The sequence below is a fragment of the Azolla caroliniana genome, unplaced genomic scaffold (assembly GCF_043228905.1).
Source record: "Azolla caroliniana isolate FFs.n. ecotype wild unplaced genomic scaffold, voAzoCaro1.0.p SCAF_3, whole genome shotgun sequence".
NCBI lineage: Eukaryota > Viridiplantae > Streptophyta > Polypodiopsida > Salviniales > Salviniaceae > Azolla > Azolla caroliniana.
The window spans coordinates 6635077-6707165 of record NW_028230438.1 but is presented as its reverse complement, the minus strand read 5'-3'; the positions used below and the strand labels follow the sequence as shown (position 1 = coordinate 6707165).

General features: G+C 40.3%; 6 protein-coding genes across 6 annotated transcripts; 2 read left to right on the top strand and 4 right to left on the bottom strand.

The window, feature by feature from the left end:
• Positions 1-10029: 10029 nt before the first annotated feature.
• Positions 10030-15828, top strand: LOC147866079 (uncharacterized). Its single transcript, XM_087316447.1, has 8 exons — positions 10030-13739; positions 13835-13930; positions 14017-14169; positions 14272-14435; positions 14532-14679; positions 14789-14911; positions 14998-15085; positions 15189-15828. The coding sequence occupies exons 1-8, from the start codon at positions 10161-10163 to the stop codon at positions 15353-15355; spliced, it is 4518 nt and encodes a 1505-aa protein (XP_087172573.1). The 5' UTR covers positions 10030-10160; the 3' UTR covers positions 15356-15828.
• A 3896-nt stretch (positions 15829-19724) lies between these two features.
• LOC147866078 (LIM domain protein) lies at positions 19725-25021 on the bottom strand. The gene is made up of 3 exons (XM_087316446.1): positions 22162-25021; positions 21858-22049; positions 19725-21199 (listed from the first exon to the last, which is right to left on the bottom strand). The coding sequence occupies exons 1-3, from the start codon at positions 24735-24737 to the stop codon at positions 20533-20535; spliced, it is 3435 nt and encodes a 1144-aa protein (XP_087172572.1). The 5' UTR covers positions 24738-25021; the 3' UTR covers positions 19725-20532.
• A 2386-nt stretch (positions 25022-27407) lies between these two features.
• On the bottom strand, positions 27408-31622 carry LOC147866077 (pentatricopeptide repeat-containing protein At5g27110-like). The gene is made up of 2 exons (XM_087316707.1): positions 31612-31622; positions 27408-29991 (listed from the first exon to the last, which is right to left on the bottom strand). The coding sequence occupies exons 1-2, from the start codon at positions 31620-31622 to the stop codon at positions 27408-27410; spliced, it is 2595 nt and encodes an 864-aa protein (XP_087172833.1).
• Positions 31493-34622, bottom strand: LOC147866076 (uncharacterized). Its single transcript, XM_087316445.1, has 2 exons — positions 32933-34622; positions 31493-32703 (listed from the first exon to the last, which is right to left on the bottom strand). Exons 1-2 carry the CDS (start codon positions 34595-34597, stop codon positions 32062-32064), a joined length of 2307 nt encoding a protein of 768 aa, XP_087172571.1. The 5' UTR covers positions 34598-34622; the 3' UTR covers positions 31493-32061.
• Positions 34623-38357: 3735 nt separating this feature from the next.
• On the top strand, positions 38358-43175 carry LOC147866075 (pentatricopeptide repeat-containing protein At2g03380, mitochondrial-like). Its single transcript, XM_087316443.1, has 2 exons — positions 38358-38647; positions 38896-43175. Exon 2 carries the CDS (start codon positions 39682-39684, stop codon positions 43000-43002), a length of 3321 nt encoding a protein of 1106 aa, XP_087172569.1. The 5' UTR covers positions 38358-38647; positions 38896-39681; the 3' UTR covers positions 43003-43175.
• A 1068-nt stretch (positions 43176-44243) lies between these two features.
• On the bottom strand, positions 44244-57154 carry LOC147866074 (ABC1 family protein). Its single transcript, XM_087316448.1, has 19 exons — positions 57030-57154; positions 52203-52294; positions 51570-51797; positions 51377-51463; positions 51149-51238; positions 50938-51064; positions 49801-49901; positions 49541-49709; positions 49333-49454; positions 49113-49241; positions 48223-48333; positions 48077-48134; positions 47064-47139; positions 46706-46844; positions 46467-46624; positions 45827-45899; positions 45557-45751; positions 45377-45470; positions 44244-45277 (listed from the first exon to the last, which is right to left on the bottom strand). The coding sequence occupies exons 2-19, from the start codon at positions 52275-52277 to the stop codon at positions 44418-44420; spliced, it is 2892 nt and encodes a 963-aa protein (XP_087172574.1). The 5' UTR covers positions 52278-52294; positions 57030-57154; the 3' UTR covers positions 44244-44417.
• Positions 57155-72089: the final 14935 nt, after the last annotated feature.

Genomic DNA, 72089 nt, shown 5'->3' with positions numbered 1-72089 from the left:
TGAGATTTGGGAGCTTATGCTTTCGTACTCATTGAGATGTGCTTGAACCGAATCTGATTCTTTCATCCGCAAGTTGTAGAGGCGCCGGATCAGAAACATCTTTGTTGCAGCGACCTTCTTTTCGTAAGTGTCCGACAGTGTTTTCCACAGTTCGAATGCTGTCGTACACGATTGCACCGTAAAGTATACCGATTCTGATAGGTGCATCCGAATCGTGGCGCGGACGATTCTGTCCAGCTTCTGCCACTCAATTGGTTTGTATCCTTCTGGAGGTTCTTCATTTTCGATGGGATCGATTTGCCCCTTGACTATGAGATAGTCTTGCATTTGCTCCTTCCAGAAGTTGAAGTTCGATCCATCGAACTTTCGTAGACTCATTTCTGACGAGCCGGATGTTGATGCCATCAAATTTGGTTTCGGTTGACGAAGCTCGGTTCGGAGTTGACTACGAACCTTGTTGGAGTGCAGCCGGTTGGCTCACCCGATATCGTTCTAGTCGGATTTGAACCCGAGTCGGTTCGGCTTCGGATATATGTATTGTTGAACTTGCTCGAATTGACTCCGGTAACTTGAGGGACAGAACCGACTGGTCTTCCCGAATGTTGCCGAGTCGGAGTGAGCCCGGTTCGCTTCCGAATATATATGCCAAATACCGATTATTGAAACCGATTGTCTGGACCGATTCTGCTTCGGGTGACTGCAGCGACGAGAGAGACGGATCCAACTGATCCTCCCAAATGTCGATCAGCCGGATGAAGCACGAATTTGGGTTGTTGTCTTGAGACCGATCTGCGCCGAGTGGTTACAATGAGCGGCGAGCAGCGTTTGATGACCTCTTCGGATGCCGTTTAACCGAGTGGAGCACGATCGTGTCAATGTTGCACAAGGGGATTTCACCTCGAGCGGTTACGATCACAAGGAACAGAGTACAACCGGCTGGCTTACTCCAAGCGAAGATGATCTAACGCGATGAGATGCAAGCCTCGTTTTTCTTCTTCTTCTCTCTTCTTCGAATGACGCAAGAAACCGAATGTTGTGCAGGCTGAGACGACGGCCGACAGCGGGTTGAAGGACCGAATACTGTGCAGGCTCTGATACCAGATGTTGAAGACAAGGCCGTCAATGCGGAAGATCAAGAAGCATTCGATTCGAGTTTGAATACCTACGTATGACAGAATCGAAGATCGTGCACAGAGATAGAGAGAGAGAGAGAGAGGAGGCACAAAAGACTCTTTCTATTCAATAGAAACAATAATACAACCAACCTTACAAAAAGGTTACAAGGTCACTATATATAGTGACCGACTTAGGGCAACTACCATTTATGCTAATTACACAAATGGCCCAAACTTGATCTATACTTTGTCGAAATTCCGTGTCTTTGTCGAAATTCCGTGCTCGGCCACAACCGAGGAACAGGATCGATTCACAGAAAACGGGAAATACAACAATGCACGAAAAACAATAGAGAGAAGGGCACACTGGATGTTTTACGTGGAAAACCCTAAATGGGAAAAAAACCACGGGAGTGCAAGACTCCAACTATCACTATACGCGGGAATGTACAATGGCGAGCTGCAAGGCGACGACCTTGAGCTCGTTGTCCTCGCCACAGGCGGCGGTATTACACAGAGGCGTCGACCTCTTCCTTCCTCCTTCTCTCTCACTCTCTCTCGGCTGCTCTCACTTCGCTCCCTCTTAGTGGAAAACAGAAAATGAGCAACAACAACAACTGTTTGCCCTAAGTCATATTTATACACATATGACTTTCGGGCTATTTACAAATATAGCCTCAAGGGCTCTTGGCAGACATATTCATAAATATGTCTCCGCATCCGGATCTCTCTCCGGGTACATTCGTCATCCGGCTCCGTAACCGGGGTCTTCATCATCCGGCTCCGTAGCCGGGGTCTTCATCATCCGGCTTCGTAACCGCAACCGGGCTTGCCGTCATTCATCTCCGGACATCCCATCCGGAGGGACCGAAATCCCAACAGATTTCACCTCGAGCGGTTACGATCATAAGGAACAGAGTACAACCGGCTGGCTTACTCCAAGCGAAGATGATCTAACGCGATGAGATGCAAGCCTCGTTTTTCTTCTTCTTCTCTCTTCTTCGAATGACGCAAGAAACCGAATGTTGTGCAGGCTGAGACGACGGCCGACAGCGGGTTGAAGGACCGAATACTGTGCAGGCTCTGATACCAGATGTTGAAGACAAGGCCGTCAATGCGGAAGATCAAGAAGCATTCGATTCGAGTTTGAATACCTACGTATGACAGAATCGAAGATCGTGCACAGAGATAGAGAGAGAGAGAGAGAGGAGGCACAAAAGACTCTTTCTATTCAATAGAAACAATAATACAACCAACCTTACAAAAAGGTTACAAGGTCACTATATATAGTGACCGACTTAGGGCAACTACCATTTATGCTAATTACACAAATGGCCCAAACTTGATCTATACAAAGGGATAGTGTGAATACGTCCATTATACACTTGTATTCGACAAAAGCAGTCGAAGACTTCGCTCTTCCTCTCAATGAGGTAGATCCACGTGTGCCGCGTGTGGTCGTCGATGAAGGAGACGAAATATCGGCTCCCGCCAAGACTAACGTTTTGTGCCGGCCCCCATACATCGGAGTGTATAAGGTCGAGCTTGTTCCGGCTCCGGTTTCGCTCGTTGGGGAAGGGAAGTCGGTGTTGCTTCCCGAGCTGGCAGGCTTCACAAATTTGTGCCTTTCGGCCACTAAATTTGGGCAATCCGAACACTACCTGTTTCGATTGCAGATCTTGAAGCCATTGGTGGTTGATGTGGCCTATCCGCTTGTGCCACAAGTCGATGTTCGACTCGGTTTTTTGTCCCTTCGCGAACATTGCGGTGCCGCCGTCAGTGGAATCGAGGATGAACATCCTCCCGTCTCTGCGCCCTTGCGCAATCACACGGCCTTATTCCTCAATGAAGCACCCGAGGTGTGTAAACCGAACCTCCATCCCTTGGCCGACGATCTGTCCGACCGAGACCAAGTTTTTCGTGATTGTCGGGACGTGCAGCACGTTCATGAGTTTCCCTCTCTGCCCGACATGGCTAAGGGGAACTTCTCCGACATTCGCGATCGGATGCGGAGTGTCGTCTCCTGTTGCGACTACTCCAGGTTGTATCGGTTTTTCAAGGTACGAGAACCACTCCTTATGGCTCGTCATGTGGTTTGACGCGCCGGAGTCTACGTACCACACCTCGTCCGATCTCGGGGTGCTCTGTTTCATTGAGTTTGCTTCGTGTCTCGTCACGAAGGCAGACCCTTCTCCAACTCTCCCGGAGTCTTCGGCGTAGTGCGATCGCTGCCGATTTCCCTTGTCGGTATGTCTGGAGCCGTTTCCGGAACCGGTTCTCTCCGAATCGGCCCGCTTCTTCCAGCACTCACTTTCCCTGTGGCCTTTCTTGCCACAGTACCAGCACTCCGCGATGGCCTTCCCTTGCCGGTTCTCATCGCTTCGACTCCCCCTGTTTCCGGAGGATCCAGAGTTGTTGTCGACATCAGTTTGGTGCCTTCTTCCTTGATCTCGTCGGCCGCCTCCATTGCGCGCTGACTTGCCTCGTCCTCCACGTCCACGAGGCCTATCTCCCTCCGTGTACAACATTCTACTGTCAGTGTGCGTGCTTGTAGACGCACCCGCGTGGTTCTCCTCTACCAGGAGCATTGACTGTATTCTCCCGGGTACACACAGCCGTTCGGAACGCTCCGAACTTCGACGCCAAACCTCCGAGACAGATCTGAACCATCTCGCTCTCCTCGATGTTCACCTCTATGGAGGCAAGGGAGTCGCAAATATCCTTGATCTTCGAGGTATAGTCCGCCACCGACAAGTCGCGTTGTCGTAGGTTGCTCAACTCCTATCGGAGCTGAAGCTTCCTGGCTATGGTGCTCGCGGCGAAAATCTTCTTCAGATTTTCCCACGCACCCTTCGGCGTCTTTGCATCCCGAACATAGCTCAATAGTTGTTCGCCCACACACGACACGAAGCAGTATAATACCCTGCTCGCCGATTGCTCCCATGACGGGAAGTCTTTGTGTGTCGATTCGGGTGCCGCGTCATTAGCTCCTTCAACATAAATCCAGTAGTCGTGCCCGAGCAGGTACTGGTGCATCTTGTAGGACCAAGACGCGTAGTTGGTTCTGTCGAGCTTCTCTATTAGAAGCGAGCTCGCCATGCCTCTATCCATCGTTCTTCTTCGTCAAGCTGTGTCGGCTGCAGAGAGGTTCTCAACCCTCTCGCTCTGATACCATGTAGAAAGTAGCGTGCGGAAGCAAGTATAAAGATAGAACAGAAGGAAGAACACTCAGGTTTAATGGAGAGCTTGAGCTTACGCAGTATACGCGGGAGAGACAGAGAGAGAAAACACAAGAACTATATTCAACAACTCACTCAATCTCGATACAACGCTATATACATATGTGTGTTCTATGAACACTTTAATACAAGTCCTCGAAGGACTGACCGAAGTACTGACCGTACTTCAATGCTCTTTAAGAGCTCCTACACTAACTCCCAAATATATTCCTCACGGAATATCTTTCCTAACGGCCTCCCGGTTTACGCACTCGGCCTAACCGATCGGTCCCAACCAATCCGGTCCTCGGCTTCTTCAGCCGATCCGGCCGATGTTGAGCTTGTCTCTCAACAGAAAAAACACGGGATCCCACAGACTCCAAACTATCACTATGAAGAAAAGAGGGTACAATCAGAGACTCTGAGGCAACGACCTCGAGCTTTGTTTCTTCGCAACGTGGCGGTTACAACAGAGTATCACTCTATATCACGCACGCACGCACGCACACGCACGCTTATTGTACAACAATTACAACCACACACTCTCCTACGTCACACTAAAGTGATTGCCCTAAGTCATATTTATACTTATATGAACTTAGGGCTATTTACAATTATAGCCTCAATAGGCTTACTCAAAACATATTTACAAATATGTCTTCTCTTCTGGTTCTCACCGGCTCTCCTCCGGTTTCCGCATCTCTTCCGGTTCTCACTAGGTCCTCTTCATTCATCACCGGATCCCATTCAGAGGGACCGATTTCCCAACAATTTCTACTAATATATCGCATGTTTTAACCAAAAAAGAGAGAGATTATTGTTGCATCTAAGGTGTATTCATTTATCTATCCAAATAACTTAATAACATACACGGAAGTAAGAGATTGAAGATCATATAATATATCAAATTAATTAATGTAGAAATTATACGTACTATCGTTGCCCAATATCGTGTAGTTGAATAGAATCACTAAGTCCCCTCCATGTTAAAAAAAAAACTTTAGATACTATCAATTGATAATTTCACGATGTTTTCTTGTGGTCACATATCATCGAGGGATGTTGGAGACGTGTACCAAACATGAGAATCATATATAGGATCTTGATAAAAATATACTCTTCACCAATGGGAGAATAATCATATTTGATAACAAATACATGTAACGAGATTTATCTCATACTCTTTATCGCTTTTAATGTTCATTGGAAATCACGAAAGGAGCTTAAAACAAAAAAATCAATATCAACGGGTCTTTCCGAATTCTAAAAGGGATGCATATAATGCAATTACGCAAGAAGAAATCAGACGTCCTTGTGTTGGATCCAATCAATATAAAGGTGTTTTGTTTCAAAAAAACAAGGCAAATTAATGTTCACATGGCCCCACATTTAGATATTGTGGTGACAAGGGATTCATACGAGACAAAATTTACATAACAAAAGACACAGGTCGTTACATGGAAGACAATGAGAAAGAATAAGCAAATCAATCAATTGATAAATAATTTCTTTAAATAGTTTAATGTTTTTCATTTTCTCTTTTGTGCGATGAATTATATAAGTTATAAGAACATAAGTCAAATACAAAAGGATTAAATTGTGGTAAATATCTATTGATTGTCATACCTTTGCATATTCCTCGATGCAATTTGTTATTGATGTGAAAGGTTATTCGTGATGAGCATAAACTCAAAAACCTTTCTAATGGATTTAATCAATCGTGAAACACAAGAATAGTAGTGACGAAAGCTTGCATCTCGATGAAATTAAACATCATGTCGAGAATAATGCACATTGTTATTTTTTCATGTTTTCTTCCCACCAATAGCTATTTCTTGAAGGCAAACACAATAAGAATGAATATGTATGAAAGGAAACATGCATGTATAAATTCAGGAATTCACGAAGAAAATAGTTACACTACATGGTCAATGTAGACATCAGCCCCTATGTATGTTTTCTTTCATGATCCATATTGATGTGGGCAATTGTGTTTTTTTATATTGAACAACATGTGATATAATTCGTCTATTTTGGTTTATAAAACTATCCTTGATGTTGTATGTATGTATGTATATATGAATATATGTATGTATGTACGCACACTATCTCTAGGAACGAGGCTCCTACTAATGTTCCAACTCCTCACCATTCGTGATTGCAAGCCAAAAAGTGAGGTGGCAACAGGTGCAATCCGCGTCATCAAATGAATAAAGTGAATTAAATGGGATCAGTTCAATAATATATATGCAGCCTACATTTAGTACATATACCCTAGCTTTTGAGGTTAGGTGACCATAAAAGAACAAGGGATCATATGTGTGGAACATGCTTTGTTGAAAAATGTGGTTCTTTCCTATTGTTAGGTTTGCTCGCCCGTGTGGCTACCCAACCATTTGAATCTTTGCTCATATGTCAGATCCATGCAAATTATGTTCTTGATATGGTTGCCACGTTTCTATGATTCTATCGATGTACAACCCTTATTTGTATTAGTTTTATTTACAATTAATATATGAATCTTCAATGAAATAATGAAGCTTAAACACCATGAGTTATTTGAAGGCATTGAATAGGAACTTCATCACCTAAATATTCATTGGAACCTTGTCCTTTAGGAAAAAGATTGTTTTCGCAATGAGGACTTGAATTGCCAACCTTTATTGCATTGGGTTCAATTTGGGCTAGAAACCGTGTTGATTTTACTTCATTTAAAATGTTATCCATATATATAATGCCACCACGGTTCCTTACCTCAAAATATCTCGCTTACTATTCATTTTCTTCATTTCATGTAGGTAACCCTAGTTGTCTGAGAAAGTAGTGTCGAGAAAAGAAAAGAAAAATGCCTATTAAGAGTTAAGAACTAACAAAGTCTAATTGCTTGGATAAATTGACGTTGTGGTCCAAAACAATTTGGACGTGTCACTACATCTTCAAAAGGCAAGTCAAAATATTGTTCATTGTAAGATGTCTTTATGTTCTTGAATTTCATACAATTTTTCGTGTCATTTGATCAATATGTTAAAGCAACGTGGTTGATATATATTTCAACATGGCCCGCATAGTCCAGAGATAAAACCTATTTGTAAGTGAAGTCATCAATAACACATGGAGCGCTACTCGTCGAATGAGAATCTTCTTTTGAACTCAGTTAAGGAAATGATGTAGGGAACTAAGCATGACATTTGTAATGTACATGACTTAATTGAAACAAGATGATGTCATGTGTGAAACACAATGTGTTGCACGCATACTCGTTTGTATCATCTTCGTTATAAATTATGGTGAATAGGTAGAGAGTGCGATGAGACAATAAAATGGCTAATAATTGTGCGTGATAGGGCTTAAATTGTGGACAACACAATGATGAAGATATGGCTCAATTCATGAAGGTGTGAAATGAATAAGTCAAAAGTTATAATTCAAAAACCACCCTTGACAGTAAAGAAATGACATTATGGAAAGCAAGGATAATATTAAATAGAAAACCATCTCGATAATTGAGCGATACATTATGGAGTTTACTGAAAGTCAAATATTATATACGTAAGCACCTAAGAAGTAAATGAAAACACTCTTGACAATATCAACAAATTACAAAGATGTTCTCATGATGTTCTTTGAACTCAAATTTGTATCGAATATTCAATGGTATATTCATCCTTATTTAGGCGAAGCCATTATTTGATTTCCCACTTCTTATGTCAAGCTTCTATGCCACACGTCTTATTGATAATATTTCCATGATCATAATAGGAGAATAAGTTGCTCAAACATTGATTCTCGATTCAACCTTCGGCAGTTAGTATTTGTTAACCCTCTTCCATGATGATGATTCATGTTGTATCTAGTACATTTTCGTATGGATTGAAGATGAGAGACTCTTGTTGGTGCAATTATATAGTTTGGCAGTTGATTGCCATGATTTCCACGTCCACCCCCTCCCAAACTGAAAGCTATCATATCACTCATAACATAAGCATGCAAAGGACCACCGCCCCTCCCCCCTTTCGCTCGACCCTATTCCAGTCTCAAAGCTAAGGAGCTATTCTAGCACAGACATTTGCCGAACCCCGTCATTGGCAGTGATTAGAGATTGACCAAGTAGTACATCATCATAACTATCACGCAAGTCCTTGATTAAATCGACACACCCTGCATTGGATTGGCAAGAGAGAAAGTTATTTGTATATATAACTCGAGGTACCAAGTTGTCCATGAACATGTACAAAATATGGGTGATTAGTTGTCGTTGCTTGATTGATGCCAGGTAGGGAGCTAGTATCAATATTATACCTACATGTCTATTGACCTCATAGGAGACTTACAAAGCATCCGTTCGTAGCCTCTTGGGTTTAGGGTTTATCTGTTTGTTTCTATTTCTGTTTCTGTCTCTGTCTCTGTAATGTCTCTTCGGGACGTATGGGCCTAATAACAAAATCTAGAGGAACTGAGACACCGAAGGCTTGTCATTTCCTCACACATGGAACACACGTTTAAATCACCCAAAAGTAAATAGCAATCCAAAGGTCTGGGTATGGTCTTTAAATTCTTATTTTTGTTCTGTTTTTAGTAATCTCGATTTAAGCCTTTAAGGAAATAATTTCTCATAATAATAAAAAAAGGTAGAAAAAGAAACAAAGATAAAGAGGAATAATAACAATAAACAATAATAATAATAATAATAATAATAAGATAGTACAGTACATATGTGATGTTTTTTTAGGGAAAATAAATCAATTAAAACGTTTTTTGTTTTTCCAAAAAACAAATAAAAATATTATATAAATATCTAAAATATTAAATTAATAATATATTATATAGTACATACATATGTCGATGTTTTTTACGCGAAAATAAATTCAATTAAAAATACTATATAAATTTAGAATCAGAATGGAAATTAGAGTTAGGATTAGGATTGACACTAGATTTATAATTAAAATAGAAATTAGAATTAAAATTTGAAATTAGAATTAGAATTAGAATTTACAATTACAATTGGCATTAGAATTTACAATTAAAATTGGAACTAGAATTTACAATTACAATTGAAATTAGAATTTACAATTACAATTGGCATTAGAATTTACAATTAAAATTGGAACTAGAATTTACAATTAATCGAAATTAGAATTTACAATTAAAATTGGAACTAGAATTTACAATTAATCGAAATTAGAATTTACAATTAAAATTGGAACTAGAATTTACAATTACAAATTGTAATTAAGAAAAGACGAAGAGGTGAAATTGCGACATAATTGAGAAAAATATGAATAATAAAGCTTTACGTGTCTCTAAATTATTGCGTGGAAAATAAAACAAGAAAAAAAGGAAAAATAAGTGAAAATAAATGGCAAAAATAAATAAATAAAGAGTTTTAAAAAACAATTGAATGAACAAAAAATAAAAAACGATTTTAAGATAATTGAGATAAATAAAAAGAATTACAAATCAAAAGGTTGGTTTACGTGTCTTTAAAAAAACAAAATTATGTATCGCGTGCAAATAAATTTTAAAAAGAAAATGGGAAAATATAAATGGGATCTCAATAATTGATTTTTGTTTTTTTAAAAACCAATTTAATTTTAATTTCTCTCTCCTCTCTCTACTCTTCTTCTTCTTCTTCTTCTTCTTCTTCAGAAGGAAGAGAACAGAGTAGCAGCAAAAAACCAGCCCGAGCTTTCGCCATCGCCATAGCCATAACCCCCCTCTAAAATAAAATAGAAAGAAAGCACACACACAGAAACACACAGAACAGTGCTTGACCTAATCCATTCTTCTTCTTCTTCTTCTTCTTCTTCTGATTCATGGTCTTCTCATGAAGTTCTCCACTGCTCATATCCCCCTTGAACCCTCCTCATCCCCATCGGTTCGCCATATCCCATATCCTGATCATCATCCTCACCATACTCATCTTCCTCTTCGACATCTGCCTCGTCACCACCACCACCACCACCATCAGGAATGTCCTGCCCCAATTTATCATCTCTGCACACGGCAGCACCTCTCCGCTGACCTAGACAGCTCCAGCGACACCTTCCCGAATCTTCCTGTCCGTCCTCCTCCGCATATTAGCCATGGCGATGAAGGATATGGCATTGGTAATGAAGAAAATCGTAGTAAGGATAGCAAAAAAGCATCATGGCCACCACATCGTCTTTCTGAGGTAAGTTCTAACCCTAGCTCTAATTCCTTTGATCATCACCACGAGCACGAAGATACTACCCATCCAATGGGGTATCCCTTAGACCCTATGAATCAGAAAAATCATACCGCAGTAAAGGGGAAGCAGCATGGTGATCCATTAAAAGTATCAACTTTGCGTTCCCATTCCGATTCTGACCTGTCATCCGCTCGAATAAACTCCATTGGTGGTGTGGATGCTGATTCGGCTAGGTTTAAGGTTTCGACCAATAATCAAATCAAGTTAATGTGTAGTTTTGGTGGAAAGATCATGCCTCGGCCGATGGATGGGAAGCTCAGATATGTAGGAGGAGTTACTCATATCTTGAATGTCGCAAGAAAAGCCTCGTTTCGTGATGTTATGAGTAAACTGATCGGCTACTTTAGTAGTGGTTCTAATTTGACAGGGCCATTCAGGCTTAAATATCAGCTTCCCAATGAAGATCTTGATGCATTGATTTCTGTGACATCGGATGATGATATGCAGAATATGATAGAAGAGTGTGAAAAGGTGGGTGATAGTAGTAGACTCCGGCTGTTCTTCTTTGCTTCTTCGGGTGATATAGATGTGGTAGTATCAGAGCCTAAACCAGAAAGAGGAGAAGGAGAGTATGGTGATTCTAGCACTCAAGAGCAACTCTATGTTAATGCAATCAATGGTAACCTTTGCTTAGACACTAGTGAAGATTTAGTAGTCGTAAGCCGGGGATTTCATCAACAGCAGCAACAAGAAGCATATCTTAGAAAGGCTTACATTAAGGATATGGATATGCCTAATGTTATGACTCATTCTAAGGTCCCCTCTACACCACCAATCTCGGCTCCATCTTCACCATCTTTGGCTCTTCGCTACAAATCTGGTTTTGCTGGTAGTGATGCTTGCCTTCAAGGCTTAAGGGAACAGCTTAGCAAGGTTGCGATCAATTCGCAGCAATTCGAAGGGGAATTCGATAATCAGTTTGATCTGTCGGCTAGTTCTTCCAATACTTCCCATCACGATCCACAATTTTCTATGGCTGCAGAATCTCCCAAAATAGCGCATCACAATCTTACACTACCTCAGTGTAGGCTTGCTAATTGCCAATGTAAACATGATGTGGAGCATATAAGGCCTACCGATCGGCATCATGAACAGCAATTCAGCTGGTTTGTGTCAGATTCGCCAAGGATGGTTCATCGTGATCTCTCCATTAATCCACAGGATGAAACTTGGCCTTTTATAGACCCTAACCCATCTCATGTGGATTGTGGTATAGTTGGTGGTAATGCTATGGAGCATTCTGATTTGCATTATTATATGCAAAGACAAAACTTCCATAGATTTCACCATCAGCCTTCTCATGACTTCCCAAATCCTAATTTTCCTGGACATGATGTAAGCTATGGAAATGCTGAAGAACATGGAATGCCACCATTTGTGCAGGTTTCTCCACAAAAACACCCTCAAGTTATGTATGAATTATCTCCATGGAATGCTGAAGAACATGGAAAGTCACCATTTGTGCAAGCTTCTCCATGGAAACACGCTCAAACTATCCATGGATCATCTCGATCCGTTGCATATCACATGGGTTCATCTCCTTCTTCACCTAGGCTCAATGGAGTTCCTGATAGCCCATTAAAATGTTCATGTGGTCTGCAAAACGCTCAAGTTCATCGGGGTGTAACTGCCTCCATCGGAGATCAATCATGCAATAGATGGCCACGTCATGCAGCTAGTGGGGATGTTCAGTCCATGAAGAAGAATGGGTGCCGTCCTTTCTCTCGATTTTGCGATAATGTGAATCACTGTATAGATTCACAGTTTTCACACCAATCAGCTACAAGAGCAGGTGAAATCAACTGTAGAGATCATCCGATTGGCAATCCTTGGTGCCATGTTCATGGGAGAGCATCTAGAGACTGTCAAGTCTCAGCATATCAACCAATAGACTGTGCCTTACATTACACTGATCTCGCTCCTGAGTATGCAACTTTTGCACCACCATCTCATGAATGTTATGACACAAGAAGGAAATGTTTTTGTAGCATTTGTTTTCATAGATGCCAGCTAGTTATGGGAGATACTGATTCTTCCGTCACAAATAGAAAGAATCAGATGCCAGAGCCTGGGAAGCAGAGAAAAGGATTTGAGCTGAATGGGGAAATCTTCTCAAAACTTATAATTAGTAAAGAGGAAGCATTTGGAGATTTTGTGGGAAAACGATGTGTTGAGAATGAATATGGAGTAGCGTATTCATGTAACGTGCTTGGAGGATTAGACGCAAGAAGATCCATTGAAGCTCGTAACGAAGGAGTGGCTTGTGAGAGAAGACCTATGATCCTTCAAAGTGGCCTCATTCAACCCCCAAAGGAACATGCGCCAGATGGCCTATTGGAGAATTTTCCTACCATGTCTTCCCCTGTTCATGCTTGGGTTGAGAATGCAATGTTGTCATATGCACCTGGTGGAACACATCTTCTGTGTCCTGATATTATCCCTTTAGGTTCAATAGCTATAACAGAGGAGAGTTCGTACATTGCTCATACTGCAGACTCTGTTCCCATATCTACAGTGACAGTAGATGACTGTTGTCTTAATGTACCTGTGTCCCCTGTATATGACAAAACCCCCCTAAATAGCACAAATACCACATCATTTTCCTTCACACCTAGCAATGAAGATTCTCCCCGAGCAGAACTTGCGGATGACATTAATGAAGAACTATTTGGCTCACCACCGTCTGTTACCAAGCTATTGGCAGATGGAATGATCTCATCAATTCTGGATTCATCCTCCAACGAAGGAATATCCCTGGAAGATGACAAGGAAATCAGAGACTCATCGTCAAATCGAGGAATACTCCTGGAAGAAGAGAAGGAGCTAGAAGATTCAGCCTCAAATGAAGGAATATTCCTGGCAGAAGAGAAAGAGCTTGGAGAGTCATCCTCAAATGAAGAAATATTCCCAGAAGAAGAAGAAGACAAGGATAAAGATCCAGTGGTGGTGTACATAGAAGCCAACCAATCACTGATCAATATGGGGAATGAAATTGAGATGGCGGGAGATTCAAATTTAGAAGATAGTCAGTTCAATCCTATAGCCACACAAACCGAAGATTCATTGGTCATATTGTCTGCAAGCACAGCGACTGGTTGGATGAAGGTGGAAACTGAAGTGAATTTGGAGACTATCCTAGTGCTACGAGATAGTGTCGAAAAAGTGGGTTTAAAGGTAAGAACAGCCATCACTGAATCTTTCTCTCAATTCATTCTCTGAGAATTGAGAAAACACAAAAGTCGACGGTTCTGATTTTTTGATTTATGCAGGAAATCATTGGCGCTGAGCACTTGGAGGATGACGAAGAAGTGGCAGAAAGCAAGGGGTCACAAGTTGAAGAAGAAGCCGTAGATCATGGTTTGCAGGTTAGTCAATTTGTCGAGAGTTTTTATTATTATTACTTACAAAACCTTGAATGGATGCCAAATATTGTCAATTCTTTCGATGGCAGATAATCCGAAACGCAGATCTAGAAGATCTAAAAGAACTTGGATCAGGAAATTTTGGGACTGTATTCCATGGGAAATGGAGAGGATCCGATGTTGCCATCAAGCGGATCAGAGCTAGTTGCTTCACCGATGACCTATCACAGAGAGAACGTTTGGTAAATATGCGGCTCAAACCAGCATATGCATGCATCCACCCTTATAAACATTTGTCTTGTTTTTTAATTGTATTGTTCCCTAACCAGTGGTTGTTGAGACAGATTAATGACTTCTGGAAGGAAGCACGCACGCTAGGTCAGTTACATCATCCAAATGTTGTTGCCTTTTATGGGGTTGTGCCAGATGGACCCGGAGGAACTCTGGCAACCGTCACAGAGTACATGGTGAATGGCTCACTGAAGCAAGTTTTACACAAAAAAGATAGGTAAGCTGGTGGCTGATTTGCTGAATAAGACCATGTTATCTTCTTGAACTTCTTGGTGAAATTCCTCATTAACACATACAAGTATCCATGCTACAGGACGATCGATAGGAGAAAGCGGCTTTTTATTGCTATGGATGCAGCCTTTGGCATGGAATACTTGCATAGCAAGAACATCGTGCATTTCGATTTGAAATGCGAGAATCTTTTGGTGAACATGAGAGATGCCCATCGTCCCATCTGCAAGGTAATCAATCAAATGGTAGCTGTTCTACATGTTTTCTTCACATGTAAAGGTTAGTTGTTTCCCTTTCTCTCAAACTAGAAGTTTATTGTATTGCTTTTGTTTTCTACAGGTTGGTGATTTTGGACTTTCTAAAGTGAAACATCAAACCTTAGTGTCGGGTGGTGTACGTGGAACACTTCCATGGATGGCACCGGAGTTACTCTCTGGAAATGGTAATATGGTTACCGAAAAGGTATTGGTTATATTCATTCATAAATTTATGCAAACAAGCAACACTTAATTATATAGCATAAAAATTACATTTTGATCATTGTATAGGTTGACGTGTTCTCATTTGGAGTGGTAATGTGGGAACTCCTTACTGGCGAGGAGCCATATGCAAGCATGCATTGTGGAGCGATAATAGGTAAAGGTTCATCAATTACAAAGTGGATTTGTATACGTATGTATGTATTCTTATGTATGTTGCGGCATATTTATCAAGGTATGTTTTGTTTGTTTGGCATCAGCTGGGATTGTGAATAATACATTGCGCCCATCGATACCAAATTGGTGTGACCCTGGATGGAGGAGCCTAATGGAGCAATGTTGGTCAGGTGATCCATCCAAAAGGCCAACATTCTCTGATGTTGCGAGGGAGCTTCGTGCCATTGCTGCATCGATGAATATGAAATGACCTAGTTCTCTTTTATCTTTTTTTTTCCTTTCACAAAGATGTTATTGTCTTTTGTACATATAGATAACACATCCATACATACATACATCACACATATCTCGAGAGAGATTCACAAAAGTAGTTTGGCTTCTTTCCCAATTGAAGATGCCTGAGATTCTTCTTCCCTTTTTGGATTCCCCTTACATAACCATTCTATACCCCACCTCACCTTTTTTGTGTGAAGAGATGCAAGTTGTTTATAGCGAAGGCCCACTTAGGAGTTTCTTTTTTACCCACATCGGCCTTGAAGGACTTTGTGGTTTTGTATCATGTAGGAGGGAGTTTTGTTATATATATAGTGATGTGCATTGCCATGAATTTTCTTCCTCTAAGAAAGAGGGAGAAAGATCTTAGGATTAGATAAAAGATCATTATATCCAATATAGACTCTTAGTCATTATTAAATATACATATATATTTACTCAATTTTTTCACACATGTTTACAATTTCTTGCTATTGAGTTGTTGAATTAGTTTGGTTTGTGATTTGCAATGGACTTGTGATTCTTTGAAGTTTTTGGGATCAAAGAGTGATTGAGTAGTACAGGGATTTAATTTGTGATATACCTGCCCTTAACAGAGGAGTTGTGCCTTTTTCAAGGAAGATACACAATTATGTGTAGTTACCATGTTCCAAGTCAAGGGTTACTCCATAGTTCAAAGCAATGCATTGAATTTCGCTTTAGTTTTTGAATCTTCATAAGCTTAGTTAATGAATGGGTTCTTATCATCATTGTTGTGTTACACATTAGTCATTAGTTATTATCGCATGAAGTGTATGTACTACCAATAAGGATGATGAGAACCAGATTAGATAAAGTAGTATTATAGTATTTGTGCAATTATATCTATTATACCCTAAACAAGAACCATATGCCATGGGATGTCCTTGTGTTTGTAGTAACAACAAATGGATTGATCTATTTACACGTGTTTATAGAAATGCCATTCATTTGAGTATCATACCCCAAAGCATGTGAGATTGGACACATGATTGGTTGATCTTATAATTAACTACCTAATCATGTAACCAAAAACCAATCATTAATCATGTGTAAACATGTGTGCACTATGAGCAAAGGACACATGATTGATAGCATTTAGAATGATCATGACACAATGTATACTTAGCACGACAATATCCGGTTCAAATAAAAGGGGCAAGGAGATAATTGAATGTGTGCAAAGGGGGGTCATCATTTAAATAGATGAGGGTATGTGCTTAGTTGTTTCATTTTTTTTGGTTCTGTGCAAAACATTTGTTCATTTATTTTACATTTTGTCCTAGTACAAAAGAGCTCGATGAATTGTGTGCAGTAGAAATGTGTGTGTTGTTTTAAGCTTCTTAAAGTGTGTGCGGATGGGATAGCTCGGAAAGGAAGGATAAATATTCTAGAACAAAGGATTTCTTCCTTGAATTGTATCCCTAATAGAGAGCATAAAATATTCTACATTTTGAGAAAAGATACATTTCCTTTTCAACACATTGTTGAGAACTTTTAGAAGGAAGTACAAGGAAAACTCAAGCAATAAGTTGGGCCTACTCAAAGAGTGGTGTCACTTGGCATAGTTATTTTCCGTCCTTCGAAAATTGGATTTGTCTCGACTTAAGATATTCTTATTACTACAAATATTCTTTTGTGCAAAGAAAATCCGAGGAAAATTCTCTGCTTGTTCGTGGAAAACCGACAATTCATACAAATTATGAAACAAGTTTTATACAAGCCCGATTTCGTTAGATTATTTATTTGTTCAAAGGAATTAATGATCATAAATCTTGATAAACAGGAAAGGGGAATTTCTTGCTAGTGTAAGCCAAAATATTGACCTAGAAAATGAAAATGATAAAGAAGTATTTGTCAGACCATATTTTGTTATGATTTACTTTCGCCTTGTTTATATTTCTTGATTTCAACTTCAGCTTCCTGTTCTATCCTAAGTTTTCCAATACATGCTGAAGGTGAATTTATAACATTGTAATGTTTTATAAATATTCATTTTGATGCGGTGATAGTGAGTTTTTTGCCGATTCCTATATACATATTGGGTTTCTTTGTAGCCATGCACGTTGGCCTGTAAGATATGAGTTGTATATTATCCTATGTACATTGACTTAATTAATGGAAGTAGTAATTATTTTTGGGAAAAAAAATAAAAAATAAAAAACACTTTAATAGTGAAAATGCTCTTCTAATAAAGGAAATACCTATGACCACAAATTCTTCATCGTGGAGGAATTTAAAAATGCTGTAATAAGGTGTCATGAAGTATGAATGCTTTTGACTCTGTGAGTAAAGATTTCTATAACAAATATGCAAGAACAAATTAGGTAAACAAGGGAAACCTAAGAGGAGACCTAAAATGTTTTCAATAACTGACGTCTATTTGCTAGAAGATAATCCCCTCCAACATCCTTCTATATAGGTTAATTACTAATATTATGACTCACACATGCATTGAGCTCAACTCCACAAATTGTGTGGTTTAGTATGATTTCCTTTATTCATAGCAATGCAAGAAACCTATTAAACTATTACATTGTTTTGACCAAAAAGGTGGAGGAATTTAGTCAAAAAGTGATGTTTAAAAGTGTCACTTCATGTACACAATGGACTTTTAACAACTTACAGATTGTGTTGTTTGAATGCCGCGTGTTGTGTAAGGAAAGAAAGTGTAAAGCATCTACAAAAAGCAAGCATGTTTCATTATCAGAAAACATGCTATGTGGCGATACATAACAAGTGCCTCGTGTCATGGCATTGGAAAATATCTTAGCTGTGTAAAGTGATGGATTCAAGAAAGAAGGGGATAAATCAAAGTGACATCCACTGCAATTGATGATAGTAATGGTATTGACAAAAACCCAGATGGGGTTGAAAAGTTGAATGTCTTTGACAAGTCACTAGTATACATGAACTTAGTGGTTGCCGAATACATTTAAGTAGATAGATGTGTTATTGGAAGGATATTAGCAATAGGTTCTCACCCACCAATGATAACGAGTCCATGTGAACATTATGACAAAGTTCTCTAAAATAACGACTCCAAAAGTTGAGATTCTTTTGTGGGCCTAGTTGAGATACAATAATTTCGGAGTAGTCTAGTTCCTTAAAGAGAACTTCCAAACAAACTATTGATAGTTCCGCTATTGACTCCTCTAAAATGACTATATGTTGTGCCTTGATAAAGTTGGACTACATTATATTATAGTAAAGTATGACTACGAGGATTTCATAGCATTTTCTTTAAAATCACTTGGTTGGAACTTGGAAGCTAGAAGCTCTTGAATAAATCATCGAGGCAAAAGTACATTATTAAATGGTATGATTCCCATATGTAAAATGGCATAAATGTATGTAATCATTAGACATTGATTAAATAAAATGAAATGCCGTCATGTCCTAACGCAGATTCATGTTGATGACGAAGAAACCATCACCTCAAAACAAAGAACAATATAAGTTTTCAAACCACACAAACTTTATTGTCCAAAGAGACAAAGACAAATGAAATGAGTTCCTAAATACCTTGCCTTATAAATCCTTTCTTTTGAGGTTACATTTTTAATGTTCTCTAATGGGTATGTACAAGCACCTCATTGCAAAAAATAAACGTTCTTGTCCATGTGAAATTTATGTTTTAATTAATCTCACGAATGTGAACCCTATCTAGCATAAGTAATGTGAATAGAATAAAGGTGTATAGGCCACTAGTCACAACTATAAAGGGCGTTAAGATTCATCGGGTTAAGAGGGCTTATGCAACATAAGGAGCTCTGCGTCTTTCATAAAGCTTCATCTTTGTGTTATATTGTCCCGCCACTAAACCGTATAAACTAGCACGACATGTTAAGAGGGCCTCATATTATACTAGCTCTCGCTTCAAAGTAATCATACCATCGTATTGATTGTGCTACCTATAAAGAGCATTATGTCCCCATAAACTTTTGAGAGCCCACATTGTGAGGGGAATTTTAACTTTTTACCATTTTGGAGATCTCCCTTGTGTTTAGGAAGTCCCCTTGAATGTTTTGGTGTTGACACAATGACAATCATAAATTTTGATCCCCATTTATTTAGGAGATGAAATTTTGATCTCCATTGATTTTCAGCCTTTGCATGCACCCCTCATGTTTACAATGATGTGTTGGTGTTAAGAAGCATAAGGTTTTCATCTCCATCTTTAACTTTGGAGATTTTTAGTGAGACATAGGAAGATCACAGCAAATTTGTCTCAAAATCTAGCTTGACAAGCCTTATATTGAACAATGATTTTATGTAAATTGAGAGTGCATATTTTAATCACATGCATATCAATACTCATGTTATGAATGAATGCCAATGGACGATTGTTTGAAAGCCATTCAAGCAAATGAATAGCGCTAATTGCAATAGATGGCACTGTTTATTTACAATCGTTCCTAAATCAACTTAAAATTCAAGAAACCCACAATGAGCATGACAAGGTTTGACAAAATTTAATGCACATTACTTGATACTAGGACATGAACTTCTAAATCTGGCTAGAATCACACAAAATTTGACTTACTGAAACTTCAAAGACAAGTAGCAGCTTAACATTGTATGGGTAGAAAAGCAACTTAGCAATGTCTCACACAAGTCTATATCACTGTCTTATTACTTACCTCCACAATATAGTGCATTGTTCTTGCAGGAAACCCTAACACAGTTTTGTGAATTTGCTTTAATTCTTTTTGGGGATGGTTTCTAAGAAACAAAGTTGATCCATATAAAATGATTCATCCCACAACATGGTTGGTTCAATTGAAAGAACATGGTTTGCTCACTGAATGTGTTATCAAACCATGAAAGGAACCCATCAACAAAAACAATGCATTTCCATAAAACAGTTCTTCTCATCTCTTGTTGGGGAAATATTTCTTTCTCAAACAAGGAGCGTGGGGTCATGTGATTCCTTCTCCACTGCTATTGATGGATGGATGTCTTCTTAGCTTCCATTAATTTCTGTTTTGGGAATTTCTCCCTTTCAAAGCTCCAACAAGTAGACTATCCCTCACTGCACTGAGATTGATGGATGGATGGAAATACTTTCTTCTGATTCCTCATCTTAACAGTTCCATTCATTTATAGTGAGAATTCCTCTTTGATCAGAATTGCTCAAACAAGAAGTTTCTTCTTCACTGCTGCTAATGAGGCTTGATCTTTACCTAGCAGTGATTTCGCTGATGTTTGGAACGGTGTCTGCAAGATCACCTCAGTGTCATCACGAATCTCTTTGTTAGATCTACGATGTCTCTGAGACCCTGATTTCTTTTCTGACTGGAAAGGTGTTTGCAGGATGACCTGATCTCTATCACAATCCTTCTTAGATCTATGTGATTTAACCGACCTAGAGCTTATTTTACCTTGCTTTTTCACATTAACATTGTTCTTCGGAACCACTGTTACCCTCAGCAAGTCTCTAGAAGAGCTTGCAAAATGTGAAAATCTCTTGGATCTCTCTCTCTTAGCTTCAGCAAGCCGCAACTCTTGCTCAGCTAAATTTAGTCCAGTTACACCTCTATATTGACCTCTAAATAACGCCCTCCTCTGCAATGAGGTTTCAGTTGAATGATTTTGCAGCTTTCTTCCTCGAGAACAAGAATCATACGGGTTATCTGAATTGCTGAAGCTGTCCTCTTCTGTCCCCATGGAGATAGGTGCATCACTGCCTGAGGGAATTAACTCACTCGTATCCTTTGCACCATCAGATAAATCATCGTGACCATTGAACTCCATTGTCATGTATATATTGTCTACTATGGTAGGCAATCTTTCATGATACCTGAGAATCATATGCAACAGGAGCTGAGATTACAAAGAAGTAGAGTATGGCACTATTGGTAACAAAACCAATGCAGAACCTTGATCAAAATGAACCGTAGCTTGATACAATAACAAAGGAGGTTATGTCACATGTACGGTATATTTATGATATGTAAGGACTTAAATTTTATGATATGATCAATACCTTAAATTTAATCATATAAGTTACAATACTCTTTAATCTCATGACCGAAATTTACGAATGAATAGCAACTCTTGAAGCCATTTTTTCAAATTGTCAGGACATTAAGGATCCCTTGGGAAATTTAGCTTTCGAGATTGGGATACAACTCAAAATCAGAAAAATGGTTTCCTAGAAACACTTGGCTGTTTTCAAATGATCAGTACAAAAAGAACGGTTATATATGGCTTCATATAGCTTGTTATAACTAGTATGTATTCTAAGGTACTTGATAGACACTAAACATATTCAATCAAACTAGAGGGCATTTTATTAGATCGAAATATGAAAAACCAACTCAAAAGGGCTTCAAAACTTTGGGTACAATTCACACCCAAATTATGAAGTTTACAATCGTGAATGTAATCCTTTATTATTCTCGAGTAAATACAGTCAATAAGGAAAAAAAACATCCAGAAAAGATGAATATACATACCTCTCCTTGATGGCATTGTTACTGAAGTCAAAAAGGCTTTCTCCTTCCAAAACACCCCCGGGAAGATTGAACTGAATATTCTCCAAAAGTCTACAGATACCATCCACAAGTGAACGCACTAAATCACTCATTTCAGGGGATTCTAGAATAAGAGCAATAATCTCCATTCTAAAAAGAATCTGTAATTCATATCTGCAGCGATAGAGATAGTTAAGGAAACCTACATTTCATGACAAAGTGTTAGGAAAATCTCCAACTAAATTTAATCATCGCCATTTAATCAGAACAAGAACAATTAGGATACTCTCTTAGTTTCTCCTCTGATGTGTATGTGTAATGTCCATCATCCAGTTCAAATCTCGCTTCTATAGAGTCAGACCTTGGAGGTTTACAATTCTTATATTTGAAAGCCAGTTTTTTGGGATTTTGTAGGAGAGACTGATTTAAACTCTCAGCAATTCTTTCTTTCGAAACAAATCCTTTCCTTGTAGTTTCAATTTCTGAACCTTTTCCTAACACAACAGAGAATGCATTGTGAGCATCCTTAATCACACGTTGGCAGAAACAATGAAGGTCAATCTCAGTAGAAGAAAGACAATCAGCAATTTTCTGCTCTAAAGATGCAATATAGGCCATGGCATCATCTAAATCCAGATCATCGTGATGAGAACCCTCCTCTTCCATGGATGAAGGTTTAAAAGTATCTTGTGTAACTTGCGATTCAACAAAGACTGTGCAATCTAGAGAATTATTGTCTCTGCTTACTTCAATGGAATCACATACTTCTTTGCCCGTATCAAAATGCTCATAGACATTGAAGCCAGATTCATTATCTTCCGTCTTTGTGCATAGCAAAGCATGCTGACCTTCTGATTGATTTGGAATATCGCTTGATAGCTTGATACATTTTACATTCTCAATAGGTAGCTGATTACAGTTAACATCTTGAATAAGTGGCTGATTACAGCTTGTATCTTCAATAATTAACTTACTACAGATTACGTCCTCAGTACATTTTTCATTGAAAGAAGACATTGAATTCAAGGCTTGCTTGGTTTGCTTTATCCAGCAGCTAAAAGCCTTCAAGGTCTTGGACCTTTTATTACCCTTCAAATACAAGTCTTCCAGTCTCATTGGATGGGAAGTTTCATCAGTCCTCACAGGACAAGATGGCCTCACTCTTTTCCTTCCATTACTACATCCACTACTATCTTGTTCTTGAGAGGAATGGCCAAGAGGAGGAGGGAGTTTCCTTTTGACTGCAGATTGAATTGTTGCATATGTAGCTTGGATAGCTTCACAATTCTTCATGATTTGAGTTTCCTGAGAAGGAATCTCAACAGATATTGCAGAATTAAACTCTGAATCTGGCCTACTATCTTCACCTTCATTGATAGCAAACACAAACTTCTCTTGTAGATTGCTTGATGTATCTTTGGATAAACACCCCAATGAGTCAAAAGCAAGTTTTTTATCGAAAACTCTTAGCAAACCAAGATGAAGAGTAAGAGGTTCAATAATGGCAAAATATGATGTTCCATTTACACGTAAGTCGACTGTTGCAATGATTTCTTCACGAGCTAAATACACCAGAAACAGTTGCCATATCGGTTTTCCAACCTCAAATGAGTGTCCTTCTCTCTGAATCTGCCCCAATACATGATCACCAAGAGAATTCCTATCATTCTCATCCTCAACCATACCCTCAAAACTTTCAAACTTTGCCTTCTCAGGGACATGAGGCTTCAAAATGGCTTGTGAAAGAGCAGAATTCAAGGCAAAATTTAAGACTTTTTTAGGTATTGTAGAGGAAATCCGAAGAACACTGCGGTATAATTTGTTCTCGAGATGTTTGCCTCCAATTGGGATGCATTCTATCTTGCATAATGTTGTATTGATCGGCTTATTCTTCACATCTCTGACTTGCATACAAAGTTTATAAGGTCCAAATGAAGCTTTTTTAGTACAATAGTGGAACCATGGATGTGCGAGGCCATTCCACAGTACAGAAAATGGCAATAACCTAAGTCCATTAAATAATACATCTAAAGATGAGAAAGACCATCCTAAGTGATCTAATAAGATGCTTAGCTGATATTTACAATACGTTGATTCATTGCATATAATCCCTTGAGGATTGTCGAGAGTCGAAATATTCATAGGTATATCGATCCAACAGACATGGATGTTATTTGAAAAGAATGATTCTCTCACTTTCTTGAAAGTGGACGAGAATGATGACAAAAAATCTGTTTCTTGAGAAGAAGATTTAAGACCAAGGAAATGGTTGAGATCTACACGAGAGGAAGGTAAAGTAGAGATAAAGATTACCAAGTTAGAATTAGTCTGTACAGCAGCAATGGCATCATTGTCACTAGAAGAAAAAGCTGAAGCAGAAATATCTTCAAAAGAATGAAGAAATGGATTCCAAACACAGTCGACAATGAGCTCTTGTAGAGAAGAAGCGACATAAGTAGCCTTAGAAACCTCTACAGAAGCTTCGTGTTGTGAATTTATGTCTTTGTTTGCATTCTTCTGAAGCTCTGCATGAAGACAGTTAAGAGCTGAGCAGAACTGAGAGAGAACTTCTGGAAGAGAAGGAGAATTATCCCCCCCTGGAAGAACGGAATCAAATCTTGTAGAAATCGCCCAGCTTCCCAACAATTTCTTAATCTTACATCGAGAAGAGAATGGGGAAAGTGAAGAATCGAAGAGTTTAAATCCCCAGCGACAGAATGGAGATACAGAAAGAAGGAGTTTTCTAACTGTTTGTTGAAGAAGAAGTGATAGGTCCGATGGATTAGGGTAAGAAAGCCAAGCGTGGATGTCTATCACCACAACCAACCGCTCAATTTCCTTCACGGAAGCAACAATGGACATCTTCTGAGGCAGATACGAACTTCCAATTTCTTCTCTTTCGGTTTCTCTATATATGGAATGGCCTTCCCCTTTATTCTCTTTCTATATGCCTCGCTTCCGCTTCACTCTTTCGTTCCGCAGGGAGATCGAGGCTCGTTCACAGAAAACGCGGACGTCTTCATCTTCTTCCCTTCGTTTCTCTCTTTCTTTCCGAAGATCTTCTCTGAGAGGAAGCCTGCGCCGCTCTGCACGGTGACGGCCGTCCCTCTTGCTGCCACAGTTTCTTTAGGATCCGTTACGCGAGAGCATCTAACGCAAGAAAGAGCAGCACCGCATTCGGATGTGACTGGCGGTGACGGGTATACCTGACCGATATCCTTGCCTTCTGATCTCCTGGTCTCCTGCACTTCTGATCTCCGATCTCCTGCACTTCTGATCTTCAATCTCCCTGACCTTCTGATCACCGATCTCCTGAACTTCTGATCTCCGATCTGCTTGCCTTCTGAAACTTCGATCTCCAGGGCTTCTGATCTCTGATCTGCTTAACTTCTGAATCTTCGATCGGCAGGGCTTCTGATCTCCGATCTGTTTGCCTTCTGAATCTTCGATCTCCAGGACTTCTGATCTCTGAACTCTGAGTGACTGTGGAGATAGCTATGGCGATGGCGATGGCGATGGCGACTGTGTGTTTTTCTTCATATTTTTGAAATTAGAGGAATAAGAATGGCGGGAAGAAGAGGAGGGGGGGGGGGGAGGGACCCAAGAGTTTGTCCGGTTTCAGACTAGGGCGGACAAGTAACATCCCAAAAACACGTAAAACCCAAGGGGTCGATGGGGGTGGGTGAAAACCCGAGAGGACACGGCCAACACACACACACACACACACGACAACATACATACATACACATATTGTGTCTAGCAATCGGCAACGGTTTGGTTTGGTTCGAGACTGTCGAACTCAAACCGTTAAAAAAGTTTGAAACTTAAAACAAACCACAAAACCGTTTTAAAACCAAACCGTTACTAAAAATTCAAGCTCAAACCAAATAGTTTTTAGAGATTTTCAAACCTTTAAACCATTAAAACCGCGCTTCGGTTTTGGTTTTCAAGTTAGGTCAAAATTCAAAAAGTTCACATTTTTATTTTCAAAATTTACAAACTTTCAATATTTCAAAATTTAAAGATTTTTCTTAAAATATCGAAATTAGGCTTAAAATGTTTAAAAGAAATTTTAAGGGAATTATCGAGTGTCAATCCTAAACCATCAACTATTAAACTAATAAAGGCTCAAACCGAACCGAACTATTTAAACCATTAAGTTGCGGTTTCACGGTTTAGTTCAAACCCAACCTTTTTACGTGTTTCATGCTTTGTTTTCCAACCAAAATATGTACATATGAAGTGTCTCTTGGTTCGCCTGATACTACTAGCTCCATGGGTTGGGAATAGGGCTCCTTAGCCTCGGGTAACATCTGCTTAGCACTCAATACCACCTTTTCACATGTAGAAATCCACTCTAGGCCTTGGAACATATGGTATCACACTTTTGTTGGTATATATGCATTGGGTATGAGTTCGTCAAAGTCTTTTGGTATATGTATACATAGGGTATAGTTTGTCAAAGTCTTGGTATATGCATAGGGTATTACGTTTGTCAGAGTCTTGGTATATGCCTAGGGCATAAGTTCATCAAAGTCTTGGTATATGCATAGGGTATTATGTTTGTCAGAGTCTTGGTATATGCCTAGGGCATAAGTTCATCAAAGTCTTGGTATATGCATAGAGTCCATAGTTTGTCTGCTTGGAATCCCGTTGCCGAGTGTAGATCGCCATTGTTGGTTAATTTCCAACCACACAAGGTGTCAAATGCATATGACGTGAGGACAAATGTCATTAATATAGAGTTTTTATGAGGGTTGGAAATCTACAACTTCCCACAAGTATTGATCTTGCCATCACTCAGACTAGGATTATCCAAACGAGCATTGATTGTGTGAAAATACTAAAGACGATAAGTGTCATCCAAACGATGATGAAGATGACAATATGGGACAAGGGCGTAAAAGGCTTTGTGTACCATTTTTCAAGTTGGCAACTTCATACGAGATAGTGCATGACTTTTTGTTAAGCCTTTGAATACATGTTTTTGTAGCACTCCCTGCTAATGAGATCATATAGTTTTTTTTATCAAAAATTCTGAAAGCCATATACATCACCTATATTTATAGAGCTTTCATGATAATAGCCATGATGGCAATTCCCATAAGTTTTTTTTTTAATGGGTCTTAGACTTTAGTTAAACATGGTAGTTACCAATTCTTACTCTCATCTTACGACTTATTACACTTCCCCTAATCATGCATTCAAATCTTCACCATCACTGTCTTTACATTTTCCTCAAATATAATTGTAGTAATACCTTGTTTAAATTGAATGTAAGAGAGTTACATTTGATATTTTTTGCCTAGATGTCTAGCAAGGGTTCACCTAGTGTTCAGAATCATTGTTGTTAAGGTTAACTTAACAATAATATAAGAGGATATATTCAATGAATCAATGCCATATTGTACATTTTTGGCAATTTCAGAAAGGACAGTGAACCCTAAAACTAATAAATTAGGGCAACGTTTTGTAACTGTGAATGTATAATGATTTTCTTAGAGGGATCAATGGAATTATACCTTCAAAGCATCAAGAAAAAGTGTGGCAATATTCGAGGGCACTAGGAGATTTGATGAGGATTTGGGCGAAACATTCTCTCCCTACCTCAAAACTCTTGTGTGTCTTGCATGCATTGAGCAAAGAAACCCAGCCACACATCTCAGCTGCATTGGGCATGGTTTCAAGCAGCTTTTTGCACTCATCTAACTGCCCTGCACTGCTGAGCAGGCTTGTGATGCAATGGAAGTGATCGAGAGTAGGTATTAACCCATACTTATCTGTCATACACTTGAAATGCCGATAGCCTTCTTCTACTTGCCCCGAGTGACAACATGCCACTAGAATACTATAATACATCGGACCATCTGGTTCTATGCCGTCCTGCACCATGTCTTTAAGGCATCCAACAACATGATTATAATGACCAGAGTAAGCATATCCACCAATTAATGCACTCCACGACACCACATCTCGAGTGGGTAACATATCAAGCAAAATATGAGCCTCTTTGAGGCTTCCACAACTTGCATACATGTCCACAAGGGCGGTTCCTACGCTAGTAGAAGTCTCAAGCCCATCCCGAAGAATATGATCATGGATCATCCTGCCTAGAGCTACTGACCCAATGCTAGTGCACGCTTGTAGGACACACACATATGTTACATAGTCTGCGTATATCCCCTCTATATGCATTCTCTCAAACAGCTCAAGAGCTATGAGACCTTCATCATGTTGGACACACCCATTAATCATCGCATTCCATGTTATCAAGTTGGGTCTATGGAGTCTATGGAATAAATCCAGAGCCTCCTTTAAGCATCCAAAATTGGCATACATGTCGATAAGGCTGTTGATGACAACCTCATTGGTCTCAAATGAGCACCTAACTGATTCATCGTGCATAAATCTCCCATATAATGCAGAATCCATTCTTGTACATGCTTTCAAAATGCTTGCAAATGTCACAACGTTCGGACTTACACCATTCTTTTGCATTTCCTCCATTAACTGAAGAGCTTCTATACTCTGGTCATGGTAAACATATCCTGATATAAGCCCATTCCAAGCAATCACATCGATAAATACCATATTTTTGAGGATTTGATGAGCCTCTTGTAGATTTCCAAATTTGGCATACATGAGAACTAGAGAGCTCTCAGTAACTACATCGAATTGAAGCCCGGAGCAAATGACTTGGTTGTGTATAATTCTCCCTACCTCAATTGTACTTATACTTTGGCTGCAGGCTTTCAAGGCACAAGACAACGTGAACTCGTTCTTCTCTATACCCTTTTCTTCCATCACTTGGAAAACAGAAAGAGCCGCAAAATCATGGCCAGCATGAAGATTTCCCGCAATCAACATGTTCCACGATGTCGTGTCAGTCATTGACATGTGATTGAATATCCTATACATGTCATGCAGACTTCCACATTTGGCGTACATATCCACTAAAGCGTTCTGAAGCTCTGTAACTGATTCCAAACCGTTTTTTATTACTCGATCATGTACTAATTGACCCTCAATGAAGGCCATTATAGAGCCACTTGCCTTCATGACATTCAGGAATGTGATTTTGTTTGCTTTAATACAACTGCATTCCATTTTCTCAAAAAGCTGAAGTGCTTCGAGACCATATCCATGACCTATGTATGCGGCAATCAATGCATTCCATGAAGTGACATTCTTGTTCAGTAAATTGTTGAACACACAACAGGCATCTTGCATGCTTTTACATTTACCATACATATCTATCAAAGACGTCCCAACAATAACATCAGATTCCAACCTACTTTCTATGACATGACAATGAACCATATTTCCTTTCCAAGAGGACTCCATGATCCCACAAGCTTTTGCAACACTTGAGAGTATGAATTTGTCAGGACATATCCCAACTGATGTCATTTCTTTGAAGTGGTTGAGGGCAATCTTTCCAAGCCCAACATTAACATAGGAGGCAATCAACGACCCCCATACGACCACATTCTTGACACTGGGCAACCTGTCGAACACCCTTTGGGCTTCAGCCAAGCTACCACATTTCGCATACATATCAATGAGGCAACTTCCGATGGTGTTTTTGGACCCGATATCTCTTCTAATGATGATATTGTGGACAATTCTGCACATGTCTATACATCCTATGTTGCTACATGCCTTCATCATTGTCATCAACATGACCCTATCTGGCTCTATCTCTAGATCTAACATCCACCCACATAGCACGAGAGCACCATGATCATCACCGTGCATAATGTGAGCTGATACGATGGCATGCCATGCATACAAATTAGGGTTATGAGACCTGAAAAACACCTGTTTTGCTTCCTGAAAGCTCCCGCATATTGAGAAAACCCTGATGAAAAGGTCTTCCAGGAGGGGAAGAGAGGGTATACCGGAGCTTATTGATAAGAGATAAGCTCTTCTGCCAAGGAGGAGGTTTTTGTGCTTTATGCATCCTTGGAGAACAGAGTATAGAGCACCCTTGGATACGAGAGAGCCCTGTTGCCTGTAATGGGCGATTTCTAGGGTTTCCAGAGCCTTCTGTAGCCATCTGGAACCCTTGGATGTTTCTCCAATCTCCTCTGGTCTGCTGCTGGTCCCCTGCTTCCTTTAAACAGCATAACAGGAATGCTCCATGGAAATAAATCTTACAAGGAATCATCCCCTGATTCTCCTCAGAAAAATGCCTTTTTCTGTTTATATACCTATATTTAGGCTAAATTATGTTGATGGGTTTCTTGTGCCTAATGTGTCTTCACCGAAGAATTCACATGTCCACTGCCAGACGATTGAACGTAAATTTGACTGAATGTCACTAGAATAGACTCCATACAACAAACAATAGTGTTAACAATACACTTGCCATTTGCCTGGTAAAAGAGCCTCAGAGAAAACTCATTCATCATGCTTGGTATTTTATGTTTTCAATGACATTCGATCCAATCCATGCGATGCACTTGCCATTTGCCTGGAAAAAGAACCTTTGAGAAAACTCATTCATCATGCTTGGTATTTTATGTTTTCAATGACATTCGATCCAATCCATGCGATGCACTTGCCATTTGCCTGGTAAAAGAACATCGGAGAAAATTCATTCACCATGCTTGGTATTTTATGTTTTCAATGGCATTCAATCCAATCCACGTGATGCACTTGCCGTTTGCCTAATAAATGAACCTTGGAGAAACCTTATTCATCATGCTTGGTATTTTATGTTTCCAACGACATTCAATCCAATCCATGTGATGCACTAGACAAAGCAACTGGAACATTAGACCAACATATAATATGGTAAGCTACGAATCCATTGGTCATATAATGACCAAAAGGATAGGGCAAGAAACCAAAACATGTATATATTATAACATGAATTCCTATTGTTTCTTTTGTTTTCTCGAGATTGTGTTGTCCCTTGAACACGAACAAAGGCCACTTTTCTTAAGAGTGGCTACTTGTATCTTTGCTTCTTCCTTTCCCACTTAGTCTCTAGGTGCGCTTGTTTTTGAGGAAGCAACCACATCTTATTCAACAGAGGACTTGATGCTTTTCACCACCACTATTACATATTAGCCATTACTTATTGAGATTTAATTTACATATAGTGGGCACCTCACTCATTTTAGAGGATTGGAGAGGTGCGTTTGCATGTCACATGCACAATAAAATGTCAAATCCATTTTGTGTCGTTTCCATGTGATACAACCTACTCAGAGGTTTTTACTACCTTTGCACAAATCATGTGGGGACCATTGACTCATCATTTTTGTATTTTTGCACCCATTTCGTGTGAGAAAGAAACTAATTACCACTACTTAACATTTTTTTACTATGGACACAATTTACGCGATGACCATGAACGTAGTATCCTACGCTGTTGTTATTTTCAACATTGAATTTCTACTATCTTACCACATGTCTACACAAAGAACTCCAAGGTGGAAGAGTTAAGTTATCTTCACCAAACTAAGTTTTATGAGATGTACATGCATAACTTACACACATGGAATAAAGAAAGCTATCAATGATTTCAAGCTTAATCATCCTAATTATCCCTTATTATATCCACGGCAAACTTGTAGCGTTTATTTGGTGTAAAAAGAACATGAAAAGAAGTCACAAAAGAATTGACCCAAAGTTCTAATAATCTAGTTACAAAAAATTGTGTTGAACACATTTATATATACATTATTTGGTGCAGTAACAACTCCAATGTACACTTTGCGCTTACCTTGCAACCATTTGTTCAAAGGCGATCTATAGCAAAACCCAACAAGGAACTTTCCCTAGTGTCCACAAATCCAGACTCTGATTAAGAAAAATAAATAAAGAAGGGGAAAATACACCTGGTTAAGCATTTTTCACAAAGGGTTAGAAGTATGGGTTGGATAACAAGGCTGTTACTTATGCATCTCATCTTTTGCACGAAAAGCTAAATATAATTAGAAAACCGTCTCGTGGCAGATTTTTATTCATCAACACGATTTTGTTGCCCATCCCTCGAGAAATCCCCAAGGCAAGGCAATGTGATTCACAATTTATACAAACCAATCTAAAGTTTTGAGCAAAAGCTGAATTGCGAGAGGTCACGGACGGTTCTAATATATAGATGTTTTGTGTTTTTCTTTCAGCCAGGTTCACTCTTATCCTCTTCAAATAGAAGAGGGATCCATAGAAAACATTATCTATCTTGCTGTTGACCCTTCTTCTTTAATTTGCGTGCTGCTAGATCATTCGATTTCACACTAGCAATGGGCATCTCATCATCTAAGAGAACATGCCGGCTTCGGAATTGCCTATTGGGCAAGAATCTTACTTCACCAGCCTCCGATGATGACATGCCACCCTGTCCATCTTCGGTTTCAGACTCGGATGCGGTCCTAGGTGTGCTCCCGACCCAGCTTTTGGGCACAAGGGCACGTCGACAACAACATAGGACCATGACAACTTCAATAATGTAAAGCATCAAACCCATCCATATATAGAATGTCCATTTCCAACTCCGAACGAGATTCTTCAACCAAGGGAGTTTCGATTCTATATGGACATTTGCAAAGTAGATCTCGGGGATCCCATGGCCCAATGGCATTCCAGCTTTGGATTGTAAAAGTATCTTCACAGCAGCAATCGGTATATGTTGGTGCCCAAACTCGGTCAATTTGATCGTGTGTGTCTGTGATTCACTCCCAATCCCCACTAATGATGGTAGGCCTAATAAGAGAGTTTTCAGCCATCGAATCGGCTCGCTGTGAAACCTTAGCATGCATGGCCTGCTCAATGATTTGATGCATTCACCACTTTCTGACAGAAGCTCGGCAGTTAACTGCAAAAAGAAAAACATCTTTTTTAACTGAAATATAAAACCGAAAACAAAATGGAATCACAAAAATAAAACCAAAATGAAAATCAAACGAGCTCTAATTTTCATAGCTGAAAATCACATGAAATTTATATTTTTATTGCACATAAAGATATTCAATTTCCAAACCATCTACAAATAAATAGATATAAAATTGAAAAGAAATACATAAAGACACTAAAACAAAATGTACCTGAAACATCCCGAGATTCCGATTATAATCCGATTCTGGCAAAGTGAGAATGACAGTGATATGAACCTTATGAGAAGTTGGAATTGCCCTAAAATATTGAGGATGCAGAACCACTGACTTTCCATTACTAGAGATCTGAGAGGTTTGTGAAGTAGCCAAAGAAACATATGCAGCAGGGTTATTGAGAGTATAATCAAAGTGCAAAGGTTCTCTAATACTGATTGGTTCCTCCACAACCCTATTCAAAAAGACATAATCCAAGACAAGTGCTGGAAACAAGAGCATGCTCAACAGAATACATACATATGTTGCTGCTAAACAGCCCCATCCTGCTTTTTTTAACAGTATGCTTCCGTTCTCTGCAACCTTTGGTGGAACCCTGACTATCATTGATACTTTCTGATTCAAAGCTTTTTTCGCTCTCTCTTTGGCTTCAATCGTCTCCTGAACTCGTTTTGATGCAAATGAATTGCACCAATTGAATATTGACCCAATTAACAAGATGACTTGTATGATTAATCGGATTTGGAATCCAATTGTTCTTACAGCTAACCCGACTGGCCATAAAAGAAGACTATTTGACATATCATCTTGAGAGATTCGGTATGTGGCTCCATCTTTAAATCCTTCTGATTCAACCATTTCCTTACCTTCTACTTCTAATTCAGATTCATTCTCAAGTAATAAGTTTTTGGCAGTATATTCATCCTCTACAAATCCCTTTCGAGATCCACTATCTTCATCGCTTTGAGACATCGTATAATGTCTCCTTGGAGTATGTACATTCCTTTGAATATCATTCCTTTCTATATGATCTTGCTTCTTAAATTCACTTTCTTCGTTGCTAAAAGACATATGATGTCTCCTTGGAAGATGTTCATTCCTTTGATATTCATTCTCATCTATATGATCCTTATTAGATTCAGTTTCTTTGTTGCTTAAAGCCACATAATGCCTTCTTGCATGATTATTGCTTTGACATTCATTCTCATCTATCGAACCCTTTTGAGATTCAATTTCTTCTTCAATAAAAGACAAATAAGGCCTCCTTGGATGATGAAGAAGATGAGGGTCCCTATTCACAGAGCTTAGTGATGAAACATTGCTTTCATCAGAAAATTCTCCAATATCATCAACCCATAATTCATTAGGATCTTCACTGGAGAATGCGATAAATCTATCAATGGTTTCTTCATTATTTTCATCCAAATTCTTCAGATTTGTTAGTACACGTGATCTTCTTGGATATGGCAAAGACCCGTCTTCAAAATCAAAATCATTTCCATTCAAAGAAGAGGAATCGGCTTTTATGGTATGGCTTTCTGAGGGATCACTCACAGACCTTGCCCTAATTCTTCTTCTCAGAGAACTGCTACCTTGAATCAAAGAAGGGATTTCTTCCATACCTGAAGGATTCACAGCATCGGTGATGAACGAAGATCGATTCTTCGCCTTCCTCTTCAATAATGATGACGATGAAGATTTTTCTCGAGATTTGATGAAGAGAGGAGGCAATCCAACAGCAGAAGGAAGGAATCTACGGTGTTTCGATCGCTTCAGGAAGACAAGAGACAAAGCAAGATGAAGGGCTAGATGGGACTTATCAAAAAGCCTACGTTCAAAGCCCTCTTCTGCATCAGAAAACTCTTCTTCCACATTTTCCATGGCTGCAAGTGCAAGCTCCTCCTCTTCCAATTTCCCGTTCTTCTCTTCCTTTTTTTTGATTCAAGTCGGTGCTCTGCTCAGATTAAAAGAAAAGGAAAGAAACATACTAAAAACTCGATGCAATTATCATTGCTGATGATTCCATGGCTCTCTTTGTTATTTCTCTGGTTCCACTTTGTGTTTCTCTGGTTTTTCCTTTTTTTAGTTCTAATTTTAGTTATATGGAGATAGATAGATAGATAGATAGATAGAGGAGTATTTTTCTGTTCATTTCTTTGTCATTTTTCTCTAAACTCATATATGAAGGGAATAGCATTCCATGGTCATGATTCATGCCCATGCCCAAAGGACACGACAATATGGTATTGTGCGTCCCGTGTTTCTATTTAATCGTGTCCCCCCGGGCCCGAAACACCCTTAAGTGTGAAAACTCTCGGAACCCAAACAGAGAGCCAATCCCAGCAACCGGACAAACCCCCATCTTGGAAACCCCCCTATTGTTCTTGGCCTTGTTGAGTTAGTAAATGTGCGTGGGGGCTAGAAATCTTTCCCTGAGCTAGCATGTCAGTGTGGCGAGATGCGGTTTTCATCATCATGAAGGCCTTCATGCATGCATGAAGAACCTGTTTGGTGAACATGCCAAATCATCATGCTTTGCTGTTTAAAATACTCGTTAGGTGGTTCCAATTTTGGGGAAGGCGTGCATTTCAAGCTCGCAGGGAAAAGTGACGTGTTTGTGTATAGCCCCTTTGTAAGTCGTTTGGCTAAATGCGTGTGAGGCACAATCGGTGCCCGAGAGTGTGTATGTTTCTATGATTATTGTTATGCTCGGGCGAGGAGTATGCATGTGTGCCTGAGAGAGCATGTGTTGGTGTTTTGAACTTGGACAAGTTGTGCGAGGTTGGCGCACATGATAAGTAAGTTATGGTGGGAGATCAATGCTTTAACTCATATTGTGCGATGCTCGTCATCCTTGATCTTCCTATTAGGGAAGACATGAGGTTTTGCGCGAGCATGTCTTCGTTAAGCTCCATTCTTGATTTCAAGATGATGACTTACAATTGTAGAGGATAGTGATTTCTCTCATGTCAAATGATATGGTGGGAGAATATGTGCTTGGATGCATTCCATCATATTTTGGTAGGCATCTCAACAAAATGGGTTTATTGTAAGTTTGGTAGTATTGGAAATTGTTATTCTTTGCTTAATCAATCTGTTGACTACAATCGTAGAGGATAGTGATTTCTCTTGCATCAAATGACGTGGTGGGAGAATATGTGCTTGGATGCATTCCATCATATCTTGGTAGGCATCCCTACAAAATGGGTTTATTGTGAGTTTACTAGTATTGGAAGTTGTTATTACTTGCATCATCATTCCATTTGCTTCCAGATTGCAAATAGTAAGGCATGATTCCATTTGCGACATTATCATACCATCGGTTTGTAGCTGAAGTAGTGTTTTCCCATTCCATTTCTTAAACAACTTGCATATGTCACGTGCCCAACTAGAAGAGAGAATATTGCTTTTATTGTCTTTTATGTTTTGTTGCTAGCATCCAAATCTTGGATTGGTAGGAGATGTGCCTCCATGTCTTTTTATTTACCCACATACTAGTTGGAATTAGATCAAACCCGCTAATTTGATGAGCCTTACCTTGTTTCAAGGTGCATCACCAAGTATGGTGTGTTGTCTTGACCCCAAAGTAGCGTTATAGAAACATATTTTGTATCTAGAACGGGGAGTGCTTCTTTCACATGCCTCCACACCATATAACAAAGATTTGGATTACCAATACATTGAAATGTCTAATCATTGTTTTCCACCTCCTAAGATATCGACTTTTGCATTCACATTCAATTACGTGGTAGCTTGCCCAACTTTCTCACTTGTGGTTGACAAGGACATCAATGCCCAAGTACTTCAAAGAGCCCATAGATTTGATAACTTTCATCTTGCAAGTGAGACTAGGTTAAACTTACAACTACTTTGTCTTAGCCATCACAAATTTGGGTTTCACTACATTTATTAGCGTGTCACTCTCTTTACAAATGTCTTCAACAATGTGAAGCAAGATTTGAAAAGCACTAACATCCCATCAAAAGTGCACAACAAAATAGAATAGAATATAATAAACTTCCAGTCAACCACGAATAGGCCAAATTTGACATATGGAGCTATATATAACATAGAATCTTGTACATGATTCCTTCCGAGGAAGAGGTATTACTATTTTGTAGTAAAAACTCTCTATGTGAAAATAATGCATGCACATATGTGTTCGTCCTTCTTGATGAACATTGGGGTATGATACGAAAATGACCACAATGTCTAACAAATCATCATATTTATCGTGAATTACCTTATTTGTTGAGCATATGAGAAGTAAGTGATAATCACTCTCCATTAGGTTTTCATTGCATAACTTCATACTTGGGCGATGATGCCATGATGCTACCTCAACAACTCATTTGTCTGAGTGAGTTCAACTAAGTGTTAATGCTCTTCAAGACTTAAGACTCATGGGAGTACTAACACGTGCATAAAGAAGTAATATTAACCAAATGCTTGATGAAGATTGGGACTAAAAAATACTCCCTTTGTGTTACTTATATGACAAACGACCATTGAGATTACAAGCTCAACGACACACTCCTAAGGCAATGTGTTGGGGCATGTGTGCGCGCAAGTTAAAGTTCAACAACTCACTCATACATGTCAACAAGGTAGATGATCACATAACTTACACACAAAAAACCCATAAGAACCTATGTATGATACGCAGGAACACATGGGGGTCTAGGAGCCTAGGGTGTTGGGCCATATAAAGGGAATTGGTTGTCCCCTTCATTACAACATCTTACGACATTATCAAGACTCAATTTGTGAGGCAAATTTCTCTTCTTTCGGATCCCTTCCTCTAACATTCGAGGTATAAAATAAGTTAAGAGATAGTGTCATGGAAATCCATGTATGCATATGAAAACGTTGAGGAACCATTGAGGTCCTAAATTAGGGAAGACAAGGTTGAAACATATGTCTTTACAATTGTTGGTGTTAGTTGTTCAAGGTGAAGCTGACATCCAATTATTTCACTCGTAGGAAGGTGTCAACTTTTGTATTCTGGAGTAAATTAATCCATTGACTTTCCAACTAAACCTCCCCATGCTCTTTCGGATGCATGATGTAAATCACACAATGTTCTTGGAAAATTACTTTTGAGTCCTTGATTCTTGGCCCACTAACCTAAGTGACGTTCTGTGATGGAATTGAAGGATGGAGACATCTACAAAGTCAATGAGGTCCTTGATCTAAAGAGGTCAAGACATCAACTGTGATATCTAGTCTTATGGAAGGTGTTGAGCGGACAAGCTCAACCCGATCCGGATTGGCTGAATAAGCCAAAGCCGGATTGGTGTCCGGATGGTATCCGGAACCAAGAGCCGGTAGGCCGTTAGAGGCCTACGAATCTAGCCTAGTACGTAGGCATATTTTTAGGAGTCACTGTCAGTTGCTCGTATGAGCATTAAAGTACTTATCGTGCATTTTTACCGATGGGCTTCCGATGGGCATTTTTACCGACAACATATACATCATATCATCATCATCATCATGCCCATCCACCATGCCCATCATCATCATGTTGCCCATTCACCATGCCCATCATCATCATCATCACATACATCATCACCATCCCATCGTCATCATCACATACATCATCATCATGCCCATTCACCATGCCCATCATCATATCACACACTCTCTCTATCATGGTACCGTATGTAGCAGCAATGCAACAATTCTTTCCTCTTCAACATGATCGGTTGTGATGGAGAACGATTAGCTGGTTTTCTCCCACCCGGTAGCTCATCTGGATTCTGGATCATTTTTGATGATGGAAGCATCCATGCCTCTGATATGGAATCCAGGTACACAAATTTGTATGTTTTGTTCTGATCACATGGAAGTTTTGATGTAGAATCCTGGCATGTTAGCTTCTCAGCATGCGGTATGTACGCTATGATGACATGGAAATTGTGATGTAAAATGGTGGTATGGTTATCTCCTCGGAATGGTATGCTATGATGACATGGAAATTGTGATGTAAAATGGTGGCATGGTTATCTCCTGGGGATCGTATGCTAGGATCACATGGAAATTGTGATGTAAAATGGTGGTATGGTTATCTCCTCGGAATGGTATGCTATGATGACATGGAAATTGTGATGTAAAATGGTGGCATGGTTATCTCCTGGGGATCGTATGCTAGGATCACATGGAAATTGTGATGTAAAAAGGTGGCATGGTTATCTCCTCGGCATCGTATGCTATGATCAATGGAATTGTGATGTAAATTGCTAGCATGGTTATGTCCTCTGGATCGTATGCTATGATCAATGGAAGTTTTTACGTAGAATCATGGCATGATTATCTTCTCAGAACCTGATATGCTTGTCGTGACTGCATGGAATTTTTTATATAGAATCATGGCGTTATTAGCTTCTCAGTACCTGGGATGTATATTGTCACCACATTGGAGTTTTGATGTAGAATCATGGAATGATTATCTTCCCATAATCTGGTATGTATACTATCATCACACAGAAGTTTGGATATGGGCATGATATCTTTTCAGAACGTAGTATGTTTGCTATGATCATATGGAAGTTATGATGTACTAGTATGAGGCCATGCTTTTCTATTTCGAAACTTCATTTGCAAGCTGAGGTACAGAATGTGGTCTGTATTCTATCATATTCAAGTGAAAGATGTGATGGAAAATGATGGCATGCATTTCTTCTCAGTGAATCATTCTCAGTCAACCTCACGTACATCCATAATCATCACGGAATGTAGTATGTGTGAATGGTGACCAGGTATGGAATGTGGTATGTATGCTATGGTCACATGGAAATTGTGATGTAGAAAGTATTGATATGATGACTAGGTTCAGGATGTGTTATATATCCTATGGTTGTATTTTATAATGTATTGATATGGTGACCATGTGGTAAGTATGCTATGAAAGCATGACAGATGTGATGCAGTGGCTGAAAAGCTAGTATAAACAGCTGCATAAGACCATGGGGCCATGGCAGGCAACCTTGCCTTCCAGGAAAATACTTCTCCTCATGATCCAAAGGTGTAGCCAAAGGGAAGATTTAACAGGCGGAAGGAACCTGTATCACCTTATTGTGAATGGGGGCCTTACAGCGGACTCTTTCCTGTGTAGTCTTCTTATCCATATGTTCTCTTCATGTGGAAGTTTAATGGATGCCACTAAAGTCTTCTATGAACTGGATAAACCTGATGCTTTCTCCTGGAATTCTATCATCACAGCACATACTAAGTATGGATTGAATGACAAAGCAATTCAACTATTTCAAATCATGAGAAATTCGCTCATAGAGCCAAATGGTCATGTAATGGTTGCTGTCCTTAAAGCTTGCACGAGTACAGAAACTATACAAGGAAAACAAATCCATGCACAAGTTATTAGTGTTGGGTTTGCCTCAAATATATTCATTGCAAATTCCCTTATTAGCATGTATGCTAAATATGGGGACTTTGAACATGCTAAATCAATTTTTAATGCCTTGGCTGAGCGAGATGTTGTAACGTGGAATGCATTGATTGCAGGCTATGTCCAAGGAGGGTGTTTTGAGGAAGCTCTTGAGATATACACAAAAATGTTAGAGTGCTCTGTAAACCCAACTAATGCCACTTATGTTTCTATACTGAAGGCATGCTCCAACATGGAAGACTTAGAGCATGGCCAAGTTGTCCATGCATGCATTGTAGAAAATGGTATTGAGCCGGGTTTATCCATGCAAAGCATCCTTATTGATATGTATTGCAAATGTGGGAGTGTAGAAAACGCAGAGATGATTTTTATTCGATTGCCTAGGAGAAATGAAGTAATGTGCAATGCGTTGCTTTTAGGGCACACATTACATAAGCAGATTGACAAGGCGTTCCATGTTTTTAACCAAATGCAGCAAGAAGGAATAAAAGCCAGTCTGGCTACATTCCTTGGCATTTTAAAGGCATGTTCTAAGGCGCCAATGGTAGATCAAGGCAGAAAGATTCATGCACACATTATTGAAAGTCAATTTGATACTGAATCGTGCATACAAAACTCCCTCATGAATATGTATGTAAAAGGTAGCTGCATGCTTGATGCATATCAGGTTTTCGATAGTTTATCATGTAAGGATGCTGTGTCCTTCAGTTCAATGATGGAAGTTTGTTATCATTTTGTGGAGAATAATACTGCTTTTCGCTTCTTCTACCAGATGCTGCAAGAGTGCATATTGCCAAATCAGACAACCTATGTTATCATTTTGAGGTCATGCTGCAGTCTTGTAGATGCCAAAATCATACATTGTTATGTAATTGAGAATGGATTTGAGCAGCAATTGACTCTAGGAAATATCCTGATAAGCATGTATATAAAACATGGTAGGCTTGATGCCATGCATGAGGTGTTCAGAAACTTAGCTGTGCATGATTCTGGCACTTGGGTTCAAATAATTACAGCTTATGCACAAAGTGGTAACAATAAAAAAGCTGTCCAGATTTTCCAAGAAATGCTACAATCTGTCCTGGAATTCACCCAATCTACATGTATTGGTATTCTCAAAGCATTTTCTAATTGCATAGAAACCTTCCGAGAGGGGAATATATTGCATACCCACACTATTATATATGGGTATGATTCTAAAATTTGTGTTATAACGACCCTGATTAGCATGTATGCGAAATGTGGCAGAATATCTGAAGCACGTAATGTCTTTAACACGTTACCTAAAAAGAATGTAGTGACATGGAATGCAATGATTGGTGGATATGTGAATCATGGTGACTTGGAGGAGACACTTATGCTTTTGCAAGAGTTGGAATCGACTGATCTGGAGCTCAATGTAGTCACTTATTTGTACATGATCATAGTGTGTACTAGAAAGCAATCCTTAGATCACGGCTGGTGTGTTCATGGTCTTATTACCACAGAAGGGTTTGAATGCAACCTGCTGATTTGTAATGCGCTCATCAACATGTATCTTAAGTGTCAAAGCTTCAATGATGCTAAAAATGTGTATAATGGAATGCCAATTCATGATGCAGTGACATGGAATGCAATGATAGCAGCAGCATGTAGTCATCCTGGCCAGAGGAAAAAGGGTTTGGTACTCTTCCAAAAGATGCAAGAAAGTGGCTTGTGTCCAAACCAAATTACATATGTGTGTCTGTTGAATGCCTTTGTAGACCCTTCGGATTTATTCCATGGACAACTTGTTCATTCACTTATTGGAGAGGGTGATTTAACCCTGACATCTTGTCTCAGCAACAAACTTCTAAAAATGTATGTTAAATGTGGGAGCATGGAGGCTGCAGAGAGGATGTTCAATGCAGTTCCAAACCCTGATTTAATGGCATGGAGTGTTATAATTTCAGGTTATGTCCAACACGCACTTGAAGATAAGGCTCTTTTATTTTGTGAGAAAATGTTTCAACGTAGTGTAACTCCAGACGCAGTGATATTCATGTGCATGCTAAGAGCATGTTCACATGGTGGTGCGGTGCATCAGGGCAGATTAATCCATTTCTACATCTTACAAAGTGGTTTCATTTCCAATAAAAGAATTGCAAATGCCCTTCTAGACATGTATATAAACTGCAACAGCCTCAAAGATGCATACAGATTGTTTGCCATCATCCCAATAAAAGATGAAGATACATGGAGCTGTATGATTGGAGGCCTTGCTAATGGGCAGAAAGAACTATGGGCATATAGCCTTTTTGGCCAAATGCTGAGTGAGGGATGTGATCCAACTCAACTCACAGTCCTGAGCATTCTAAGAACATGTTCTGATAGGACAGTTGCATTAGAGCTTCACCATCATATGATTGAGAAAAATTTCAATGAAGATACTACTACTGGAAGTGCTCTTATGAACATGTACATAAAATGCGGAGAACCACAAGCTGCATGTAAAGTATTTGATATGTTACCCGATAGAAATGTAATAACATGGACCACCATGATATCTGGTCTTTCCCGGTATTCTGGGCATCAGACCTTCATACACTATTTTCACAATATGCAACAAGAAGGTTGTATGCCAGATGAGGTCACATTTTCTTGTATCCTATCAGCATGCAGCTCTATGGGTTTGGTTGACCAAGGTTGGATCCACTTCAATTCCATTACACAAAAACATGGTTTAAGCACAACTATGGAGCATTGCAATCACATGGTGGATATCCTTGGGCGAGCAGGGTTTTTGAGTGATGCCAAAGACCTCCTAGTGACTTTCCCATTGGAATCAAACACTGCAGGTTGGACTTCGTTGATTCAACATTGCAGAATGCATGGTAATGTTGCTTTTGAAGGGATAGCATAAATGGTTCTACTCGTTGTCTTAGTTTTTTTACGTACCAATAAAACCCATAGTAAAGCCAACTTTGTGTGGGAATACTAGAGTGGAGCCATGTGTAGTGTGAAGCCACTTTTGTTACTGTATTTCGTAAATTAACATTCTTTGGTGGGGTTAAACCTCAAATTGAGGCTTTCCTCATCTCAATATAAAAAAAAAAATGCTTTGAAATATCTCTGACATGAATAGTTGCCACAGCTCCTGAATTTAAGTGAAAGGAAATTCCAAAGATGTCAACCTCACAAGAAGCTTAAACATGAGACAACATTATTGATAGAGTTGTGTTCCTCAAAATAATCTTGGTGTCTTCTGTGGGTTTGAGCTTCGAAGGTGAAAGTTCAATGTTGGATATGAAGATACTCAAGAACAAGATTGGTTCACACATTGCATTCAAGTTAATTTTGTAGCAGTTCGTATAAAAATAAATAAACAGCCTGTGTCACTACTCAAAATGGTCAACCAATAGCATTTGCTGGATCAAGTAGACAGGGTGGGAGAGAGGTTGGATAATTACTATACAATTCACATTGAAGATACTTTGGTATGAAATTCATCAGATTCATAACCCTTACAGTTCACAATATTGCCTTTATATTATTAACCGCAAGGACAAATCTCTCAAATTGCTTTACAAACTAAGCTCATGCAAAAGTAAAACGCCAAAATAAAGATGGGTCATGTTATTCAATATTTTGAGAAAAATATTCATTTAGAAAACTTGTTCATGTAGCCAAATGACAAAAAACATCCCTTTATTAGTGAACACGAATGTATGTGGATATAATATTCTTAAAACGTACAACTACAAACAGCTTAATCAAATGACCATCTTCAGACATTAGCATATGCTATTATTCAAATACAGCCTTTTATTTTAAGCCTGTTAATCTATGGAGTGAACACACAAATGGTTACCAAATGTACTAGTCTTGACGGAAAGCATTTCAAACACCTCTACCACATTTCCTTTAGCAAAGAAAGACATCGATTGAATATACATCTTGAGTTGTATTGACTTCTATGACAAAATGGTGGAGTGACATTCCCATACCTTTGATCTACATATAAAGTAACATCCTGATCCTTTGGAAGTTAATATTTGGAGACCAGATTTTGGGTTCTGTGGAAAATGTGTTGGAACCAACCACATAATCGTTGAACATTTCTAGTCTTCTTAATCATTGCAGTTTGCAAATGGAAATATTGAGAAGCATATGTAATCTGTGTTTATTTCTTTTTCCCATATATGAAGTGTCTCCATTTTGGTGTACAAATAGTTCACATCTTTACACTTTTATAGTGGATAACCATCTTCAAGGGTATCCAAAAAATTGAGGAATAATACATTTTTGACAAAGGTAAAAATTTCTAAATGAGAATATTTAATCAGAAGATAGCTCTAAACTAACCGATTCTGAAATGGGGGTTTTCAACCCTAAATTCATATCAGGACCCATCATACTATGTTCTGCATATTGATCCGGGCAAGGCAAATTTAACTCAGCACAAATGAACTTCACAATCTTAGCTGTTACACTGCCTCTTGACATCTTATTAATGGTGATTGCTAAAGCAAAATTGTGTTCTGGGGAAGCAAAGGCTGTACACCCACCTATGCCAGAATGGCCAAATGCCAAATACCTGTTGTTTGTACCTTCACTCAAAGTATATCTACGAAAGCCTAAACCAAAGGGACCAGCAGTTTGGGCAAGATCATCATATTCCTCCGTCCCTAAGAATGCATTATGTATTTTAGGGTCCTTGAAAAGCTTCTTTGCAGAGTGTGAAGAAGAATCACCATTGGTTGACTCCTCACTTAACTCTTCTTTATCGACCTTTTGTCCTTTTCTTCTACATCTAGTGTTGACATCCTTCGCATCCTTTGGCTGCAAAGTTGGTATTTGAGGATGGCTTCCTAAAGGTGGTTTGCTAGATGAGGTATATACAGATGCATCACAATCTGCACTTGCCCCAAGCACCGCATAATAGCGCGCCAATGCTCGAGCTGAAAAATGCCCATTTGCTGCTGGTATAACTGCTCTTCTGATGAATAACATATTAAAGAGGACAGGCATCGCTGCTACAACAGAAAAGAAGTCATCGGCTACACTTCCAGCAATGGAAGCAGTCCCAACAGTTGAATAGCCAGACTGAGGGCCATTGCCCATGCTATTCACAGAACCTTTTGCATGCTCAAATTCCTCCATGTCAAGTGTTAATGATGCCAGACGAGACTCCACACCTATGAAGAACAGTGATATTAGCTACTGAAAAGAACAGTTGTAACTTGTAACATTAAGGATCAATTTAAGTCCAAAGCTGATGATCATCCAGTGCTCACCAGGAGGAATGCCAATATAAAACTCTCCTTCAACACCGAGAGGGTGAACGAGAACCTCCTCCAGTAACTCTTGGAATTTCTTTCCCGAAGCTCTCTGACATTGCAAATAACGTTTCATGGGTTTTCTCATGACATAGACCTGAGCCGAAAACATACAAACATACATAGAGCAGCATATACCTCAATAATTCCACCACACAACCACCCATATGTAAGAGCATGATATGTTTGCTTTGTGCCTGGTGAAGTATCCGGTGCAGCCATTGCAATTTGCTTCAACATCTCATCCCAGTTGCACATTATAAAAGGATCATCCTTAAACTGATCAGATAAAGCATTGTGTAACCCTGCAGTGTGATTGAGCACATTTGCTATCTACACATTTTCAATCTTTTAGAATTATAACCATTGCCAAGGAAATCAAGTAAAACAGTGTCTTCAATTCTTTACCGTGCAGTCCTCTTTACCATTTACGCCAAACTCTGGCCAAATTGTAGATACCTTATCATTCAGCCTCACTTTTCTGTAAACAACCAGACCAGGAAACAAAAGAACAGATTATTCCAGATAAACTATATATTCTAGCGGGTAATATTCCTGGACCTCATAGAATATACACTAATGAAAGTGTCAGTCCAGAATGAAAAATATCAAGTGAAGCATTATGCTCATTATGAGACCTCTCAATAACAAATTAGAAACACACTTTCAAGTCATTTCTGGATTGATCTGCCCACACTTCTAATTACAATCAGAAATAATGTGTATATCATACTTCATTAAAGTTGTGTTTGGAAAAAGATGGAAGCTCAATCAAGAGTGACTTGGTTTATTTCAAAATCTTTAAATTAAATGGTCCTCTAAACTAGATTGCAGTGGTATTAATACTCATAGACACGACCTTATAATATTTCACATGTTAGGCATATTCTTTCTAGACATTACTTTAAATTCAAAATAATGGACACATACTCTCGTGTTAAAAATATCAGTAACTGCTAAATTCTAAAATTGTACATGAGTTCTAGATACTTCAAACACAAAGAAGAACATAAGCAGGAACAATAAAAAAACAACACTGTTTACTTACCCTTGGTCTACTAACCAGTGAACAAGCCCAGCAGTAACTGCCTTTGTAGCTGAAAATACTGGAAACAAGCTGTCATTGTGGACAGGCCTTGGATCATACCTCCCAAGGTATCCAGCTGCGGTATCTATGATGACTTCACCATTATGATATGCACAAACCTAAATATTTTCAGGTTAATTTAATCAGACTACCATTTGAAACCAAAGTTCAATAATGTGTTTGCAAGTGAAGCGATATACTTGAATGCCAAGAATTTTATTCTGCTGCCCCAGATCTATCAAAAGATTCTGCAATTTGGATTCTACTTCAGAGTGTACAGGACCACTATTGATCCAGTTACTTGCATCTATGCCAGAGCCAAATTTCAGAGCTTTCTCACTGTAAGGAAAGAAAATAATAATGTAAAATAGAATGAACCCATTTTTCAGTACTCACACCTACATACATACATACATATATACATACATATGCACATACACACAAACATACATACATATATACATATGCACATACGCACATACATGTATGCATCAGCTTTATCTTGTTCACTAGAAACACAGTTAAGAGAGGAGAATTTCCAGTCCAAGCATAGAGTACCTCTGGAGAGCTGTCTCTGCAAATGGCCGCATGATATCAAGATACACCACACGAGCACCAAGCATTGATGATAATCCTGCAATGATAAAAAAAACAACTTTTGAACATTGTTACTTTGTCTCTTGAATATGCTGAAAGAAATTTCCTTAATTTCTGTATTCATGCATAAACAAAATACCAAGCCCCGGTGCTCCAAGGCTGTTTATGACACATTTTACATGTACATTAATTTTACTAATCTCTACAGAACCCAATAATTTCTTCTTTCGCCCCTAGTTTTCCTCCTGTGATGAGTAGCCCTCTCCAACAATCTGCAATGCTAGCTTAAATAGAGTGTTGACTAGAAAGCTTGCATGCATATGAACATACAGATGTTGCATATGAATGTAAACACAATATCATACATATCCACCAAATACAAAGGCAGAAAATGATGGGGAAAGACTGAAAATTTGCATTAGAACAATTGATCAAATAAATTATTGGATGTACAAATTTATACAAATTATTTCTTTTTTTCTGATCCCCTGAAGTTAATGGTCAATGAATTTGGCTCTAGTGAGACTAAGATACATTTTGAAGCATATTCCACAGTGAACTAATACGATTAATCCAAAGCCCCTGTATATTTAATATATGTATATCTAACAAATACATACAAGTACATACGTCAGGTCATCTCATGTCTATTTCACTCCAATCAGGATTATTACCATCTAAGGGAATTCAGTTAATAGGATCCACAGAAACTAGCCTACATCACAATCAATTCTTACTTTCCACTTGTGAGGTTACAATTAGAAAGTTGGTCGTATTCATATATGTAATGTATAATAATAATAATAGTAATAATAATACAAAGTCAATACAGATTGGTTAATAATTTGTAAGGAAGTGCTACTATGGAATAGCATTAAGGAAGTAACAATTCCCCTGTCAGGAAAACATCATCTATGGATAGAGTTATCCATATGCTGTTTATGAGGTTTATAAAGAGCATAACAAGTAAAAACCTCTTAGAAGATTTAGCACTCTCATGAAAAAAATGGCATCACCCGGGAACGCATCCACCTGAAATAGAATTAAGAAGCCGATCAATAGAACTACTCTTAATGTAAATTATGCTATGTCCAATATGAACAAATTAAGCTATACGTACAGGGTTACGATAAGAACTTTTCTTGGCATTGACGCCAATTTCCTGTTTCATTCTCTCTTGAAGACGCTTCATGCGTTTCTCTGCTTCTTTAGAGTGAATTTTAAAATCTTCCTGTTCACATATCAAGTGCAGACTTGAGCATATGGTACACCCAAAAAATTTATTTTAAAACCATCAGAACAACTTCAAATGTGAATAGCTCGACAATAACACATTTATCTCAAAAATACTTCACATAAAATCTTTTGCATATTAAATTGGATTTCAAGCTAGTTCAAAAAACATGCCACATTTTCACACAATCCATGTGAGGATGTTCAGATTCTTCTCGGCAATATAGAGTAGTTTCCATTTCCATGTTTTTTACCCACCTGATCTATAAATCAAGAAACCAATACTAGAAAGTAAATTATGTGGGCTGGAAAAATTATGAGAGGTTGCACAATGAGGTTTAAGCTATTTTGTAAAACCACCAAAAACTTCCAACGAGGAACATATACCAATGATCTTAGGGATTGTCAAACCTGAGGTCATTTCATGAACATACATAAATAATCTTTGGGATTTGTGAAATACCAGCGAAAACTTTCTTGAAAGTTGTCTTTTAGGCTATATTACTGACACTGCAAAGATGTTATTGTTTGTGCAAATGACCTCATGCATGCTAATCAATGACTTTATGTTATCTAATGAATGAATATTATGCATTTTGTACTCAGCGATTCCATATGAAAAAATCTGTAATGTCCTGCATACAATTAATGACCCACAAAAGCCCAAATTTCAATACATTCTACTTGTCAAATCATTCTATTTCAAGAAAATTTGTATTTATCCCCATGACAACGCAGAACTACAACAAATAACAGATGAATAGAAAGCACTCATACGATAGATTCTTTTGCAGGGATGGCCCGCCGGAAGAAGTAATTTGCTATTTCCATTGCATCCTCTGGCATGTCAAGGCGTAATTTTAACCCCATCTCAGTAAAAGACGATAATAATGCTGCATGGTCCCCCTGAACAAACCCAAATAAAAACACCAGAAATTTTATTTTGAAATCTTGTGTTAATAAACATTTTTGCTGATCACCAAGTTTTAATGTTTACCTCAGCAGCTGATAAGAGCATCTTTGCAAGTCCCTGCTTCATTGTGGTTGATAAGTCCTTCGTTAAACCAAAATCTAACAAAATTGGCTGGAATGGTGGCCTCTTGCTCACAAGGAAGTTTCCTACAAGTAAACAAAGTCTTGTCAAAAAAAAGAAAAAAACTCAGAAATTGAATGGTTCTACAAATTCCCAAAATTTCAATGAACACCTGGGTGTGGATCCCCATTAAAAAACCCATCAATATAGATTTGATGTGCATAGGAGCGAGTAATAGTCTCCACTAAGGCTTGTTTGTCAACACCAAGCTCATCCAAGGCCTCTATATCACTTAGACGAACTCCATCCATGTATTCCAATATAATAACCTTTTCTGTAGACTTAATTCGGAAATGAAATATGTTTTATATCAACAAATAATGAAATAAAAGCATAGTTTACCCTGAAATCAGAATAGTTGTAAATCAGAACCTGAATAACCTCAGGAATCAGGACATCAACTCGCTTCGTCAATATATTATCATCATCTTTTTTGGCATGATGTAGGTTTGTTGCTACTCTACGAGTATTTTCTGCATGAATTGACTTTGAAGTTAAAAATATATGCATTCATGTCAACAAATCAGCAGTGCCACCTATTTAAACTACCAATTGGGAAAGCCAAGATCATAACACCTCGGGGGTGGTGAGTGGGAATCAAACATATATGAATGGATTTGTAGTCAATCTTAACCACCAGTGGAATCTGGTTTACATTTGAAAATGGTTTCACCTAATGGCTCCTTCACACAAGCCCAGAGGTACATTTAGCAATGTGGAACTTATTTCAAACTTATAGCTAAAATGGAAGTGGCATTTAATCACCCAGATAGTAGGCACTTGAATAGCTTTCTTCTTTAACATAAAGACGCAAAATCCTCTGAGAGTCCCTAAAGCTAGTCATCCCCTAGTAACAGTAATAACTAGGAGTCAGTAACAACTTGACTAAAGCCTGAACCGAACCGTTACTGTTTTTAAACGGTTTGGTGGTTCAGCCTTGAGATTTCTTAACCAGTTTGAGCTTGGTTTGGCAAGGCTGAAGCCAAATCACACCAGTTAGGGCCAAACTGGTTCCCAAACCAGTTAAGGCTTAATCGGTTTGGTTTGGACAAGGCCAAATCAGTTAAGCCAAAACCGAACCGTTGCTGATTCCTAATACTAATAACCATATTCTTGGTACACCAGAAAACTCCTGCTTTCTTTCCTGAATCAAACGCCCTAACCTACACCATGTGAATATGCCTAACCAATGCAATTAATACCCCTGATCCTATAAAACGGTCTTTGGATCATCAACATCCCCCTCTGAAGCCATAGATCAAGTTCCAGCCATGTACTATAAACGTCGAAAGTCTACCTTGATTGACCAATAATGCATGCACAATTGAAATGCACACCGTATCCAAGCACTTTGAGAATCAGGTAGAATTGTTTGTAAGATAAAACAATTCAACTGAAGAAATGAAGAGTGCAAAATTAAATATCAGATAGTAAACTTTTCCACTAATCAGGCAACTCATCTCACATTCTTAAAAAGAAACAACAAATCATGACAAAACTGGGAAATACCAGCTTCCGAGACAAAATCGAGCTCTTTTGGCACTTCAGCACACCATTCATTGATGACAGGTCCAAAATTGAACTGGGGTTCAGCCCAAGCTATCCAAGTCACTATAAGTTTAGCATTCTTCAGGTCCTATAGACAACATAACTGTTAAAAGGAATTTGACTTGAAGATCTGGACATTAGAAAAATCGCAGTAACTTTGTTTATATTAGACCTGCAAGATCACATCCTTGATGCCTTTATGCTGAACCTTAACAACCACGTCAACTCCATCAGCTGTCTCTGCACGGTGAACTTGAGAAATCTGTTTCATACATAACCAAATAAAATTAGAGGAAAGCAGTATAAACATCCAGGAATTATTTCCTGCGAAAACATAATTTCACAGTTTGAAATGCATCCATTAAAGTATCTACCTGGGAAACTCCATTTATACACTTACCGATGCTGTTGCTAACGGTACATGATCAAATTCCTTGAACAATTCTTTTAATGTCTTGCCAAGTTCACTCTCAATAGTGTCACAAACCTAGCTCCATGCATAGAGACACAAGGGAATGGGAAATCAGCACTCTCCACAATCCCCTATTAAAGTAAAAGGGTATACCACAAAACGTAAACACACACACACATACCTCTTCAAAAGGACGTGGAGGAAGAGAATCCTGGAGCTGCTTAAGGCAGATAATATAAGGCTCAGGAAGGACGTCTGCACGGGTAGATAGATATTGACCCAACTTTACCCAGAGTCCTTCCAGCTCAAGTATTGCTCTTAGAAGACGTTTTGCATTACGTTCATGTGTATTCTGCCATATGTTCTCTCTTTTGTCTTTTGTTAACCATTTTGCTTTGCGCTGAACTGTCTGCACATATCACAAAAACACCAATTCAAGTACACAACAAAAACATACATGTGTGTATCAATACATACACATGATGTATATATAAAGCAAATTTTTTTGTTGGACTTAGTCAAAGAGAGAAAATGTATATATTACCACGTTCACTTAAACTTAAATATCACCTAAAAGAAGAGGAAAATCTCATATGGATGGATACATATGTATTAGATTTGAGTAAAGGATACATGATCCCATTCACTTAAACTTCAAGAGGTAAATCTCACATGGATTGATACATATCCATTAGATTGGACTGAAGGATACATGACCCCGTTTACTTAAAACTTCAATATCACCTAAAACAAGGGGACAATCTCACATGAATCCATACACATGTATTAGATTGAGTGAAGGATAGATTCTTACTTTATAATCCAAGTAGATTGTCATTGTTAAAGTAAAAATCTTCAACTGCCGTTTCACACCATAGCCCCATCCCATTTTAGAAGAAATTGTGCCTGAAGACAGAATTCAAAACAATGCTTCCGATTATTTAGAACCAAAAAAGAAAACTGTCTCTACATCAAGAGAACATGTGGAGAAAACTAAACATGTATATCTTACATTACAAGATTTAGCTGCAAGTACATATACCATATCAATCATATCTAGCACATTTAAAAATCACATATACTTTTTCTTTCTATGCGTTGCTCTTTCTTGCTCTACATCTCTCCTTCATTTTATGTTATTGTTCGATCTATTCTCATTAAGTTCTAATCTTAATTTCTTATAAGCCTTTATTTTAATCTTAATTTTTTAAGTGTTATCTTAACGTTGTTTTTAAGTATCCCCCCCTTTTTTTTAGTTTTAATCTTATTAAATTTTAATCTTAACTTTAACCTTTTTCTAAGTCTTAATCTTAATCTTAACCCCCCTTCCTTTTAAGTTTTTAATCTTAATCAAACCCCCCCTCTTAATCTTAACTCCTCTCTAATTTTAATCTTTTCTTTTAAGTGTTAATCTTAATCCTCTCTTTAAGTTTCATCTTAACCCCCTTAAATCCTTTCAAATCCCACATCCCTATCCCTCGTTCTCCCTCTGTACACCACAACTTGGGTTTAGACACCTAAAAAGCGTCTAAACACAAGTCCACCCTACAAAAACAATCCTTGATGAAGTGCCACACACTCTACACCCTCTAAACCCTAAACCCCAAAACTATAGTGTTTGCCACTCGTCACCCACCCTCTACAATACTATTGTTTACTATTAACCTATAAAAACCCAACATTAAACCCTAACCCTAAACATATAACCTCAAATAACTCACTCTCACAAACAAACAAACTGCTTCCCCAATCTTTGCCTATTCTCCCCTCTTCCCTTCTCTTCTTCACCTTTTCCTCTTCTTCTAATTCTATCGTTCCTCTCTCCCTTCCTCTTTACTCGTCTACCATTTTTGCTTTCCCCCTCACTCTTTTTTTGTCTCTCCTTCCTCATTTCCTACTACCTACATTACCTCGATGACGTCAAATATTCCGAAAGGAGGCTCCAAGACGCAGAATACACGACATACAACCAACACCGACACGCTCACCTCCAACCCACCCAGCTACTACAAACAGGGACGCCCCCTTTCTCCCCTCTCTCTCTTGTAAAGATGTTAATAATAATGTTAATGGTTCTCGTCATATTAAATATATGCATAGGTAGTGAAACCACCACACACATCACTTCTTCACCCCAAAAACTTCCCCCAAGCCCACTAGGACGATATCACCCAGAAAAGAACTCTTAGCGCCAAGAAACACTAATGGCAACCTACAGAACCACCTCCCTACACCCCCCATGTCTTTCTGCGTTATGATCCTAGAGAACCTAGAAGAAGTGGGATCTACGACTTCACCACCGCACTCCCCTACACAAGGAAACTCACTTTCTTCAAAAAATTATTTCTAGTATTTGGTCCCCCGTCCTTAGAAACCACATCTAAAGATCCTTGTGCCATAAACCATCCATTAGAACCTAACCCACCCGCTAAGCACAACACCCCGCCATCATGCAACCACCACTCATGCACTACCTCCACATCCAATACAAGGGTAAAGGTAGAATGGAAACCCCAAACCTTGTTCCCGAAATCCAAAACCCCTAGAAAACCTTCCCATCCCCCCCCCCCCCCCCTCCCAACTTTGACATCATCCGCCAAGGCTCCATTCTAGAATATAGGGAGCTTTTAGGAAAACATTATAGAGCCTAAGAGGTACTCCATAAATATGGAGCCAACCTTAAAGAAAATCACATCCCTTACTCCCTACGTACAAACCCCCCTGGTGTAACCATTAATAACGAAAAAGCACAAAATATCCTCAACCAGAAACTTAATGATGTCACCATAGAGTATAGACAAAAGTGTACCCTAGCCTTAATTGAAGCGCAAAACTCCTTAGCATCAAGCTTTATTGAAACTATCAACATCTTCCCAAATATGGTAGAGAAAAGACTTCAAGACATATCATCAATGCTCTTGGACATTCCCCTACACAACCTAGCTACACAACAATAGTGGGAAGACAAAGTCCTTCACTGGGAAAACGAAACATTCACCAAGTTTAACAATGACCTAGAAAAAACAACCCTAGAATTTAGTATTCAAATCTCCGTAGAAGTCAAAACCAAATAAGCAAACAAAACCGCTAGAGAAGCCATCATATCCAAACCCATGACTATGGATAAAGAAAAAACGGTAAACACACTAATAGAAGAAGTTAAAAAGAAATTCAAAACCCAAGTAGACACCTATCTCCAACCGTTTGATGTGATAATTCTTTAACAACAAGTGTTAGTGAATCCTTAAGGTGTTGTTTTTTGGATTGGAGGATGGGATGTAGTAGCTGGTGTAGCCATTTGGAGGCTTGTTCGAAGACATAGTTGTTGCAGGCACAGATAGGTCGTCCTACATAGAGAGGGGGTGTCCCTGCTTGTAGTATCCGTTGGTGGGTCCGAGGTGAGCATGTCGATGTTGGTTGTGCGTCATCTATTCCATGGAGCCTCATTTTGGAATATTTGACATCATCGAGGTAATGTAGGTAGTAGGAAATGAGGAATGAGAGACAATAAAAGAACGAGGGGAAAAGCAAAAATGGTAGATGAGTAAAGAGGAAAGGAGAGTGGAACAATAAAAAATAAAAATAAAGATGAAAAGGCGAAGAAGAGAAGGGAGGTGGGGAGAGTAGGGAAAGATTGGGGAAACGATTTGTGTGTTTGTGACAGTGAGTTATTTGAGGTTATATGTTTAGGGTTAGGGTTAGGGTTTAATGTTGGGTTTTTATAGGTTAATAATAAACAATATTATTGTAGTATTGTAGAGGGTGGGTGATGAGTGGCAAACACTATAGTTGTGGGGTTCAGGGTTTAGAGGGCATAGAGGGCATAGAGTGTGCAGCATTTCATCAAGGATTGTTTTTGTGGGGTGAACTTGTGCTTAGACGCTTTTTAGGTGTCTAAACCCAAGTTGTGGTGTACAGAGGGAGAACGAGGGATAGGGATGTGGGATTTGAAAGGATTTTAGTGGGTTAAGATGAAACTTAAAGAGGGGATTAGGATTAAGACTTAAAAGAAAATATTAAAATTAGAGAGAGTTAAGATTAAGAGGGGGGCGGGGGGGTTGATTAAGATTAAAACTTAAAAGAAGGGGGGAGGTAAAGTTAAGATTAAAAACTTAAAAGGACAGGGGGTTAAGATTAAGATTAAAAATTTAAAGAAAGGATAGTTAAGTTTGAGATTAAAACTTAAAAAAAAGGAGAGTTAAAAATATGATTAAGACTTAAAAAAAGGTTAAAGTTAAGACTAAGACTTAATAAGGTTAAAACTAACAAAGGGGGGATACTTAAAAACAAAGTTAAGATAACACTTAAAAAATTAAGATTAAAATAAGAACTTAAAGAGAATAGATCGAACAATAACATAAAATGAAGGGAGAGCTGTAGAGCAAAAAGGAGCAACACATAGAAAGAAGAAGTAGATGTGATTTTTAATTTGCACAACCATCGCACTCAGGAATTCAGTGACAAACACATTATAAATCATTAAATGACTGTGGGTTTTGGATGAAAACAAAAATACTCAGAATGCCGAGTTTCAGAAGGGTTTTACATTAGCCAGCACTAAGAAAGATTGAGCGCACATAAAAGAAATAGTCAATGTTTATGAATTCTATCATGGTGAACATGTTTTTGTCCATGTAATTGCCCAAACAGCACATATAATTATGAAAAAGGGGGGGATGAATTGATATTGTTTACTCAGATTATATATAGCATTGCTCTTTCGCAATAAGCTAATTTTACGAGTTTTCTACCTAAATTACTGATTGGCTGTTGTCCTTCCATAATTTATTTTTCTGTAGGATTTGATCCCTTGGTAATATTTCAAACGACATGTTCAAAATTTTGACCCACATTTTACTGAATTTTGATGAATATTGTGTACATGTAGTATAAGCCTGAGTTTTAAAATCTAAAAGAATGCTGAACATTCAAATAATCAGAGGTTGCCTTAATTACTTTACAAAGAGCCACACAGTGTCTTCTATACATATCACTATGAAGTTATCATAAGAAGACATAAAGAAGCCAAATTTAAACATTTCTAGGGAAACCCTTTATATGGCTGGAGAAATTTCGAAGGACATGCAAAATCCTATTATCCATCGTAAGAAACATTTCCACGAAGGCATGAAGCCCTAATATTTGACAAAAGAAAATCCTTATATGGAAAGGTAAATTCATACTGTTTATCTTAACAAAACCTTCAATCGAGATAGCCCTGTCAGTGATCTCACAAGAAACCTTTACGAGAAAATCTAAAACCCTAATTATGTAACAAACGAAACCTATTTGTACTATCTATCTCAAAATCTCTTCAGCGGAGATACAACCCTATTATCAATCAATTTCCAAGAATACATAAAACCCTAATATTTATTATAGAAAAAACCCTTCCAAACTCAAGCTACATAAAACCCTGCTATTTATCATTAGGGACCCTTTCTAAAAAGGCGTCAAATCAAAACAAAGACAGTCAATATGCTACATTACATCAAGATCTGATCAAGAAAGAGCTCAAAAACATATCCGATTCATGCCGAAATGGATGGGAATATCAACGGATCCTCAAAACCCTGACACAAATATGTATACATGAGACAAATGCAGAAACAGGCGTAAAAAAGAAGAAGAACGTGCATACCTCGAAGATAAATAAAAGATGAAGTGGATGGAGATGGAGATGGAGATGGAGATGGAGATGGAGATGTTTGATCTTCAGAAGAATTGGTATGGAATAAAAAAGACAGATATGACAGATGATGGAATGGTGGGTGAATGAATGAATGTGTCTAGCTCTCTACCTCTTTGTCTTCCCTCTTCTCTTCTCTTTCTGCGCTTTCCTTTTTTCGTTGAAGAATTTGTGTGGCCTGTAGAGAGCCAAACAGCTTTCCACTCAATGAATGAATAATGGCAAAGACTTTAAGCCATGTCCATGTGGGCACACATTCTCTGTATGTATCTGTCTCTGTCTCTGTCTGTATGCAGGCTCTGTGTGTGTGTGTGTGTGTGTGTGTGTGTGTGTCTGAGGTCTCTGGCTTTGGAGATCCACCTCTCCTCGCCTCGCCGGAATCTGCCAACCGGAATCTCCCGCGGGGAATCTTCGGATCATGGAGCCTTCGGACTTCTCCTCGCACTTCGGAGAAGACGAACCAATTGGGATGATGGAAGGTAGCAAACCAATTGGGATCATGGATCCCCGCACATGCATTGGTCTCTTACGACTTTGCGTCCTGATGGCTCTCAAGATTCGTGTTCGCTCGCATGATTCCCTCGCAGACATTCGGAACAAATCTACAGGATCAAGATTTATGATCTGTATAGGGGTGGGTGGGTACAATCTACTGAGGTGAACCGATGCTTACCTATTTACAGGCCAGGAAAGATGTATGTTGTGTCCCTGAGGCCTTTGTTAAGCCCCTTTGGAACTTGCCTCCTCTATTCGTGGCTATAATTGTGCCCACCTGATCCAGACATATGTGTCACAGTGTTCGTAACGAAACACTCTGGTTTGGGATGAAATCGGCTTATTCGAACATCACATTCGTGTCCCTCGGGCGTGGTTAAGCCTCCTCATTCGTGGCTATGATTGTGACCACCTCATCCGAACATATGTGTGGTGTTTGTAGCAAAACACTCGGTTTGTGATGAAATCTGCTTATTTGAACATCACATTCGTGTCCATGAGGCCTAGTTCAGCCCCCCATTGCCTCCTCATTCATGGCTATGATTGTCACCACCTGATCCAGACATATGTGTGGTGGTTGTAATGAAACTCTCTATCTATGATGAAGTTTGCTTATTTGAAGATCACATTCATATGCACAGTTGGGAATAGATAGATAGAATTTTAATGATCCCGAAAGACCGATTGTGATCCATGAGACGGGAGTACAATCGACTCTTGGGAGAAATGTTGCCCTCCTAACGTTGCTAAGACTTGTCGTTCGATTCATGGGAGCGTATTGCATTTCTCTTGGCCTCACCATAATCATAACATGTCCTCCATACCCACGTGCAACATTCGGAACGCTTCTTTTATGGTTTCAAATCATTGCGCATTCGAAAGTGTCCTAAGTAAGTTGAGCTATATTCCATCAATGGTTAGAAACTTATGATGCTTCTTAATGCGATGGTGAGCCCCATCAAATCTTATTCTTGTCTACCCAATACAACAAAAGCTACAAACCAACATCGCTATGATGGATATTTGACATTCTTCACGACACAAGAAAAGTTATGTTTAAATGCTAGCACTCATTATTGTAATATATATGTAGGAGCTATAGTGAAAGAGTACTAAATTTGCTTTGAACACAAGAATTTTTGCATGTTTTCAACAATGAAACAAAGCTTTCGTCGTGCTTTGAAAAGAGCATGGAAAAAACGTTTCTTTGAAGGTTTGTCTTGAAATGTTGCTATAAATTTGTGTTGGGTTCAAACTTCGATTATTTGTGCATAAACCAACACAAGACCAATCAAATTGTCCAACTGTAGCATGATCAAAGTATTGCTTGAGTGTTGTTAATAATTTTTCATATTCACATGGGAATCACATCAAATAGTGCTAAAGCAATTTAAGTGCCAATAACTAGCCAATATTACCCTAACTATTATTGCTCGACAACATTTATCCTAGCCATTTTGGGTCTTCCTAAAGTGCTTCTAATAATGAATGTCAATTACACAAAATGGATACTTTCATAGAATTCAAGATCATTGAGTTATTTGCAAACACTATTCCATTATATACAAGCTCGTGGGCATAGTGATAAAATCATCTTTATTCTCAGACAATATGAGCTTGTTCACCCCTCTATTAACGGTGTACTAACTTGTGGTTGTTCACCATGAATATGTGTTTGTAATGAGTAGAAAAAACTGGCACAAGTCCCTCATGTTTATTGGCATGCTTGTGCATGTACATGCTAGTTGCAACATGTACACATAGGTACATATTTATTAAGTTTATAACAATTAAAAGTCTGCATTTTAGATAAAGTATTGAATAACTAGCAACCATTGATTTTAGATATAATGGATGTGATAATTTAAGAAAATCAAGTTATCCTAAAATGTAGGCTAGAAACATGGACAACATTTTCGAAAACAAAATGTTAAAGCATTTACATACATCGAACTTTAGATGTCCGTACAAATTTATATAACGTAGTATTGTTCGTCAATCCACTTATCTACATATTAAAAACTTTGAATTGTCATGTTTACGAGGTAAAGGTTCAAATCTTAAGAAATGGATCCGATATGTCCATTCAATATGAAAGCTCGTATGGTTATGAGTTTATGGTCATATACTCCAACAATTTGCTTCTACACAACAACTTTGCATTTTCTTGAGCAAATTTTTAGCGAAACGGTGCACTTCATTGTTAATAATATAAAGTGTAAGTTTTGACACTTTTAGAAAAATGCAAAGTCCACTCACTTTCACATTTTTATTTAACCTTCACATAAACAATTTGGGTTCTAGAGACTGATACTAACTAATTATATTGACACATGCATAGAAACGCCTTCTAACGTCAAGCTTTCTCCCACAAACAAGGTGATAAGAACTTACAATTGTACCTTGGCAATTAATGAGAGGTGTTTATGAGCATATCATAGGGAATAATGGTTCATTGTTTCTATTTGGGAAATCATGTATGAATAAAATTTGCATCCAAATGTGTCATTGATAAAGAGAAATTACTACCTCAAATCAAATTGTGAATACAAGTTGAGGAATAATGTAGACAACGTGCTATAAGAAAATATAGGGCAAATAAAAAAAGCAAACATTAAGAAATGTTCAAGGTATGTTAGACATCCCAATTAAAGACAATGGAATTGCTCCTAAATGTAATAACGATATTAGTGAAGATGAAAGACATGAAAATAATAGTACAATGAGAAAGATCGTGGAGTATTTTAATAGCCTAACCAAGCAAACCGACTATCATGAGAAGAAGGCAATACTTAACGGAATATTAAATTATCACACTATAAATATCTTTATAATATTGAGATTTAAATGAGAATGTAATTGATGTGTTAGTAAGTAACCTAAGAAACTTACTATAGACATATAAATAAGTCTTAAGATAATCATATATTGAGTAATTAAGGTAGTAAATGTTTCGTCAGAATGCATGAGCTCATTAAAAGCTGAAAATGATAATATTTTTATACATGGCTTTCAAATGTGGAGATATGGTGTACAAATATGTGTAGTTCTTGTATATACACAACAAATCGGCTATTATTTGAGTACAATGGAGTCGGTTGGTATGCTTGTTTATCCAACACAACTTTTGTATTTCTTATGATTTTATAATACCAAGGCATATCTCTTTAGTGGGAAAAAAAATTAAGGTAGTAAATGTTATAGTAAGAAATAGTATTCTAATGTTACCAAATGGAACCTCCAAGCTTAATAAATCAATAAAAATCACATAAGAAACATATAAATAGTTAATTAAAAAGGATAGCATGATTTCAAATATAAAAACTTAGTCTAACAATGATAATGAACAGCTGAACATCAATGTCCTATTTCAGATGATATGTGTCATAGGAAAAAAACATCTATAATATAATGAACTACTTAAATTTAGCATACGAAGGAAGTAATCTAATAAGGCTTATGGTTTACCACAAGATGTAAGTCAATGACGCATGTTGCAACCAAGATGAAGGAAATAACCACCATCTTATGGACTAACCAAAGAATGGAATTCACCGAATGAGAAGGATCTATGCGAGAAACAATTAGGAAGGAATTTATGCAAGGAGCATCTTGTTCACCTTCTTGACGTATCTCATGCATTTACTCTATATGTAAACCTTAATATTCAGAGTATCACTTAATTATTCATCTTTGAGCTAGTTCTTTATGATAATTCGCTCTCTTTAAGCTATAATCAAATTGTCATTTAGCAATTTATTCACTTTTAACTTATGGAGTATTAGTCAAAATTAGTTGGTCACAAGATCAATTATTACACTTGTACCTAATTACATAACATCAATAACTATTACTTCACTTTAAGATGTTAGCGTTATTATGAAATAGTTGGAATTATTATTAGCTATTTGACTTCTTGTCATCGTTTAACTACTAATCAATGTCGAGTTAATTAACTATTAGACATTTATATCCCTTAATCAATATATGATCAATTAGTTATGCGACAGTTTAATTGCAATAATGATATCTAGTTACCTAAGCTTGCTAGCTGTAATTTATCTTTTAGTTATTAGTTAGCATTAGCTATTAGAATTCTAATTGTCTCTTAACTAATAGTCAATACTTGTCTAATTACTATTGGAATTGTATATCACTTAATACTTATCTAGTTAACTAAAATCACTTAGCTATTTGTTAGTGGATACTTAACGAGTTACAAGAATTGTAGTCATTACTAGCTATCATTAGTTACTGTTGGGATTACGGTCCCTTCTCATGGGATGGTCGGATATCGGAGATGAATGCCGACAAGCCCGGTTTCGGTTTCGGATCCGGATGACGAAGACCCCGGTTTCGGTACCGGATGACGAATGTACCCGGAGAGCGATCCGGATGCAGGGACATATCCGTGAATATGTTCGCTATGGGCCCCTGAGGCTACAGTTGTAAATAGCCCAAAGTCATATAAGTATAAATATGACTTAGGGCAAACAGTGTTGTTGTTGCTTATCATTTTTCTGTTTTTCCACTCAAGAGGAGTGAAGAGGGAGCAACCGTGAGACAGAGTGAGAGATAGAGCGCGAGAGAGGAAGAGGACGACGCCTCTGTGTATTTCCGCCGCCTGTGGCGAGGACAGCGAGCTCAAGGTCGTCGCCTTGGAGCTCGTCATTGTATACTTCTCTTGTATAGTGTTGTTTGGAGTCTTGTACTCCCGTGGTTTTTCCCATCTAGGGTTTTCCACGTTAATCCCTGTGTACTCGTGTGTTTCTCTCTTTTGGTTTCTATTTTCTGCTGCATTGATCCGCGATTACTCGGTTGTGGCCGAAAGGAAGAAGGTGAATCGAAGCATCGATTCCCAACAAACTGGTATCAGAGCGGGTTGCTGCAGAAAATGGAAGGCGGCGGCAGCGGGCAGCCGGGGATGATGGTGCTGACTGCGCAGAATTACGCCGACTGGAAGATCAAGATGGAGGATCTTCTGATTGTTCGGGACCTGTACGAACCGATTGACAGGTCGGAAATACCGAAAGGGGTACTTGAGTCGGAATGGAGGCTTCTGAACCGGAAAGCCGTTGCAACCATTCGGCAATACGTCGACGTGAGCGTTCTACAACATGTGGCGAACGACACCAACGCATATGAGATGTGGCGGAAGCTGTTGGGCCTCTATGAGAGGAAGAATGCGTTGAACCGAACCTCCCTGATGAGGAAGATAGTGAATCTCAAGTACCGGGACGGCGAGAGTATGGTGGAACACGTAAGCACGTTCATGGGATTCGTGAATCAGCTTGCGGCGATCAAGTTCCCGTTGGAGGATGCAATGCAAGCCATCATCCTGATGTGTACATTGCCGGAAAGCTGGGAGAACTTGGTGGTGACTCTCAGCACCTCCTGCACAGAAGATAACTTGTCCTTGCAAACGGTAAAGACAAGTATTTTGAATGAAGAAGCGCGTCGGAGAGATAAGGAACCGGCCTCCGACCCGAAGATGTTGTTTACCGAATCGGATCGGGGAAGACAATGGAACCGGAGTCCGCAAAGACGGGAGAAGTCGGGGACCCGGTCGCAGTCAAGAGGAAGGCCCACATGCTTCCACTGTGGGAAGCCGGGGCACTTCCGAAAGAATTGTCGGCATTACCGAAAAGACAATGGAACCGACAACACCGATTCGAAGAAGTCACCGGAGAGAAACGGTGCATACCGGGGAGCCACGGACCGGAGAGGTTCGGATCGGCGAGGGCAGGACCGGAAAGGAACAACGGCACTCGCGGCAAGTGAGGAAGAAATCATGCTCATCACCGAAGAAGGTGAACTAAACGTTGCCGGCGATGAGACGACCTGGGTGGTCGATTCCGGAGCATCGTTCCACCTGACCCCGGAGAGAAGATACTTCTCATCCTACACAGCCGGTGAGCATGGCTGTGTTCGGATGGGAAATGAAGGTACGTGCCGGATTGCCGGCATAGGAGACGTGTGGTTGACAACCCCGACCGGATGCAAAATGCTGCTGAAGGATGTCCGACACGTTCCGGAGGTTCGATTGAACCTGATTTCGGCCGGGAGGCTAGACGATGAAGGCTACACAGGTAGCATCCGGAACGGCGTAATGAAGTTCAGCAAGGGGAGCCTGATAGTGGCTCGGGCCCGGAAAGTCAACACACTGTACCTGATGAATGCCTGGTTATGTCCGGAAGAACTGAATGTGGCAGCCGACACTGCCGGTGAGCTGTGGCACAAGAGACTGTGCCACATGAGTGAGAAGGGGATGAAGAGGCTTGCAGAAGACAACCTTATCCCAGTGAAGCATGTGCACCTGGAGAAGTGCACCGATTGCCTGGCCGGTAAGCAGAACCGAACCTCCTTCCACTCAAGGCCACCGACGAGACGGAGCGCACCATTGGAGTTGGTGCACACTGATGTGTGTCAGGTAGAAACGAAGTCACATGGCGGAGCCCAGTACTTCGTAACATTCATCGATGATCATAGCCGAAAACTGTGGACGGCACCGATGAAGACAAAGGACCAAGTGTTGTGTGTCTTCAAAGAACTCCACGCGAGAGTGGAAAGGGAATCCGGCAAGAAGCTGAAAGCGATACGAGCGGATAACGGAGGGGAATACCGGGGGCAGTTCCAGGAGTACTGTCGCTCGAAGGGAATCCGACTCGAGTTTACTGTGCCGAAGACGCCGGAACTGAACGGGCTGGCTGAGAGGATGAACCGGACCATAATGGAGCGGGTCCGGAGTATGCTGGCGCATGCGAAATTACCCAAGGGGTTTTGGGCTGAGGCAATGTCGACAGCGACATACGTGATAAACAGATCACCCTCAGTGCCTTTGGATGGAGACATGCCGCAGAAAGTGTGGACCGGTAAGGAAGTGTCCTACCGGCATCTGAAGGTGTTTGGGTGCCTCGCATACGTGCATGTGGCAAAGGACCGGAGAGGAAAGCTAGATCCGAAGACCCGGCCATGCATATTCCTCGGTTACGGCGATGACGAGTTCGGCTACCGAGTATGGGACCCTGTCGACAAGAAGATATTCAGGAGTCGAGACATCATCTTCATGGAGGACAAGACACTCGCCGACTGGGAGTCGGAGACGAAGATGAAGAGCTCCAAGTCGACCGGTGAGGATCAACTCTACAAGGAGCAGTCCCGACCGGCAAGGGACCGGTTAGCACTCGAGGATCCAGCCGAAGACGGTGAAGAAACAGAACCGGCCGAAGAAGATGAAAACGATACCGGAACCGGCCCCGATCCCGAAATGGATTCGGATGAAGAAGAATCGGAAGAACCGGTTACCGAAGCTCCGGAACGGAGATATCCTCTAAGAGAGAGAAGGGCCCCCCGGAGATTTCCGGAACCAGAGCACGTGCTGCTAACCGACGAGGGGGAGCCGGAGAGCTTTGAAGAAGCAAAACATGACACCCAGAGCCGCAGGTGGTTGAGTGCCATGCAGGACGAGATGGATTCCCTGCATGAGAACCACACATATGAACTTGTGGAGTTGCCGAAAGGAAAGCGGGCACTTCGAAACAAGTGGGTGTTCAAGCTGAAACCGGGAGATGCCGGAAACCCCCCGAGATACAAAGCCAGGATCGTGGTGAAGGGGTTTCAGCAGAAGAAGGGCGTCGACTTCGACGAGATATTTGCCCCGGTAGTGAAGATGACCTCCATCCGGACGGTGCTGAGCATAGCGGCAAGCATGGACCTCGAGGTAGAACAGATGGACGTGAAGACGGCATTCCTTCACGGTGACCTCGATGAAGAGATCTACATGCAGCAACCGGAAGGATTCGAGAAGAAAGGGAAGGAGCACCTGGCATGCCGGTTGAAGAAGAGCCTTTACGGACTGAAGCAGGCTCCCCGGCAATGGTACCGGAAATTCGACTCCTTCATGACCGACGAAGGGTACCTCAAAACGCAGTCCGACCACTGCGTGTTTGTGAAGAAGTTCGAAGGAGGAGACTTCCTAATACTCCTCCTGTACGTGGACGACATGTTGATCGTCGGACGGGACCAGGTCAAGATACGGATGCTGAAGAAGGCTCTTCACCGAACCTTCTCAATGAAGGACTTGGGTCCGGCGAGGCAAATACTAGGGATGCACATCATCCGGGACCGGAAGAAGAAGTAGTTGTGGCTGTCACAGGAGAAGTACGTGACGAAGGTGCTTCACCGGTTCAACATGTCGGAAGCAAGACCGGTCGGATCGACCCTCCCGGCAAACTGCAAGCTGTCCAACAAGCAAAGTCCCAAGACAAAGGCTGAAAAGGAGGATATGATGAAAGTGCCATATGCCTCAGCCGTCGGGAGCTTGATGTACGCCATGGTGTGTACGAGACCGGACATCGGATATGCAGTCGGAGTGGTGAGCCGGTACATGAGCAATCCCGGCAAAGAGCATTGGAACGCGGCCAAGTGGATACTCCGATACCTGAAGGGCACGGCAAACGTGTGCCTCCGATTCGGCTCCGGAAAGCCCGAACTCGACGGCTTTACCGATTCGGATATGTCGGCTGATGCAGATACCAGCCGGTCCACATCAGGGTATGTGATGACGTATGCAGGGGGAGCTGTTTCATGGCAGTCGAGGCTGCAGAAGACGGTTGCGCTGTCAACCACGGAGGCGGAGTACATGGCGGCTGTTGAAGCCGGCAAGGAAATAATATGGATGAAGGACTTCATTAGAGAGCTCGGTATCCGACAGGAGGAGTACCGACTCTACTGCGACAGTCAGAGTGCAATCCACCTTGCGAAGAACGCGGCCTATCACTCCCGGACGAAGCACATCCAGCGAAGATATCACTGGATCCGGGAAAGGATAGAAGACAAGGAGTTCGTGCTGACAAAGATCCACACGGACGAGAACGGGTCGGATATGCTGACCAAGGTCCTCACACCCGACAAGCTGGAAGCATGCCGGAAGAGGATCGGATTGGAGAGACATCCCATGCCGAAGTGAAGGGGGAGTTTGTTGGGATTACGGTCCCTTCTCATGGGATGGTCGGATATCGGAGATGAATGCCGACAAGCCCGGTTTCGGTACCGGATGACGAATGTACCCGGAGAGCGATCCGGATGCAGGGACATATCCGTGAATATGTTCGCTATGGGCCCCTGAGGCTACAGTTGTAAATAGCCCAAAGTCATATAAGTATAAATATGACTTAGGGCAAACAGTGTTGTTGTTGCTTATCATTTTTCTGTTTTTCCACTCAAGAGGAGTGAAGAGGGAGCAACCGTGAGACAGAGTGAGAGATAGAGCGCGAGAGAGGAAGAGGACGATGCCTCTGTGTATTTCCGCCGCCTGTGGCGAGGACAGCGAGCTCAAGGTCGTCGCCTTGGAGCTCGTCATTGTATACTTCTCTTGTATAGTGTTGTTTGGAGTCTTGTACTCCCGTGGTTTTTCCCATCTAGGGTTTTCCACGTTAATCCCTGTGTACTCGTGTGTTTCTCTCTTTTGGTTTCTATTTTCTGCTGCATTGATCCGCGATTACTCGGTTGTGGCCGAAAGGAAGAAGGTGAATCGAAGCATCGATTCCCAACAGTTACTTTGCTGTGAAAGTTACAATTACATAGTTACAATAGTCATTAGCTATCAAACTTTTAACCATCACAACATAAATTAATTAGCTCTTAAACTTCAAGTTGTTATTGTGCTTACGTGATTTTGTAAGCATTGATTAGCTATTGAGAGTGTAGCAACCAACTATTATACTTCTAGCTATCACTTAGATATCAAGCATTAGATAGGTGATTCCAAAAAAAAAGAATATACTAATGGGATTCCTTTAGTTAAAATATACATAAAACTCGATCCCTTTCTTGGGAAGGCCAAGCCAAGACTATCCTATCCTACACAAGAGATCTTGCTTATTTATCTTACACTTTCACATATGGCTCTAGCCATCCTTTCATGCACATCACCTACATTCACTATCCCACATGCCATGTCTTTCACGCCCCTCGTTCATCTAATGGGAGGGGGGAACAACCATTTGGGTACTTCATACTTCCATAGTATATCCATTCCATTTGCTGCGGCCATTAGTGTAGTACACAATCGCTTTCGAAAATTCAGCCTCATTAGTTCTGCAACATCATTAGTAAGCATTAGATAGGTGATTAGCTACATGTGTAATAAGCTAAATTAGTTATTATTTCTTGTTTATGTGATATGTTTTTATTTATGTGCATTTTGGTTTATTTATTAGGTTTAAGTGAATCCATCTCAAAAACAAAGTTCAACTATGAACATTTGAATATCCTTAACATTTTTTTTATGAGATGCCTTACGAACTAGTTCACATGTTATTGGATTTATCACATACTAAAAATGTGGTTAACTTATTCTATAATCATAGCTCCTCAATTTAGCATATGCTATACAGTTGTGAATATCCAAATTGTCCATCAAACAATCCATAAAAATGTAATGCATCAGAACATACTTATAAATAAATAAGCGATCTTTAAGAGTCACTCTTGTGTGATGAACCTAAAACATGGGGGTCTCCAAAGGAACCCAAAACACGGTGTCACGTTGTTACGCGCGTGCGTGGGGAATGAGGCGGGACCACCGGGGTCTTGGACCGAGAAATAACTGAGAAGGAAGAGAGCGAAAAGGCAACAGACGTACTTGCACACGCACAGACATGGGAGCACACAGGAATCATAGTCCGACAACACAGCGAAACGGGACTACTCAAAGCCTGAGCATATGAACACGTATGTATATATATATATATCGAGACAGTTACAACTAATAGGCCGGCAAGGCGAACACCAACGCTTGTTGACTCACACACATAGAAGACTGAGATGGAGACTTTGCCGGAAGCACACAGGCGTTCCACGGAGCAGAGTCAGCCTCCCGAAAACCTGCGCAAAAATGGCTATGGAGAGAGACAGAGGAGAAGGGCTCGGTCCCAGTCCGACAACACTTCGTCCTCTCTAACCTGCAATACCTCCTCTCATTCCTCTCCCTCTCTTTTATAGCCCAAGGAGGGAGGCCATTATCATCCGTTACATCATATTAATTCTCTGTCCTTTCGGACAGAGATACAACTCGATTCTCTCCCTATTAAATGCACGATACCTAGGATTTCACCTCATCCGACTTGTACCTACCTACTTACCATACAACGAAAAGTGTGCTCACATGTAAGGGCCGATTTACACATGCTTAACTCGGTTTCCGCCTAGGGACGGTTTTCTTCGCGACATCCGCCCCCACCTAACCGCGCATCCACCGGTATGCGCCAAAATTGGGCTCTTGTTGGAGAAAACCGGCCCATGCTTTACTCCTCGTCTTCCGGTTCGTCATCCTCCTCGGACCACCCGTCATCGCCGTCCATGCTTTCCAGATCCGGCTCGCACTCGTGTCGTTTCTTAAACGCTTTGACCCTCTTCCCCGCTACCGGTATTGCCATCCTCGTACCATTGAGCTCCGCAAGATGATAGGTCCCGTTGTCGTTGGCGCCTGTCACCACGTAAGGCCCGAACCACCTCCTTACAAACTTCCGTGTTGCCTTGTGCTGGTTGTCGAGGCTGTTGTCATACACTAGGACCCAGTCGCCTTCCTCGATTTTCTTTGGCCGCAGTTGGTGTGTCCGGTCAAACCGCCCTTTGTTCTTCAACCTTGCCAATCAAAGCTTCTTCGTGGCTCGTTCCACATCCTCCGGCCTTCGCTCGAGCTATTGAATCCGTGCCTCTAGCAGCTCCTCCTGGCTCATCTCATCTCTCCAGTCCACCGTGGCCCATGAGGAGATGGTTCGCTCCGTTGGCATGATCGGCCTCTGTCTGTACATAAGCTCTGCCGGCATGAACCCAGTTACCGAACTGTGCGTAGTTCGGTCCACCCATAGTGCGTAAGGAAGGAGTCGTGACCAATTCCCGACCTGCCCTCCGCATGCACGCACCAACGCCTTTACGATCGGCCCGTGCCCACGCTCTACTTTCCCGTTCGCCTCCGGATTGTACACCGTAGTGAGGGAGAGTTTGACCCCTAACCAGTCGAACAACTCCTCAGCTTCCCGCACATCCAGCTCTCCCCGGTCCGCCACGATCCTCCCGACGCACCCGTACCGACACACTACCTCTTCGATCAGGAACCGGCATACTGCTGCGGTTGTCTTGTTCTGCAGTGCACGACCTTCCACCTGGTTCGTTAAGTCTTCCCGCGCAAGTGCCAGGTAACGCATCTGTCCTACCCCCATCAACATCGTCACCAAATCCACCATCCATTTGAAGTGGACGATCCGAGGGTAGGTCGGGTGAAGCTTGTCCCAGTGTCGGACTATGGAGTGCATATGGCAGCTTTCACAAGTCGTCACGAACCGGTGCACGTCCCGGTATAGTCCTGGCCACCAGTACTTCCCCTTCAGCTTCTCGAACGTGGCCCACGTTCTGCAGTGTCCGGCTTAGGGACTCTTGTGGTAGGCCTCCAACAACTCCTCCTGTTCTTCTTTCTTTGCCACTACTTAGAGCGGGATGCCGTTTCTCTTCTTTGGGTGCCTCCATATGCACTCGTCCCGCAGGAAGAATCGGTACGTCTTCTTCCGTACCCGGCTTGCCTCTTCTCTCGTCCATGCTGCATCCGACGTCATCGTCCGTAGGAACCTCTCGATTTGGAGCCACTCCCCGTCGTACCTGCTTTCGTCAAATTCGTTAAGCGCCGGAGTGTCCCTTTTCCTCGTCGTTACGTTAGTCGACCCGAAGAAGTCCTCACCGACTTTTTCGTCATCCGAAACCTTCGTCGTTGAACCTCACTCTCGAAAGCATGTCGGCCATGGCGTTGTCCTTTTCGGAGATGTGCCGTATCTCCGGGTTTAGGGACTTAATGTACGCTATCCACCGGAGCATTGCTAGGTCCGGCGTCGCGCATTCGGAAACCATGCCGAGTATTGGCAGGCAGTCCGTCTCGATGATCACCTCCGTCCCGATTAGATTGTCCTTGTCGGCCTTGATTGCCAAAACGATACCCCAAAGCTTGCGCTTCACTTGGGCGTATCCTCGCTGCCGCTCGCTCAATACCTTCCCCCCGAACCGGATCGGGACTCGTATACCGTCCTTGTCCTCCTGACTGATTACCCACCTGATCCCAGTCGGTCTCGTGTCCACCGTCACGCAAATGGGGACACCCTCGCTGTAAACCGCTTTACGGAGGGCCGACGCTACCGTAAGCGCCTCCTTTATTCTCCGGACCGACTCCCTGTGCTCCATCCTCCACTCGAACCCACGCCCTTTTTTCAATAGCCCGTAGAGAGGCTCCGCAACATGTGCGTAGTGCGGAATCCAGATGTGGTAGAACGCGCATGCTCCCAAGAATCTGCGGACCTCCGTGACTGACCCGCAATCGTCCCTCATCACTGAGATGGCCTCTATCTTTGCCTGAGATGGTTTCCTATTGTAGGGCCCGCACAGGTGCCCGACCACCAAGATCTCCGACTGCCCGAATGCCGATTTTTCTTCGGAGAAGGTGAGTCGTGCGTTTTCGAGCCTCTGCATCACCTTCTCGCAGTCGTTGATGTGGTCCACGACGAACCTCCGGCATCCGTCTGGCCCGACAGTCTCGTCCGTGTCATCCACCGGACACCCCTTTATCGGGATGTCGTCCAAGAATGGCATGGTGATGTCTGGGATGCAGTCCCTTAGCACCTTGTTCATTGCGTTCACCATATGCGCCACCAAATTTGTCCCGCCTTGTGGTAGGGTACACATCCGTACTAGGTCGAGAGGAGTTCGCATCGTCGTGATATCCCTGCTTTCCATGGCTAGCTGGAACTGGTCGTACCCCGAGTATAAGTCACCAACCGAATAGATCGACCTTCCAGCGAAGGCCTCTGGGAACTCGTCTATGGTCAGTCCGATTCCTGCATTACGGATGGTCACCTTGTTGACTGGTTGCAGGTCCTGAATGAAGCGTAGCGTGCCGTTCTTCTTTGGCACCGTAAACCACCGATTCGAATACGGGGCACCCGACGGTTCGAGGATGCCCATCTCCACCTTTTGCTTAAGAAGCTCCATCAACTTCGGGATGTGAGCTCTCGCCACCAGAATCGGTTTGAGATTCCACGACACATGCGGTACCGTGAAGATCACCATCGGTTCGACGACCGTCGGGTCCACACACCCGATCTCCTCCGGCGAGAACGCGAAGGCTTTCCCATGCCTTCCGAGCATTCTCCGAAACCTGTTCTCCTCCGTCGGTAGTAGGAAGCCACCCCCACCAACCTTGAGCTCCCGTAGCGTTATGTCGGTGAACCGGTGCCCTATGCCAACCGGATTCCGTAAACTCGGGTCCGACGCGACCCCTTTTATCCGCTCCTCGCTGCCCTCTGGCAAGGGTGTTGCGATTGGCCTCACCTTCCGGTCCATAGTCTTGTACTTTGTATCCACACGGGCCGTCCGATCCGACCTAATCCTTTCCCCGAAGTCCGCGATGACTTCATACATTCCCATGGATCCTACCGAAACGGTCCGGTCTTCTCTAAGGTCTTCACCGATCAC

What these genes read in the sequence shown, in the direction of transcription:
- LOC147866079 (XM_087316447.1), top strand. Translation starts at nt 10,161, where the DNA reads ATGAAGTTCTCCACTGCTCATATCCCCCTTGAACCCTCCTCATCCCCA. An exon ending in TATCACAGAGAGAACGTTTG is followed by an intron (nt 14,170 to 14,271) that starts GTAAATATGCGG and finishes TTGTTGAGACAG; the next exon opens with ATTAATGACTTCTGGAAGGA. An exon ending in GCATTGTGGAGCGATAATAG is followed by an intron (nt 15,086 to 15,188) that starts GTAAAGGTTCAT and finishes GTTTGGCATCAG; the next exon opens with CTGGGATTGTGAATAATACA.
- LOC147866078 (XM_087316446.1), bottom strand. Translation starts at nt 24,737, where the DNA reads ATGTCCATTGTTGCTTCCGTGAAGGAAATTGAGCGGTTGGTTGTGGTG. An exon ending in TCAGAGGAGAAACTAAGAGA is followed by an intron (nt 22,050 to 22,161) that starts GTATCCTAATTG and finishes CTATCGCTGCAG; the next exon opens with ATATGAATTACAGATTCTTT. An exon ending in AACAATGCCATCAAGGAGAG is followed by an intron (nt 21,200 to 21,857) that starts GTATGTATATTC and finishes TATGATTCTCAG; the next exon opens with GTATCATGAAAGATTGCCTA.
- LOC147866076 (XM_087316445.1), bottom strand. Translation starts at nt 34,597, where the DNA reads ATGGAAAATGTGGAAGAAGAGTTTTCTGATGCAGAAGAGGGCTTTGAA. An exon ending in GGAATCTCGGGATGTTTCAG is followed by an intron (nt 32,704 to 32,932) that starts GTACATTTTGTT and finishes TTCTTTTTGCAG; the next exon opens with TTAACTGCCGAGCTTCTGTC.
- LOC147866075 (XM_087316443.1), top strand. Translation starts at nt 39,682, where the DNA reads ATGGGGCCATGGCAGGCAACCTTGCCTTCCAGGAAAATACTTCTCCTC.
- LOC147866074 (XM_087316448.1), bottom strand. Translation starts at nt 52,277, where the DNA reads ATGGGATGGGGCTATGGTGTGAAACGGCAGTTGAAGATTTTTACTTTA. An exon ending in CTCCACGTCCTTTTGAAGAG is followed by an intron (nt 51,464 to 51,569) that starts GTATGTGTGTGT and finishes GCATGGAGCTAG; the next exon opens with GTTTGTGACACTATTGAGAG. An exon ending in ATGGTAAAGAGGACTGCACG is followed by an intron (nt 45,752 to 45,826) that starts GTAAAGAATTGA and finishes GAAAATGTGTAG; the next exon opens with ATAGCAAATGTGCTCAATCA.